Source organism: Rosa chinensis, chromosome 6 (genome assembly GCF_002994745.2).
Source record: "Rosa chinensis cultivar Old Blush chromosome 6, RchiOBHm-V2, whole genome shotgun sequence".
Lineage (NCBI taxonomy): Eukaryota > Viridiplantae > Streptophyta > Magnoliopsida > Rosales > Rosaceae > Rosa > Rosa chinensis.
Genome location: NC_037093.1, coordinates 42,865,723 through 42,936,750, shown reverse-complemented (window position 1 = coordinate 42,936,750; position 71,028 = coordinate 42,865,723). Strand labels below are relative to the sequence as shown.

At 38.3% G+C, this 71,028-nt stretch overlaps 5 protein-coding genes and 1 long non-coding RNA gene across 10 annotated transcripts in view; 1 reads left to right on the top strand and 5 right to left on the bottom strand.

Annotated features, from left to right (window-relative positions):
* Positions 1-26,541: 26,541 nt before the first annotated feature.
* Positions 26,542-28,115, bottom strand: LOC112172947 (expansin-like A2). Its single transcript, XM_024310467.2, has 5 exons — positions 27,956-28,115; positions 27,712-27,821; positions 27,425-27,603; positions 27,055-27,187; positions 26,542-26,970 (listed from the first exon to the last, which is right to left on the bottom strand). Exons 1-5 carry the CDS (start codon positions 28,068-28,070, stop codon positions 26,725-26,727), a joined length of 783 nt encoding a protein of 260 aa, XP_024166235.1. The 5' UTR covers positions 28,071-28,115; the 3' UTR covers positions 26,542-26,724.
* Positions 28,116-33,627: 5,512 nt separating this feature from the next.
* Positions 33,628-37,598, bottom strand: LOC112173394 (cyclin-dependent kinase B1-1). 2 transcript variants are annotated; one of them, XR_005802539.1, is made up of 6 exons: positions 37,531-37,598; positions 36,428-37,060; positions 36,241-36,328; positions 35,913-36,093; positions 34,152-34,397; positions 33,628-34,056 (listed from the first exon to the last, which is right to left on the bottom strand). XR_005802539.1 is itself a non-coding variant. In XM_024311007.2 (5 exons), exons 1-5 carry the CDS (start codon positions 37,583-37,585, stop codon positions 34,314-34,316), a joined length of 1,041 nt encoding a protein of 346 aa, XP_024166775.2. In that variant the 5' UTR covers positions 37,586-37,598; the 3' UTR covers positions 34,128-34,313. The 2 variants fall into 2 exon arrangements, 1 of the variants encoding a protein (XP_024166775.2); XM_024311007.2 differs by lacking the exon at positions 33,628-34,056 and having other exon boundaries at positions 34,128-34,397.
* A 138-nt stretch (positions 37,599-37,736) lies between these two features.
* On the bottom strand, positions 37,737-40,118 carry LOC112172476 (alanine--tRNA ligase, chloroplastic/mitochondrial). The gene is made up of 3 exons (XM_024309834.2): positions 39,256-40,118; positions 39,000-39,110; positions 37,737-38,895 (listed from the first exon to the last, which is right to left on the bottom strand). The coding sequence occupies exons 1-3, from the start codon at positions 40,039-40,041 to the stop codon at positions 38,344-38,346; spliced, it is 1,449 nt and encodes a 482-aa protein (XP_024165602.1). The 5' UTR covers positions 40,042-40,118; the 3' UTR covers positions 37,737-38,343.
* A 431-nt stretch (positions 40,119-40,549) lies between these two features.
* Positions 40,550-48,340, bottom strand: LOC112172475 (alanine--tRNA ligase, chloroplastic/mitochondrial). 4 transcript variants are annotated; one of them, XM_024309830.2, is made up of 13 exons: positions 47,953-48,340; positions 46,894-47,004; positions 46,584-46,792; positions 46,064-46,242; positions 45,542-45,620; positions 45,116-45,250; positions 44,852-45,001; positions 44,590-44,700; positions 43,548-44,462; positions 43,030-43,302; positions 42,363-42,572; positions 41,583-41,737; positions 40,550-41,168 (listed from the first exon to the last, which is right to left on the bottom strand). In XM_024309830.2, the coding sequence occupies exons 1-13, from the start codon at positions 48,089-48,091 to the stop codon at positions 40,832-40,834; spliced, it is 3,003 nt and encodes a 1,000-aa protein (XP_024165598.1). In that variant the 5' UTR covers positions 48,092-48,340; the 3' UTR covers positions 40,550-40,831. The 4 variants fall into 4 exon arrangements, with proteins under 4 accessions (XP_024165598.1, XP_024165601.1, XP_024165600.1 ...); XM_024309833.2 differs by lacking the exon at positions 47,953-48,340 and having other exon boundaries at positions 46,064-46,253; positions 46,878-47,004; XM_024309832.2 differs by lacking the exon at positions 47,953-48,340 and having other exon boundaries at positions 46,878-47,004.
* Positions 48,341-58,235: 9,895 nt separating this feature from the next.
* LOC121050264 lies at positions 58,236-60,501 on the bottom strand. Its single transcript, XR_005802508.1, has 3 exons — positions 60,114-60,501; positions 59,991-60,041; positions 58,236-58,624 (listed from the first exon to the last, which is right to left on the bottom strand). It is a non-coding gene; the product is annotated as an uncharacterized LOC121050264 (long non-coding RNA).
* A 7,834-nt stretch (positions 60,502-68,335) lies between these two features.
* LOC112172124 (lysine histidine transporter-like 8) overlaps positions 68,336-71,028 on the top strand; it is a 3,132-nt gene continuing 439 nt past the window's right edge. Inside the window, exons 1-5 of the mRNA XM_024309317.2 lie at positions 68,336-68,842; positions 68,947-69,083; positions 69,423-69,850; positions 70,545-70,676; positions 70,773-71,028. The exon at positions 70,773-71,028 is cut by the window's right edge and continues 439 nt beyond it. Of these exons, the coding sequence (XP_024165085.1) occupies positions 68,436-68,842; positions 68,947-69,083; positions 69,423-69,850; positions 70,545-70,676; positions 70,773-71,028 (1,360 nt within the window). The 5' untranslated portion in view covers positions 68,336-68,435. The remainder of the gene's footprint in view (positions 68,843-68,946; positions 69,084-69,422; positions 69,851-70,544; positions 70,677-70,772) is intronic.

The window sequence follows — 71,028 nt, the reverse complement described above, 5'->3', positions numbered from 1 at the left end:
GGTATACTAGTAATCATCTCTGCTTCCACCACCGGAAACAAGCGACGTATCTTTGCCTCATCCCAATTACCCGTGTCCAATATCAGTTCCTCTACCAGAAGCACCTCACTTTGCGCTGAGGTTGTTAAGGTAGGTCTCCCTGTAGGTAATGTCGAAACCCAGTTAGCCAAAAAGATATCAATATCTTTTCCATCCCCAACTTGCCAACAGCAACCATCTTTTAGCAAATCTCTGGTGGAGAAAATACTTCACCAAGAATAGGAAGGAAAAGAATGAGGAGTAGCATTCCAAAAAGAACGCGCCAGAAAATACTTTGCCTTGTACAACCGAGCAACTAGAGAAGAAGGGTTAAGGATCACACGCCATGCCTGCTTTGCTAGCATAGCATTGTTAAAATTCGAAAGGCTTCGAAATCCCAGACCACCAATCTCCTTTGGATTACACAAAGCATTCCATGTCTTCCAAGTATCTTCCTCTTATCAAGAGTACTCCCCCACCAAAATCGAGCACACATTTGCTCCATATCATCACAAAAAAATTTTGTCAATTGAAGTACACTCATGGCATAGGTAGGTAACGCCGAGGCCACCACTCGAATGAGAATATCCTTCCCTGCACCGCTAAGCATTTTTCCTTGCCATGCCTCCAACTTCTTTGCCAACTTCTCCTTAATGTATTGGAACGTGGCTGTTTTCTTTCGCCCTACGTAAGTAGGCAACCCTAGATATTTTTCATGCATCTCCACCATCTGAACTCCCAAATAAGAAGAAACCTCTTCATGCACCTCATCCGAAACATTCTTGCTAAAAGCCACTAAACTTTTATTGAAATTTACTAGTTGCCCAGAAGCCTTCCCATAGGTCTCTATCACATCTTGTATCTCAAAACAATTCTCCAGAGTAGCATGAGCATAAATCATACAGTCATCAGCAAATAACAGATGATTTATTGAGGGAGCATTAACACAGACCTCAATGCCAAGTAATAAACCTAACGCTTGCTTCTGTTGCAATAAAGCAGAAAAACCCTCAGCTCCAATGAGAAATAAATATGGTGAGAGAGGATCGCCATGACGTAGTCCACGACTGGGGCAAACATAACCCCTCGGTTTACCTCTAATCAAGAAGGAATACCGAACCGACGAGACACACTGCATTACAGTGTCAATCCAACTATGATCAAAGCCAAACCTGACCATGACCATCTTTAGGAAACTCCACTCCATACGATCGTAAGCTTTACTTAGATCCAATTTTAGTGCCATATAACTGTCACTACCGTCCCTTTTGTTATGCACAAAATGAGCAATCTCAGTAGCTACAAGAATATTATCAGTGATGAGCCTTCCAGGAACAAAAGCACTCTGAAAGGGTGAGATCACCGAAGGTAGTATAATCTTCAATCGGTTTGCAATTACTTTCGAGCAAATCTTATATTACAAAAAGCAATCGGGCGCAAATTAGCCATAGTCTCCGGAGCACTAACCTTTGGAATAAGACAGATATGTGTCAAGTTAATTTGACGCAAAAATTGTCCTGTTTGGAGAAAATTGTTTACTGCTTCAAATACATCAGCCCCAATAATATCTCAATACTGTTGGAAGAACAAAGGGGGCATCCCATCAGGACCCGGAAACTTAGTTGGGTACATTTGGAATAATGCATATCGCACTTCCTCCACCGTATAAGGTGCACAAAGCTAGTTGTTCATCGCTAGACTAACACTTGGTTGGATAGCTGCCAATGTCCTATTCACAGCCTCAAGATCCACTTCCGATGCCTGGAGCATATTAGAGAAATAGGACGTGATTATTTTCTCAATCCCATCATCATCTTCCGTCCATTGCCCATTCTCATCAAAAATACCTTGTAGCCTGTTTTTTCTCTTTCTGTTCTGAGCTTTCCGATGAAAGTATCCAGTATTTTGATCCCCTTCTTGAAGCCATGTTACTTTAGACCTCTGCCTCCAAAAAGATTCTTCTTGGCACAACAAGGTTTGAAGTTGTCCCATCAGCTCCTTCTTTTCCTGTTGTACAACCTCAGAGATGGGCACGTCCAGAAGCTCCTCCAACCTAGTACTAATACCCATCATCTGGAGCTGTCTACTTCTAAATGCCTGCTTTTGCCACTTATCCAGATGAATACGGGTATGAGCGATCTTTTTTGTCACTCAAAACATAGGTGTGCCAGCAATATCGGTCCTCCAGGCCTCTAACACTACTCCAGCACACTCAGGATGCTGCACCCAAAAAGCTTCAAATTTAAAACGATGGAACTTAGTTCTGGATGCTATAGGGATGGTACTGACATTCAAGAGAATGGGAACATGATCTGAGTCAAAAGGTTGTAGGTGATAAAGTTTTGAATGACCAAAAATATCAAACCATGCAGGCATACACACCGCCCTATCCAACCTTAGCTGAGTTTCCGAGTTCCACCAAGTAGCCATCGCCCCATGAAACCCTAGATCCAAGAGATCTCCATACCCTAGGGCCTCCCTAAAACCTCTCATCTGTCTCTCCGCCCTACGTGGTCCGTCGATTTTCTCCCCATTATTCAGTATCTCGTTGAAGTCCCCAATAATTGTCCAAGGCAGAGAATCTAGATCTGAAAGGTCTCGGAGCAACTGCCAGGACCTATCCCTTTCTCCAATCCTCGCATAGCCGTAAAAACCCGTCAGCCTCCACAACGGTAAACCAGCACCTCCGACCACCACCACATCCATATGATGGGCCGAAGTGGTCCTCATCTACAGATTGACTTCGTCACTCCTGAAAAACGCCAGCCCCCCTGACTGACCCTTGCTAAATACCTTCTCTGCATTTGCAAACCCTAGGGCACGCTGCAGTTTATCAAACTCCTCCTTCCGGCTTATCTTCGTCTCACAAAGAAACACGATCTGAGGACGATTTTGAGTGATCAGATCCTTCAAAGCCCTAGTAGTAGCATCATTACAAATTCCTCGGCAATTTCAGCTGAGAATATCTAGATCCATTATGGATTGATTTGCTTTCTAAAACCTAGAAAGTAACCCTAGCGGCAGAGCAGCTCCTAGGTCTAGTTTTGCATTTTTGTGAACAAATTGATCACCAACTTTAACAAAAATATATGAATAATTTGATTTTGCGGTGAAATTTGCACCCTTTTTTTTTTTTTTACAAACCACACCCTCCTCCATGTACATGTATATTGAAAAGTTACTCATAAATGAGGTGTGGTTTGTAAAAAAAGGGGTAACAATTTTAATCTCCTTTGATTTTTAAGAAATTAATCTCTAACAAACACTTGCATGAAGTTAAGGTAAAATGGCAGTTTCTCCAGTTTCATAAGAAATTATGAGATCTTTTCAAATGATTAGACACATAACACACTCTTAGTTTCATGAGAAATTATGAGATCTTTTCTGGCGAAGTATTGATAAGTGTTTACTATATACTTTTTCTTTTCTTTGTTTTTTTTATAAGAGATTTGAATATTTCATTGATATCTCCAAGGCCAGAAACGCATATCTTCATAAAACTTGTGCCCTTCATAAATACTGGACTTATTCGTCAGCATACTAACAAAAAGTCTTCCAACTTTTAAATGAAAAAATTACTAATTAAGCTTTAAAGTGTCAGTACACTCAATTGTGATACACCTTAAAATAAAAAGAAAGAAGCTAGGAAAAAAAATATTCTACATGTAGTAGCTTAGGCCACCTCCAGTAGGAGAGCCAAATTGGGCCTTGTAGCCTCCTTGACCTATTTTTGGACTCCAGCAAAGAATTTCTATGTTGCTAAAAAGTGGGTGACTCTTTAGCTCCGATGGGACCCATCACAAAATGGCTGAAGGTAAATAGAATTAAGCTGATTGCATTCTCCCTGAAATAAATCAAATGCCACAAATATATCACTGTTGGAATCGAACGGTGGTGCTTGCATGTGGGCTGTTGTGATTTATTGTGTTTGATTGTGCACATACATACAATATTTATATATATATATATATATATATATATATATTTTTAGTTGTACAATGCTAATAGCCTAATATATACATATAGATATACTATCTCAAAAATTAATTTTAGTTTACATAAAAATATTATTATAATAAAATAAAATCATAAATTTAGAAAGCATAATGTAAAACCATAAAGTATTTAAAAATGCTAAAATTTAACTCTACTTTATTGGAGATGATTCATAAGTATTCCAATAAAAAATAATAATATAGCCCTGACCCCAATATACCTTTGCCTTACTGGAGATGGCCTTAGTACACTATCATTTGATTTTCTAGCTTTTTTCTTTTTGTTTTCCTTCCCTACTGTGATTTGCATATCGATCATATATATAGAGGAGGCGTTATACAAAAAACCGAATAAATCAGGAACCCTATCTCTTGATTATCTACAGATCAGACGAGTTAGCTTGTTTGTCAAGGCACTAAAGTAATGAATCGACCTGCACAAAGCAATCTCATTGCAGAAAAGTTAATTAAGTTTTATTAAACTAAAATGAGCTAGAGCTCTCATTCCATATGAGGTCATAGATAAACTGGTCATCAATTAAGTTCGATTAGTTTTTGTAGATGTAACTACATTTTGTTGGCATGAAACATTAAGTTATCTGGCACACAACTACACAAAGCTTAATTTTCATTAAAAAAAAAACCCTACTCAAAGCTTAATATTATTAGCAGCCATGAACATCATTATTAATATGGACATTTCCACCTATTTCTCATCAAGTTTATAACTGAAATCTAGTCCTTCACGCAAATATTTTACATTGAAGTCTTCGTCCCTTATCCCACCAGATTCTATCCGAGTAGTTTTTTAATAAGATCACTCAACTCGCCCTTTATAAGGCTTTTGATCCTTAATTGACAAAATATTTCTTATCAAATTTGAACTTTGAAGTTGTTAGAAAAGTATGGTTCTTTTGTATAATTAAATTTTTATCACTCACTCACCCTTTTTAAGGCTTTATCTTAAATTTATATTTAAATGTTTAAATAGTTCTTAACATTAAAAACTGGAATTTTCTTAAGCCTAGCGAGCTTGTTGTGTCTTGTGTGTTAGGGTTACAAGACTCGTCTTACTTTGCCATCATAAGGGATAAGAGGACGGTTGGGTCCATAACAGTAGTCCAAAAGATGAACAGAGTCAAAAGCATGTTAAGGGTGTGGTGACGAAGGCCAGAAGAAGAAGACGGCGAGCAGAATCCGAAAGACAGAAAGGGCGACAAGAACTAGAGAATGCACATCAATAATGAAGATAGCACAGCGAAGTGAATCAATGCAGGAATAACTCGTTTTTATGAGTTTTGCAGATTGAAAGAGATGGGAGGAGTTAATCGAAGACCTTGAAAGGGGAATGGTAAATAGCAGACGGCGGATGCAATGATGATATCTCTATGATTATAGCTCTGCCCAGACTCCTCATCACGAGCCCATGCCATGTGTATCAATCAAACTTCCATTCTGTACAGCCCTCTTTACTGTTCACCACTGTTTAGCCTGTGTTGAGTTTAATGCTCTGTTGGTTTTCGCTTTATTCTCGATCTTTTTCTGTTTTCAAGTTGCAGACCTTTGCAACTATGGGAACTTGTTCTTTCTGTTGGCGTTATGTGTCTGTACTGTGTAGGCCTAGATCGAGCGGCTTCGTGGCCATTTGCATCCGTCAGTTTTATCAAGGATTGATATGTAATATCTAAGGCTGCCACTTGGTTTGGTAATTACTAAATTTATCGAATACCAACCGATATTTTAAGTTTGGTAAACTAATTTTTTAGTAACCGAGACCGTTAAAACCTAAATCGAAAATTACCGAAAAAGTTGGTTTGGTAAATATTAGCTTTATATACTATGGTTTTCAATACACATACATGTATATTAAGAAATAAACATAAAATTTTTCATAATAGTATGAACATTACTACATATACTATATTAATAATACATGTATTTTAAGTAACGTAGTCAAAGATGGTTAAATAACCTAGTTTTATTGAAAATGACTCAAACTTGATGTCATATATACCAAAGAAAGTTATAATTAGGAGATGAGTACAAAGTTTACGACTGTAAAATTGAAGAACCTAATTTTGTTCTTTCTAATTTTAATTACAAATAATTAATTGTTCTAAAGTTGGTAATTTCGAAAACTGAAATACCGAATTTGGTAGTTATGATTAAAAACCAAAAATTTTGATTGGTAATTAGTAGCTCAATTTTGAAACCGAAAACTTTGATTTTGAAGTTGGTAATACCTATAACCGATTATAACCGACCGAGTGACAGCCCTAGTAATATCTAAAGGCTTTGAAAAATGGAGATATCACAAATATGGAAAATTCTACAATGTGTTAACGTATGACATGCATACAATTGCCTTAAAAGTGGTAAATGAGTCATCAAAATCGTAATATTAGTCCTCAAAGTGGTAACATGAGTCCTTAAAGTGGTAAATTTTTTTATTTATCCCTCAAAATAGTAATATTAGTCCTCAAAAGTGGTAAAATGAGTCATCAAAATCGTAATATTAGTCCTCAAAGTGGTAACATGAGTCCTTAAAGTGGTAAATTTTCTTAGTTTACCGTATGAGTCCTCAAAATAGTAATATTAGTCCTCAAAGTGGTAACATGAGTCCTTAAAGTGGTAAATTTTCTTAGTTTACCGTATGAGTCCTCAAAATAGTAATATTAGTCATCAAAGTGGTAACACGAGTCCTTAAAGTGGTAAAAATAGTTGATGTATGAGAAATGTTAACATACCATAGCTTTACCCCACAAATATTGGAAAGATATTAGAAATATTTTAGAAAATAATTTTTTTTTCTTTCAAAGATTCAATTTATTAGATTTACATATAACCAGATATGAATGTCAACTTCATCTACATCCAAGATCTAGCTTAGCTTTGAAGATTAATTGTTAAAATGACAAATCTAGCAGAGTGGTTAGGAGTTAGCCGACTCTGGTCTGGCTACTTTAAAATCTTCCCCCAACCCCGATAGGGTTCGTCCGACTCCATCACTGGGGTTGGTTAATGTGTTTTTGTGGTATGGTGTTGTCAAGCCACTGAGGATGCTGGATGCCAAGATCTGGGGATTGCAGATGCGCTCTGGCCTAGTATTGTTATCGTCACCAGAGATTGATCGTACCCGACCTAGGTGTCTGCATGGTATGACGATTGGTGCTGGTGGTTCAGTGATTCACTCAGCTTTAGGCGGCAGCAAGCAGAGGAGGATTGGTGATGCCATGGAGGGCGCAACTTAAATCAACTCTGGGATTCATTAGTGGTGCTAAACCGACGGAGGCAGGTCATCCTGTTGGTTTGCATTAAGTCCTGCAAGACTCTTTTTGGAATGGGGTTGCTAATGGACCATTAGGGTTGGGATAGAACATGTCTGGCGAGGGATGGTGAAGCAATGGCGGCTAAGGGCGAGGTCAGGACAAGTTTGGGTGCCCAGAGAGGGTTTGGGTGCCTAACAGTGGGCATCGATGTCCAAAGTCTGCTGCGGTGCCCAAATGACTTTCAATTGGGCCTAGGCCTTTGATATGGTAAGGGTGTATAGGTTTGCTGTTTTTTGGTTCTACATTTGAGATCCAGGAGATTTATGAGTACTAATTTCGGCAATGCTTTGGAATTGGTTCTCTGGTTACTTAGGTAGGAGATTGCTCTCTATTCAGCGTATTTTTTTTTGCATGGAATAGACAAGGTCGGTCGTACTACCACCGGTTACCTTGATAAAAGGTTACCTGCTATTCGACTTACTTCTTTGGGGGAAATATGGTGCACCATATCATTGGTACAGTTTTACATAGCCCGGTTTCGGTCCAGTGTTTCATCAAATGCTTAATTACATCCCTTAGTATCCTTGATAGGTTACCTTTTCTCAGTTTTCGCGATGCTTTTGTTATTTCTCATTTTGATGTAGGTTCTATATCTATCAGTTGTAATATTTTTATTTAATAAAGACTTGTCAGCTTGTTTCAAAAAGACAAAAAGACTTTTTTTTTTTAAATGGAAAATAAAAAAGACTTTAGATGGTTGAAAAGACCCTCGCTGTCTACAAAAGTACAATAATTAGACCAAGACATATGACCCGTATAATATGAATTGTAGTGATGAACATTACAGTAATAGATCTATTTGGAGCTGCTGACTGTTTCCCCTATAAGGGAATAGTAAGGATGAATCCAACTAAATGACTTGTCATTTACTTCTCCATATTGATTATATCCATATGCGTTATAGTCAATTGATTGTTGCATTCATGAGATTCATTTGAGGTACCACTGCGCTCTGTGATTAAACTAATACAGTCAAAACTTAAGGCAACTGAAGCAACATCAGATGGGGTACTTTAATCATCAGTTACACCTATAATTCTCGTCCCATAAACAATCTTCTCTATGGTCTACATCTTGAGTGGCATGATCAAAATTACTTTCTCACATAAATTGGTTCAATCATCCACCCATTCAAGATTCTTCTCACCCAGATTCACCTTGAGGAGAATTCACCTCACTCAAATCCGCCTTGAGAGATTTCACTTCGAGACATTTTTTCCCAAACAGATTGGGCTGCCTCTTTATTAGGACATTTCCTGACTAGAAATCAGTCTTAAAATTTTACACCCCAAAAAAAACCTCCATATTCCATAATATATGTTTCTATGTGAATAATTGAGTTACTTTTTGATTTTTTTTTCTATGGTAAAATTTTGCAGATATTTCTTTATTTTGTCATGATCTATCCCAAATATCTTATATATCAGGAATATTTGACAATATCGGAAAAATTTCGCCAAAACGGGGAAAGACAAAATATTTTTCCATTATGATATATCAGTCATTCTAAAAATAGATATACCAGCGTATCGGTAGATATATTTCAATCATTGAGTTTGACCTTAACGTTAATCTACATCTATAAGTTTTATTTATGCCTATTTGTATCATTTAGTTTTAGAAATTAGTGAATTTAGTCCATCTTGTCAAATAAGTTGATTTCAATTCATTTATTCAAATTCACATAATCAAGTACGTAGTAGTCACATGGAGTCCTCCAAGCTTTGCGAAGCGACCTTAATGGGCGAAACCTAGGTTTCGTGTAGTGGCAGCGACACTCTTCCCTAAGGCAAGGCAATGACCATAGGAGTGACGAGGTACGGCGGCGGCGCAGGGCGGGTTCTCGGCGACGATCATGGGGTGCAGCGAGAGTTTCTAGTCGGAGGCTTCTCTTATCGTTTTTTGGGATCCATCCGGTATTCGTCGTGGCAGATTATTTTACCTCAATCTGGGCGGTGTTCGGGTGTTGCGAATTCAAATATGCGAAGTCGGAGTCTGATTGCGGCCAGCATCTCGGTGCTTTTCGGCAGTGACCTTGCAGTTGATGGGAGTGGGCTACGTCTGAAATCTAAGGGAGACAGCGTTTGATTGCTTAGGCAGGTCGGGGTTGCAGTCTCCTCCGTAGAACGACAATGGTTGAGGAGATTGCTTAGGCATGTCGGACGGTTGTTTCTCGATGGCTGGTGCTAGGCTGATCTCTGGGTCTGAGGGGAGATGGTGGGTTTAGGCTTTGGATGTTGGGCCTTGGGCCTTAGCCTGCCTGGGTTGCAGCAGTGCAACCTAGCTTGGTTAGCCCACTATCTTTTCCTTCTCCTTTTGGATTGGGCTTGGGATGGGTTGTTGAGGAGTGGGTTTGTCCTATACTGTCTTATCTTGAAGCTGGTCCTGTGTTGGTTGCTGCGATGTACACAATTGAGGTCTTAGGCAAACAAAGTTCCAAGACAATACTTTGATCTAAGGTTGTATAGGCATAGGTTTTTTCTGCTTTCTTTTTTGAATAAGAGAGCTTTGCTCTTTTGTTTTTTTCCTTGCAGTTCCTTTAGATTTATAATTTTTTGGGTAGGAATTCTTTGGCTGCTCTGACAGTTTGTATTGTGCTTGAACTTGTATTATGAGTGATTTCAAGAAACCCTCAAGTTGGACGCATCGACATCGTTATTTAATGGAACCTTATTCCGTTCCCCTAAAATATATATATATATATATATATTCATTTATTCATTCAAATATGTGTATTGCGTTCGTAGGTCCAGTTCGAGCTTTGACCAAAAAAAAAAGAGGCTTAATGGTTAAATTGTACTCATAGGTTTGATCATATTATTATTATTTTTTTTAATAAAGAGCCAATGTGACTATCCTCCTTGATTAATGAATCTGTTGTATATAAGGGGGGACATTGATCTTAAATTCCTAATTACAATAAGCATATAGAGAACGACCTAAAATAATATCATGAGTCTCTATAAATTAATGTCGATCCATGATCCAAAAACGCAGGATCAAGCTATACTAAAATAGAAAAAATACTAATGTAATTAATTAATTACATTACAAGTATAAGAATACACCATTCCTAAGGATCCGTAGGATTAATGAATAAAAAAAATGAAGATATATCTAACTTTACTCAATTCATTCCACCGCTTTCTTATAAAGGAAGAATAGAGAAAAGTTAATGTCTATATATCAACGAATCAACACATAGAGATATTGATAACACACATAAAGTTAATGGTATTTCATAACTAATCAATTGAGCAACAGCTTGTAGACCACCTAAAACTAGCAAAGAGTGCTCTACTGGCTACTCCATTTGCTTTGACATATATAGCGGTTACATAACAAAAGATAACTTGCCACCAAATCATAATTGCCAAAAGCACATCTTTCTTACTATATTACTGCTGGAGGATAAATCCGATGACACTTAGTTTCACCATACTATTAGGTGGTTGAGACTATTTGACGAAGGAACTCACCACCTACCCAGAGCAGATTTAGCACACAAAGTGTGCAGCTGAGGACACAACCCTTTTTCCAGGCCTAATCTTCAACCCAAACTAGGCCCAAGAAGCCAAGACAGCAAGGAGCTCGTCCCTTCCTACTCAGCACTAATTTAGCCATTGCATCAACATCGCATCCCACCACCATATTCGTAGCCACACCACTAGCATCGTGAAAAAAGCCATATTCAAAACTTCATATTATATCCAAGTTTCACATATTTCCGAATTTTCAAACTTTAACACATTTTTATAAAAATATTCAACTTTCCTAACTTCTCAAGAAATCATAATTGGATGAACAAACTACCGAAAGTGGCGGAGCCATGATAGCTCCTGGTGGCAACAATTGCTATATCTAACTTGACAAAAACTTACAAAATTATAACCAATAGACATCCTAGAGGAAATAGAACAACTTTATACCTTGGGCTTTCGTCAAATTGCTCACCGTTTGGCCGGAAACATAAAAAAGTACAGCAAAAAGCCGAATTCTGTCTCGATTTGATTTGGTGTATATAGTGAGTGATAGGTGAAGAAACTTATATGGTTGAGTTTCTCTAGATGAGAGGAAGAAAATGATATAAAAATTTCGGTCAAAGGAGGCCAGAGATGGCAGCGGTGAACGGAAAAAGAAAAAGAAGGTTGTGCACGCGGGTATTTTCTGGTCTCTCCTCCCCCCTTCCCTCTCAATTCTTCTCCTTCCTCTTTTAATTATCTCTTCCACTGACCTCAATTAATCTTTTTCTTCTTATTTATTTATTTTTATATAAATATCGAATATAATTCTGATAACTAAAATGATTTTTTTTTTCAAAATAAATTTCGTTTGAGTTCACAACTTCGTGTCATGGTTAAATAAAATTAAAGTAAAATAAACCTTGTAACGAAAAGTAATATTATTAACATAACCAAACTTTTACTAGAAGATAGTTTTCAGTTTGGGGTATTACACGTTGGACCCCTACCACCAGCACGTCTCCGCTTGCCTATCCCAGCGCACCTCCTTAAAGCCATCCACCAAACCATTGTGGATCCACATCGGCCCCTGATTCAAGCTCCAGGTGCTGTCGTCGTCCATTTCAGCAAGCCAACGATCCAACCCATCTAACCATAGATCCCTGCCCGCCATCCAATCGCCTCAAGACGCCGCTTCGACCCAGCTAAGATCCAACTCCAGTCTGATCCCAATCATCTACGACACAGCACCAGATGTAGTTGTCTCCTTACACCGAGAGAGACAAATAAAAGCACCCTCCAACCCCAGCCTCTGACTCTCCGAGCAATGGATACGCCCACAGAACATGTATCCCGCCCGGCTGCAGACATTATGCGCTGGCACCGGTAGAAGCTGACACCAGCCCCGCAGCGCAGCCGGACAAGAACGAGAGAAGACATAGACAAGGTTTCTAGGGCTTCAACGCCTGAGGCGCGTTCTAAAGAAAAAAAAAATTATAATTTACTTTTAATCTATACTATTATTAAGAGAAGAGACTTTGTGAGCTAAAGTGGGTGTGAAAATACAATAAAATCCTTAGACCTTATATTAATTTTAAATAATTTTTAATAACTTAGAGGTAGTATATTAAATAGCAAAATTAAAAATCTTATAAAAAAAAAGTTAAATAATTTTCAGAAAGTTAACTACCCATGTCTACAATAAGTCAATAACCACCCACAATTCAAATAACCTCCCACTTTCTTTTTTCTCAAATAATTTTTTTTTTCTCAATATAATAATTATAAAAATTTTACACATACAGAGTATGTGAGCAGAAAACTAATATATTCTATGCAAGCACTTGATCCTATTGTTAATTTGCATAACTTTTTTTTTTCTTCCAGCCAATCTATATTCTTATGTTATGGAACTTAGCGAATGGTGGCTTCATTCAAACTTCTATATTTTGTTACTATTATGTCCTTTGAAAAACTAAAAAGAAAGAAATAAAAAAAGGAAAGTCCAACATAATGAATGTAACTCCAACGAGAATATTATTTCTATCGTCTTTACCATCTGAATCCCTCTCATCCTTCGTCTTCTGTACATCTCTCTCTTCTCCCCCCCCCCCCCCCCATTTGTTCTTCCCCCCCCCCGACTTTGTTCTTCCGTCTTCCGTCTTCCGTCTTCACCTACATTTTCTTATTATTTCCCCTTTTTTTTTTTTTTTTTTCCCCTTGCTCGTTCAACATCTGCATCCCATAAATGAAACATGAAAGTTTTACATCAACATCAACATCACATCAAGCTAGCCTTCCCTTCCTTTGTATCAAACTTTTATATTTTAGTGTATTGCTGAAGAAGTGCATATTAAGTACTCGAATTAAGTACCCTATATCTCAGTCCGCAGGGCGCTACAGCCAGACCCGGAGACTACATCAGTAGTAGCGGTTTAGAGGCATAGAGGTCGTATAGCTAGCTAGCTTGGTTAGGTTGTGGTTGTGGACTTGTGGTTATGATTGTAGATTAGATAAAGATATAGAAGAAATACGAGAGCAATAACCTTTCCGCCGTTAAATCATCCATAATGGAGAGCGAGAGAGAGAGAGAGAGAGAGAGAGAGAGAGGATCAATGGGGTGGGGTGGCGACCTTTTCTAGAGTCTAGACCAATTAATTAACGTTATCAACCCTGGGAACCGAGCTAGCTAGCTAGGTAGCTAGCTTGCTTATAAAGCTGTCCATACTCCATACAATGAAATCAGAACGCCAACGCTGATCTCTACCACCACCACCTCTCGTTTGCGTCTTGTGCCTGATTAACTTGCAGCTCTAGCTAGCTAGCTAGCTTTTCCATATTTCATTCCTATATGTTTATCTGGCGCAGGCTCGATCTTGTGCATTGTGCCCAGACCCCATCATCGATTACTTCCTGTTAACTGTCAATAACGTTATATATTCATTTCATACTACAGCTGAAGCTGGGTTTGTATGCAACTTCATAATTCTTTGTCAACTCCGACACGTTTGTGCTGGTAATATCACTAATATGTATGTCATTCTTGGCAAGCAAATCACATGCATTTCTATGAGTTTTTCTTCTTCTATCAATATTTCTTCATATAATGGAGCTTCTTTAGGTTAAAAGAAAAGTACATTATATATATATATATATGCATTAAGTTTTGTGTGTTTCTTGGTCTATAAAACTTCCAATCTCTAAAGTGAAGTGTGTAATATCTTTTGGAGAACCCAGATATTAAAACAAAACATTTGAGGTATTTGTTTGAGAAAGGTTGTGTCACGTATCTATATTATTATTGAGAGAATAGAGTTTGCTATTCATAACTAATTATTTTATAACAATTATAGTCCTGAAATATTAATAAACTTTAAAACAAAATTAATTAACAAAAACAATAACGTCACTATTTAAAATATAAGATAAATAAAAATACAATAAAAAGAAATCAAATACCTATAAATATAAAAAGACTTCTCACTACTCCATATCTCCTCAAACACATAGAGTGTGGGTGCCGCTTGTATTCTTTAAAAGAGTAAGTTTTATGAGTCGTTTGACAAAAAAAAAAAAAGACAGAGATCAAGAAAGAGGGGAAGTACAACATTTATTCTCTGAGCCCGCCTTGAGGGGAGTCACCTAAGGAGAGCTCCTAAGGCCACCGGTTTCCAATAAGCCTTGTGGGATCTAATGTGATATACTTTCTATATAATATATTTAATATGGGCGTGAATTTTATCATTTGCTCGTCTTAATATAGCGGTAGTCCCGTTTTTGTTCTCTCTAAGTGACAATGTTTCGAGCCTTGTGGGATATGATTTGATATACTTTCTATATAATATATTTAGGGAAAAATTCACCAACGGTGTCTGGACACTTAAGGGACTTTCAGAATGATACCTGAACTTACAAAGTTATCAATGTGATACCTGGACTCATTTTTTCGTATCAATGTCGTACCTATGACCAATTTCCGTAACGGCTCCGTGACGGAAATTGGTCGTAGGTATCACATTGATACGAAAAAATGAGTCCAGGTATCACATTGATAACTTTGTAAGTTTAGGTATCATTCTGAAAGTCCCTAAGTGTCCAGACACCGTTGGTGAATTTTTCCCAATTTTGCACTTGAGTCACTTAATGAAGACAAAATGACCGATTTACCCTCAAATTCTTTTTTTTTTTTTTCTTTATTCTTCTTTCTTGCTTTCTTTCTTTCTTTCTTCTTCTTCTTCTTCTTTTCTGGTTTCTTCTTCCCCTGATTTGAATCATCAAGATTCAAATCATCTTGCTCGTCCGATTCCCACCGCCGCTGCGTCTCAATCCACCTTCATGCACCACAGATGTTTCTGGTTCCCCCAACTTCAAATCCTATAGCAAATTGAAATTGTGCATTGAGGCTTCACCGCACACTCCGAGTTCATCCCCGCCGCCGTCGCCAATGACTTGACCACAACAACCTCCACCACCGCACAACAACGTCATCCTCCGCTGCTTCTCGATTGGGTTTGGGGATAAGGACTGCTTCTTCCCCCACCGCTAGCGAAATCGTGGAGGCTCAAGGCCACATTCTAAGGGCCACCGGCCGGAAGGATAGCCACAGCAAGGTTTGCACCACCAAAGGCCCCAGGGATCGCAGTATCAGGCTTGTCGCCCACACCGCCATTCAATTCTACGACATGCAGGACCGGCTTGGATACGACCAGCCTAGCAAGGTCGTCGATTGGCCGCGCAGGACACGCAGAACGTGAGCCTCAATTTCTCGATGGTGGAGGCTCCGAGTCCTTTGTTTACTAATCGGTGAGGCACAATGGTGGGTAGCAGCGGAGTGGCGAAGCTGGTGAATAAGAACAGCTCAAATTTTCTACAGGTGAGGATGGTGTTGAGGCCGAAGTTATTAATCTTTGTCTGCCGAAAATTGCCTCTGATCGAAGTTGGGCTAGAGGCCGAAGTTGTCGGCTAAACCGATGAAGTTGCAGGTGAGGATGGTGTGGAGGTGGTGTTGCATGTCGGGAAGAAGGAGAGGATGGAGGGGTGTGATTGGAGCTGTGATTTGAGAGTGCAGGGCTGGCGGGGTCTGAGTTTCTGATCAATGGTGTATAAAAGGGGGTCGGAGGAGAGAACGAGAGTGGTGGTGGTCAAGTCATTGGCGGCGGCGGCGGGGATGAACTCGGAGTGAACGGTGAAGCCTCAATCCACAATTTCAATTTTCTATAGGATTTGAAGTTAGGGGAACCATAAACATCTGTGGTGCATGAAGGTGGATTGAGACGCAGCGGCGGTGTTTGATCGGCGATCGGCTGTGGGAATCGGACGAGCAAGATGATTTGAATCTTGATGATTCAAATCAGGGGAAGAAGAAACCAGAAAAGAAGAAGAAGAAGAAAGAAAGAAAGAAAGAAAGAAGAATAAAGAAAAAAGAAAAGAAAAGAAAGAAAGAATTTGAGGGTAAATCGGTCATTTTGTCTTCATTAAGTGACTCACGTGCAAAATTGGGAAAAATTCACCAACGGTGTCTGGACACTTAGGGACTTTCAAAATGATACCTGAACTTACAAAGTTATCAATGTGATACCTGGACTTATTTTTTCGTATCAATGTGATACCTACGGCCAATTTCCGTCACGGAGCCATTACGGAAATTGGTCGTAGGTACGATGTTGATACGAAAAAATGAGTCCAGGTATCACATTGATAACTTTGTAAGTTCAGGTATCATTCTGAAAGTCCCCTAAGTGTCCAGACACCGTTGGTGGATTTTTCCCAATATATTTAATATGAGTGTGAAGGTTAACATTTGCTCGCCTTAATACAGCGGTAGTCCCATTTTTGTTCTCTCTAGGTGACAATGTTTCGAGCCTTCTGACCAATGTTTTAAACTCGAGTTTTTCTTTACCTTTTTTTTTTTTTTTTTGAAATTCTGTAAATATACAAATAGTAGTTTTATAACACATATCCCAATTTTTTTTTTTTTTAATGTTCTAGAACTTTTGTAAATGTACAAACAGAGTAGTTACGTAACCTACATGTTATAACAAAGTGCAAATGAAGAAACTTAGCACTCTGCTAGGGTTTGGGAGCGAAGCTCCTCTTGGAGTCGGCATCTCCTGCATCTCTTGCCTGTTAAGGGAGGAACTGTTGGGCTTTGGCCTATTGCTCATCTGTCTAGCTGGGTGTGCTGATGTCGGACTTCTGGATTTGGATCTTGACAAGGCAAGGGATTTTGGCTGGTGGACTCTTGTGGCTTCTAGTTACGACGAAGTTTCATCCGGCGCATCAGTTTTTCTTTCGGTTAACGTACGGTGTTATGACTGCAAATGTGATGAGCGGTAGATCAGATCGAGTGAGTCAGATCCGGAAGTGATTGCAGCTGGTGGTCGTATGAGATCCTTGGGTGTTGGGAGAGGTAGGGCGATCGGTGATGATGGAGATGGTGTGTCGGTTGGGTGAGTTTCTGGGCTAGAGGTTTGGTGGCGACAACTAGCTGGTCACGGCCTTTGCTTGGCTTGGCGCAGGTTATCGTCGCTATGGTTGAGCGATACATGCAGTGGCTGTTGACGCAGTGACAAATGACTGGTTCGACCAATGGTCGGAGCTGCGACAGTGCGGTGGTGGTGGTAGCACTGAAGTCAACTGGCTGGAGGCCTTTTGGTCTAGCATTTCCTCTGGGCCAATGGCCTGGAGTTTGGCTCAATTTTTTGTTTTGATGTGGGAATTTCTCTTTCTTTGGGGGAGGGGGAATTTGTAGGTCTTTGGGCTTGAGGAATGTAGCTAGGGGTACCCACAAAGCCTACGTTTTTTTTTTTTCATTTCTTCTTTTTCTTTCTTGTAGGAAGTGTATGGTAGTTTCTAGATGCGCTTAATCATTTTCTTAAAAAAGTTGAATTAATTGGTAATGACTCTATCTGTTAAGTCTTGCATGAGCGAGTCGTTATGTATAATTTCGCTAGTTGACTATTTCTTTAAAAATAATAGTAATAATAATAACTTACTTGTTATAATATACATTTCGCATAAAAAGAAAAAAAATATTATTCAAACTACATGTGAGACCACATTTTGATTATTCACTTGAGCCTCTATTAATATCAATGCCGGCCCTGCCTATTCTTCTAGCTCTAATTCAAAGTTCAAACTGAACTAAATATTCCATGTCAGTGGGGATGGTAATCTTTATGATGTCTCTTACTTTCTAGTCTCATTCATTCACGCATTGCGGACCCATAAAATAGTTGTAGTTAAAGTTCAAATTCAACAATGTTCTGTTCCTCCGGTCACATTACCTCTCTTTAGTAGACATGGTCGACATGGAGGAAGATGGGCACTTTATTGAATGAGACAGAGGGGATGGGTCAGAATGATGAGTAGTGGTCTTCACAGTTTACGTACCCAACTTTTCCAATTGCGACAAGAACTTCATTGGAAAGATGACTAGCTTTTTAAATCGGTATAGATGAGTTATGGTACATTAATATATCAATCAGTATATTAAATAAACCATCATCCATATAGTATCTTGTTTTTTCACTAATCAACTCAACATTAGGTGTTTATTATTGCCAATTTTCGCGAGATGAATACCATTACTTGAAATGGAGACACTATACATAAAAACATCTTTACTGCAAATAAAAAATATAATAATTCAAATGAACAACTTAACAAGTGTAAATGTTATAAAAGACGTTACATATAATATGAATGTTTGATCAGCTTAATGATGATTTCATAAAGTACAATGGCATTTAAATTTGGAGGAAAGCATGGACATGTCGACCAGCATCAAAACCCTAATTTGATGCTTGTTCAAAGATGTGATAATTATCAATTTGGCTACCTACTTTTTCTGCTTAAAAACGAGATAGCTACTGGTGCCCGATTGTCCCATATTTACCTAACTCTTAACTTTCAGCCCTCATCAATCTAAACTTAGAACTTCTTCTCAGAGTCTTTCATGTCTCTTTCACCCACAACGTTTAACTGTTAAGAAGTATGTATTGTTCCATGCATAGGACAAAGCCAAACCTAACCCTATCCAAATTTGGCACACTCCATGATAGAGGAGATTGTTATTCCTACTGCAACAAAGGGTTATGTTCGAGAAAACTTGTACTAAAAACATGCATGATTTGACAGCATATGGTCTAATCAATTGGCCATAAGCACATCACCTAAACAAAATATCAGTTGGCCCACTATGTAGGAGTAGTGTGCTTATGGCCGATTTATATTTTTAAATGCAGGCCTCTTTGTAAGCTGAATGCTTAGGCCCAAGTAATAATGCCTACGTAGGTTTAAAGTTTTACTGTATATAGGGTTTAGTTTTCTTCAAAAAAGTAAAAATGGGATTTAAGGTTTATGAGGAATTGAACTTCTTCATGATTTGCAATTTTTTTTAAGTCGCTATGGAGTTCTCAATGACCCCATATGGGATCTACAATGAGAAATGAATTGCATGGATCTAAGCCTCTCGAGTCCTTGAAAATTCCAGCCCCTTGGCATAAACACTAAGAGCATATTTAGCAATGCTAGCCATTTTTTAGTCAAATTTTAGCTAAAGTAGTTAAAAAGTCATTTTAGCTAGCCACTTTAGAATTACGTCTGCATCAATGCTCTCTATTTTAGCTAGTTTTGAATTTATATTATTTTTTAAATGAATATTAAATAGTTTAAATGTATTTATAAATTACATAAAATAACTTAAAATGAATGTTGTAAATTATAGAGAGTCTCATCTCGCTCTCTATATTTAGGAGTGAGATAGCTAAAAGTTATAATAGAGAGCCACTTAAGAGCATCTCCAACAGAATACCTATTTCAAAAAAAATTTGAAATTTAACTAGTTTTAGACTAAGTTTGATCTCCAGCAGACTAGCTAAACAAAAGCTAAATTTAGCTTTAGCTAAAAGACCTAGCTATATTTAGCTAGAGAGGAGAGAGAATTTAACTAAAAGTTAAATTTAACTTGAGATTTAGGTATTTGCTGGAGCATAACTCAATATTCAACTAGCTATATTCCAATTTTAGCTACTTTTAGCTATCAAAATAGCTATCACTGTTGGAGATGCTCTAAGAGTCTGGTGCAGCTGCTAAAATAGATAAAAAGCTAAACATGCTCTCCAAAATATCTAAAGAGCCACAATAGAGAGTCTGCTAAAGATGCTCTAAAACAAGTCAAAAAATTCTAGTAAATCCTTGATTTTTTGTTTTATTTTGAATTTCTGATGATTTGGCGATGTGATGGGTTTATGAAACTCTCTTCTAGGTTATAGGAGGATAGGAGTGTGTTAGATTGATGGCAATTTGGTGGATAATATGTTTATATACAATCTCATTTACTGCAATCTGGTACTTTTCCTTCGGTTTGTTTGCCGCTCATGTCTATGCACTATGGCATGAGTTCAGTAACACCACCATAAGTTCGTTACTTGATGTTGTAGTTGTATATTATGATATCCTTCAAATCTTCAATGTAACGACATATTTGGATCATTTTTTTTAGTTGTTTTAAATTGTACAGTTTTCAAGCATACCGATTGTTTGATCGTTGAGTTATTTATTGATGGTTTTTAGTTTATTGATCGAAGTACTAAGATACTTCTAGGCTTCTAGTTCGAGTCTAGGATCTGAATCAAGTTTATCGTTCTTTATAGTAATACAAATGGGAGTGGATGTTCTGTGTGTTCTTTAAAGTAGAAGCAAAGCCTGTAGAATTGATAAACAACCAGAGCATATGTGATATATCCGTAAGTACGATTACAGGATTTTTCCTCGATATGTAAATACTAATCCATCTAATCTTTTGCTAAATCCGTAAAATAAGAAAGTGGGAGGCAAGAGGTTGCTTGCGATTTAGTTCATGTATCTACATTTTATCATCTCCTATTTTGTTCATGTCTCTGTAGAGACGTTGTCCAATCCATTTCAGAAACCTTCATGTGATCAAATTATATCGACTCTGCAGTTTAAGTTCTGATGAATAACCTGATTTCTTATGTGATTTGCAAGTTTTGCTTGAATTTTACAGTATTCCGGTAAGCATTCATAGATAGGCTTGATTACTGATTTCCCAAAGTTATACAATCAGTTTGTAATTCTTGTTTTTGTCTCAACATTGGAAAGGCTTGATTATTTTGTCCCATCAGGTGTAACAAGTATTCAGAGTCTTGTTTGTGGTGACTCTGTTTCACCATCCTTTTTCTCAAATTGTTGTTTAAGCCCCTGTCAATTCTGTAATTCTTTTTCAGAATGGCAGATGGCAGCGACTAAAAACTTGGTTTCATCATCGTCGATGATAACCTGACTGTTTTTGGGACTTTCCTGTTACCACTTAGAGAGGTGTTTGGTATACTTCGTCTTGTATCCCCAAAGGAGAATGAGAAAAAGTGGCCAAAGTGCCTTCAATTACAGGCATGAAAAAATGCAGTAACTCCGCAACTATTATCTGATGACGCTCCTTTTATTTTACCAGGCCACCAGCCTTCCCCATGTTGCTGGATTGATACTGGCCAGACCATCTGAGTTTAGGCTCAGGGGTCCAAATTTGCTTGATCCGCATGACGTGCACCGTGGACAGGAATGTATCAATTTGGCTAGTGATATTTCTGATGCTTGTGCAGTTTATAGTGATTCTAGGTGCTTCCCCCTTAGAGATAGGAAAATGGCCTAGCTAATTTATTGAGAGATTTCGGCAAGATTGAGAATTTTAAAAAGAATTTTCTCGCGGACAGAAGGATTGAGTCTTCCCTAGGGCTGATGCTAGCTGGTATCTGTTATTGATTAAATAGCATCTTACCCGCAAGCCACCTTATTAAAGCTCATTGCCATCTGAGTACTGCTACTTTTTGGTCAAGTACGATTCTTAACGGGTGGTTTTAAGTGTGGGGTGCAAAATATTAAACGGGATTTCCGCTCAATACAAGTTAGAGAGGCAAAGCCTAACTCTGTCAAGAAATCTTTTCCGAGACAGAATCTCTCGAAGACAATCAAGTCAAAGATGAACTAGTCAGTCCCATAATGACCTTAGGGACTCATTAACGCATGACTTGCGAGAATTTCATGTCACTACATGCACTAACTAAGATCAAGGTTTCAAATTTCTATGAAACTATCGAAATTTCCGTAATTTGGAAGTATCATTCATATGCTATATCATTTCCGTTAGGAGTTTCTCAAAATTTCTCGAAATTTTCCAAACATTTTCGCGAAATTCTTAATTTTCTAAATATCTACACACACAAAATATATTTAAAAATTCACACTGAAATTTTGTCCCAAATTTATGTGAAATTTGTATGCCACTGACAACGAAGTTTTTTACTCATATTTCAATAGAGAAAATATGAAATTTTGAATTTTTTTTTCCAATCAAGTTGAATACAACAAAAAACTTTTTTGCTTTTATCTGCTACCAAAATCATTTTCAAAATTCATGTACTTGGGAGCAGTATTGTATGATACTAAATGGAACCAGTTCAACCATATGGATTGAACCACATCGTAGTAGCTCTTACTATCAATACTTTATATTGCTTTTGTTGTACTTATTCATTTTCATTCATAGGGTTTTGGTATTACGTTTTCTCTCCCCTCCCCGCGGTTGTATTTTTCTAATTATTAGTGAAAAAGGCGCAATGGCCAAACATCCCACTGAGTTCCAGCCATAAAACAAAATGTAAATCACATTCACATTATCAATATACCAATTATAATTACATATAGATAAAAATACTAGTTTAGCAACTGACTACAGTACTGGTTAATTACTCGTCCATATTAAAAATCACAATTCTATTATAAATGTATAATTTTAGAGAGGTTACATTGTAAATAGGTTTATTATATGTTAGTTTAGTTTATGTAAAAGTTTTGTTCAAAAATATCATTTTATAAATGCAATTAATGTGATTTTTTTTTAATTTTTAACCGAAATCAAAATTTTTTCTGAAATTTCCTTAAATTTGAAGTACCGAAATTGAAACCGAAATTTGAAACCTTGATTAAGATATCTATTTCAGTTAACCTAATAAATATTTGGTAGAGTAAACAATTGAAGTAAGCAATCACACCCGCTCTCACTTACTACATCTCGAGCACAAATTGACTTAGCCATCAAAGAGTTTTCACAGGTAATGCCTCAGTTCCATGATCACATCCTAAACCCCTTTCCGGGAGGAGCGGCCTCCTGATCAAGACTTCTTCAGTACTCCTACTCTAGTTAATGAAGTAGGTGAGGACTATTCTTCTAAATTTTTCCGCACCAACAACAAGTAACAAACTTATGGTGGTACTGATGGGTCTGTAATTCAAGGCTGTGATACTGCAAAGTTTGGTTTTGTTATTAGAGATGAATATGGCAACCCAATAGTAGCTGGATCCAAAAGGACTGGTCATGCTAGTGTTTCTCTTGCAAATACTTTAGCTCTTCGTGATGATTTGATCAAAGCCAAAAGAAAAGGTCTTCTTTCGCAGTTAGTTATTAACTGTAGGAAAAATTTCAGTTTACTACCCTGTGGTTTGCACTCAACATCATGTTAGTCCTTGCCCTTTCAATTTGATCAGCAACACCCCCATGCTTTCAATTTCAATCAGCCGTGCCCAAATTTTTCCAAGACAACCAAATCGGACGTTAAGTGATGAGTTGGCAGGGACAAAGTCAGCGAGTGGGCCCCACAAAAAGAGTTAAACTCGACATTCCATTTAATTTCCACCCAAACTCATAACATCCGAAATTTCCACTCAAACCAAATAAAAAGAATTACAATTAACAACTATAAATTTAAGCTTGCTAATCATAGATCAATTATGCGACATAGTTGGAACAAGAAGGGATAGAGAGAAATGGGTGGGATTGCTATGATATATATGGGCTTTGGTAGAAAGACTCAGAGCCAAGAAGGTGCAGAAGAACAGATCGTAAAAAGAGGAGGTGTTCAAATAAAGCATACCTAGATTTCAAGCACTATGAGAGGCATATACACCCAGCAAATTGCCTAATAGTAGACTTCTTCCCATCTTTTCCAATTGATGAGTTTTGAAACAAGACTTGTAACTTTCTTTTGAAAGAAATTCCCAGATTTCAAGTACTGTGAGAGGCATATACACCAAGCAATTCTCATGAACCAACCAGGAACAAATTGAGTTTCAAAAATTTGAATTGAGGTATACGGTGAAAAACCCATATAAGGTGTAGAAGATGACTATATCTGACAAAATTCAAACAACCCAAATCCAAATGAACAGCACAGAGCATAAAAGTGTTCAATTTCCTTTAGATTGAAGGACACACATCAAGAGAATCCTTGAACTCAATAGCAATTCACAACCAACAAAAATAACCCAAATCAAGCAATTACAGCCATGAAAAAACCAGAAACAAGATGATCCAAGTGGAAGTAGGAGTCACTCGAACATGAGTTTCTCGGTTCCGTCATCTTCATCAGAGTCGAAGTTGGAGTCAGAGTCGGAGTCGGCGAATGAATCGTAGAGAAATCAAAGACCCAATCTTTGCTGACCCATCTTGGATTTCCACCTCATTCGAATCAAGAAAACTAATCAAGCTTGGAGATTTCCGAGGGGCTTCTGGCTTGGAGATCGAACTTGGCCGTGGATCAAGCTCTCGTGCGCCAGAGCTTGGACGTCGTCGATGCTATAGAGCACGGAGTTGACGATGGTAGCTCTGACGCCGAGATCGAAAGCGGCACGTGCAAGGTTGGTGAGGAAGGAGATGGCAGCTTGGTTACTTCGTTGCTCCCCATTGTGGTTCTCGTTAGTTTTAGAGAAAACCCATTAGTACATTACCCAGCTAGGTGGTACGAAAATTTGGGTTTTTTTTTTTTTTTTTTGAGGTTGGGTGGAAATTAAGTGGAATGTCGAGTTGACCCCTTTCTGTGGGGCCCACTTGCTGACTTTGTCCCTGCCAGCTCACCACTTAACGTCCGATTTGGATGTCTTGGAAAAATTTGGGCACAGCTGATTGAAATTGAAAGCATGGGGCTGTTGCTAATCAAATTGAAATGGTAGGGACTAACATGATGTTGAGTGCAAACCACAGGGTAGTAAACTGGAATTTTTCCTTAACTGTATTACTGGAAATATGGTGTTCTTTGGAGACTGAAGACCATTATCGTGGATATCAGACAAATTCCAAGCATTGGCTTTATACATATTTTCGGAAAAGAAAATTTCATAATATGTTCTTTGGAATATGAGACACTATTGAATCAGCAAACTTGAGAGAATAGACTTCTGCCTTATATTCTTGGAGAAGTCTGGAATATGCAGGCTGCAACTTACGCAGCCAATGTCTGTTAAGACGGAGGGGCAGCAATGACAATTTCCCTCACTGCTATTAATCTGGGTAAAGCTCATTTACCACCTTCTTCGTTGGTGCATTAGCCACCAGCCCACCACAATTCAATTTTTTCATCTCCTCCTTCCTCCTTTTTTTTTTTTTTTTTTGGCAACTCTTCCTTCCTCCTTCTCGTCGTTGGCCTATCCACAAACGACAAACCATTTTCTCCAGAGCCCCGCCATCGTTCGTCTTTCTCCTCGTTGGCCTATTAGCAACCACAAAACACTTTCTACAACCGCATCAAAACTGTGTCCGCAAAGATTTTCATCTGTTTGGCATTAAATTGTTGAACCGGATTGTTGTTTTCAGTAGTTATCACCGGATTCAGTATTCCATCGAAGGAAAGATCCATCGAGACCTTGTCGATATATATTTGACCGACCACTTTCCTTCACTCTGAACGTGCTTTCTGCAGAGGAAACGAAAAATTCTGGGTTGATTAATGAGATGAACAAGAGACGTGGTGGGTTGGTGGCTTATCCACTTGGCTATTTTGTCGTATTGTGACAATAGACCAATCAGTCCTCTGATTTTTTACCTTAACGGCCATCTCTTTCACTCCTAACGACCGTTCATTTGGAAGTTACTAAATGCTCCTACTTTGACTGATTGTGTGGCTATGCTTAGGCCACATATGCCATTGTCAGCGATTGTAACTTACAGCCTGCGCATTCCAGCCTCCTCCTATATTCTTTTAAGTTTGACCAATTAAGGTCTGGTTGTCCTAGAAGCTCTAGTATCTAGCTTTTGTTTTTTTCTTTTTCTTTTCTTATATAAAATATATATAACTTGTGGTGGTGTGCTATTGAACTAGGGTGGCCCATGTTTGATATGTATCGGGGCAGTGAGTCAGTGACTGTGCAGTTTCTTGTTCTCCCTACTAGTCAAGTAGTGTTTGATCAGTCGAGTATTTTTTATTTTATTTTAATCCAAAAGTGGCACTTTTTTTTTTTGAATGAGAGAGAAAAATTTCAAAATTATCGAAAATGAAAATTAGAAAGCTCCATAAAATCTCTATTGTAAAGAGAGGCAACAAAATCGGGGGGCGAGTCCCACCAAACCATAGTATCTGAAGTGAGACCAAAGTTTGCAAGAGCATCTTCAACCTGATTTATATGATGAGAGCATCAGTCGAGTATTTTTTTTATTTGTTAGACCAGTATATTGACTAGAAAAATTCAGAAGCATAGCCTTGCCAGATACGCTTCAATGTGATATTGTGGACAAATAATTTCACTTTGGTTAGCTCATTCCAGCTACTTTTTACTCAGAAGGGCTAGCCTAAAAATTGTTAAATCTAAATCGTGTACTAGTCTACAGATAATGCTTAAGATTATGAAATTCGAACCAACTGAAAATAAACCATAAAAACATGCACTCAATGAGGCTCAACTACAAATTCTTTCTTCTCAAAAAAAAAAAAAAACTACAAATTCATTGCTTATAACACGAATATTAGTTTACATTTTACACATTACAAGTTAATGAGTTCTACAACTCCTATTTCCTAGGGTATGGTGACTGATTTGAGTGTATGTTGAACCTTTGTGTATGTGTATTGAGGCTCACTTCCAAATCCCATCATCACACGGAGAGCAACCCTCCTGTGCAATATCACTGATTTGAACCTTTGTGTCATATGCCATCCCTGGCTTCCAGTCAGCAGGAAGCACATTCTTTGCCCAAACCATCTTTCCATCGAACCCGCCAGTCACCACGAACCGGAATTGCAGCGCTCCAGTCGGAACCCTACTGGTGTCCCATACTGCCCCGTAATTTCGAGTCAGGAAACTCCAGTTAGAAGAACCAACCTATGAAAGAAACCAGACACAATGTAAGTATGGTTAAAGCAAATAATTGAAACTTTGATTGCAATTCTGGTAAATGTGGCTAACCTGAGCAACATCAATGGCTACTATCTCTGTCTGACCACCTTGGTATAGAACTTTGACTGCTAAGTAATGTGGCTTCTTGCTTGATTCTTCCACACGTAAGGCTAAGTTTTGGTTCTTGTATTCACATGGTACCCTAGTCCATCAACACAAACAATAAGATCAGAACTTAAATAATAATTCTCATAAAAAAAAAAACAAATAATAATTCTTTTGGAATGCATTTTAGACCGTTGGAAGCATTAATGTACCTGGGTTTTTTGTCAGCTGGACGTATTATTAAAAATGTTGGTCCACAACACGATGACTTTTAATTTTTATGTGGTGGGTGCAAAAATATCTTGATCGAACTAAAATTATTGGATATGCTTACCTTTTATACTCCACATCCACAATTCCATGTTTCAAAATGTCCTGGCCCAAACCCTTTTGAGCCATGGCCATGAAAGCTCTGCTGCTTAGAACAAAATCTGTTTGGTTATTGTGATTGAGATCACTTGTGATCACTCTAGTCCCTTGTTTTGTACAGAGTGTTGCATTCTTACATCTTATCTGCAGGTGTATGACAGAGAAATATCAGTGAACAAATTCAGTAAGAAAATTTCAATTTTCAAGCAATAAAAGAAGAAAATCTGGAAGGTGGATTGTATTGTTTATCACCTGAAAACATGAACCACAACCAGCTCCATCTTTATAAATTGAAGGCACAGCAGCAGCAAGGTGTCCACCACTAAGTCCCAAAGCTAAAGAACCATACCCACAAGCCCCAGCTGCATTAAATCGACAAAACAAAGCCAACCCAATTCATTAATCACAAAATCACCAACAGTGTCTCAATCAAAAAGCCAAATTTCAAAACGGGTACCAAGGAAATTCAAGAACAGAATGACTGATCAAAACTTACAAGAAAGTGCAGCGGCTTTGGAGAAGTAAGCTGCCTTGGTTTGATGCACACAGCGATCACAGGCAGTAGCAGAGGAGACGAGAAAGAAGAGGAATGTGCAAAGAAACAAAGCCATTTTGATCAGAATCCACAAAGTGTAGTAGGATGAAAAGGAAGAGAAAACCATGAGCTATATATAGAGGGAAGGGGGACTAGAGGGTGCGTGGAGGACAGATCAGCATGTGCTAGAAATGGTTGGACTGATTTGTTATTTTTGAGTATGTGGGATTTCGCTGTGGGGTGGCTTAGATTAGAAGGAAAGGGACAAGAAAGTGATTGAAACGCGGAACAAAGAAAATGGTGGAGATGGGGTCTGTCACCGACTCTTTGCTTTCAGTGCTCTGCCCTCTCTCTGGGTGTAAACATGAGACTTGTTGTGTGTATCAATTTATGAGTCAAATTCCTGTGCAGTCTACATGTGTAAAGATGAGTTAGGGAGGGGACAAACCATATTGCACTTTTAGGACCAGTCCTATAATCTTAGGCTGTGTTTGTTTTGTGGGATTGGACGGGATTAGATTAGTTTATGTAATAAAATTAGACTTATCTTACGTTTGACACACATGAGGACTTATTTAAATGAGATAAGAGAGTCCCCGCATCAGCTCTCAACCTTCTTATATAGACCCCCCAAAATTCACTGGACTGTGGAAGCAAGGGTTTCAACAATGCTCATTAGTGTCTCCATCTCTTTCGTGCTGCAGGCTTGTCTCTCCACTTTCGATCGTGCTTCATCCTCCTTGAACTACTTGTCCAGGTTCAATTTCTTTTCTCTCTCATGCTCCTTCTTTTGCTTTGATCATTATTCACTCTTCCCTTCGACCCCGTCTACCTTCTTCTTCTCGTGTATCTACTGTGATTTGTAAAATTAAAGACTATGGATTGATTTTCTATTAACAATTGTTTATGGGTTGTAACAATTGGTGTCTGGGTAGCTTGATTTGCTAAGAATTGATCAATTTCAAGACTGGTTTTTTTTCTTTTCTTTTAACAACGTCTGTGTTTTTATCTTCTTCTTTAGTTGGTTGCTTTCATTGATTTTGGATGTTACTGTGAAATCTTAGATATGGATCGAAGGCAAATTATGTTGCTCTTATTGGTGGAGTTGTGGCACGTAGAGACAATGTGTGCTTGTACTATGCTTGTGCTATTGATGTTTAATTTGAGACAAAGACGTGCTGAAAGACATGCTCTAAATAATCGTTCATTAGTTAGACGTGAGACTCGTTTGAGTTATCTAGATAGTATTATAGGCAATAGTGATACCGAATGTGTACACGAATTAAGAATGGATAGAAGAACTTTTGGCCTTTTGTGTGAACTGCTTCGCACAGATGGAAAGATAAAGAGTGATGGTTTGGTGTTTGTGGAAGAGCAAGTATGTATGTTTTTACATATGTGAAGAATCGTACTATTAGAGGTAGATTTTTTTTATCCGGAGAGACTATTAGTAGGTATTTCTATTCTATACTACAAGGTGTTTTACGATTGCAAGGTAGTTTGTTGAGGGTACCTGATCCAATACTTGATGGTTGCTAACTGCACAGATCATAGATGGTAGTGCTTTAAGGTTAGTTTATTGTAGGGACTGCAGTTATGCCTTTTCTGATTGTTAAAGGTTCATCTCTATATGTGCAGTTTATAAACTTCATGAATATATATATATATATATATATATATATATATATTTTAATAGAATTGCTTGGGGGCACTAGATGGAACTTACATTAGAGTGCGTGTACCTGCAATTGACAAGCCAAGATATCGCACAAGAAAGGGTGAAGTTGCTACAAATGTGTTAGCTGCTTGTTCTCGTGATATGCAGTTCATATTTGTCTTACCGGGTTAGGAGGGATCGACATCAGACTCTAGAGTTCTTCACGATGTAGTGACTAGGCCGAATGGATTAAGAGTTCCCACTGGTAAGGCTATTGGATTAGTTGTGTAGATTAAATTAATGCAATTTATGTGCCTTTCACACACTAATAGGAATTTTTATTTTGGCTATTAGGTTATTATTACCCTGTAGATGGTGCATGGTTACACAAATGGTGAGAGATTTCTTGCACCATATAGAGGAACGAGGTATCATTTGTCGGAATGGGATGAAAGAAATATGCCTAGGGATCCTGTGGAATATTTTAACATGAAGCATTCGAAGACAAGAAATGTCATAGAACGGTGTTTTGGAATGCTAAAAGGAATGTGGGGGAATACTAAGGAGTCCAATTTATCCAATAAAGATACAATGCCGCATAATTGCGGTTTGTTGTCTTTTACATAATTTTATTAGGAGAGAGATGTCCATTGATCCGATGGAGTATGCAGTATGTGAATTAGATGCACAAAATGGGGAAGAAGCTATTGCTGCTAGTTCATATAACCCTACTAAGCAATAGCTCCTAAGACTTGCTGCTAGTTCATAATCCTGTTAATTTTACTCATGTTTGATTTAAAATGTTTTGGAAGTTTCTTGTTTTCTCCTTTTTTGCTTTGTTATATTCTTTAGGAGTTACAAGCTGGTATCCTCAAATGCATTTGATGTCATGTGTATCACTTGTCTCCAATAGTTTTGTTGTATGATAAAGTTCATACTTCACATGCCTTAAATAGCTTTGGATTCAGGCTGAAGTGGTTTAGTGCTTAAACTTAGTTCTGCCACTTACGTTTAGTCGATTATAAACTAGTTATTGGTATTGAAGTATGATGAGCTAGATATTCATTGCCAACAAGTCTTGACTTCCTTCTTTATTGGCGTTTCTGGTTTTCATAGAGTGAGGAAGGACTATTATTGTGCATTCATTTGATTACAAGCGATTAGTTCATTTTCGTTGTAATTGATGAATGCCTGTTGCAAGTGGTGTGTTTTGGCTGATTGCCTAGTTTAATGGTATGTAGGTGTTTTAGCTTTTAGGTTTATGAGGAATATGGTAATATGCTTAGGTTTGATGCCAATGGAAGTGACACACCAAATGTAGATAGTATGATGCACATTCTGGGATATTGACGCCTTGGTGTGCAGATCATCTTATTATGTGGTTATGTTCTCAAACCGAAAAGCAAAAATGAAAGTTAGAACGTCTTTACATGTTTGAATGAATGCCTATCTCTTCAGATGCCAAACTCTTGTCATGCATTACATAATGCATGTGTAATTGTTTTATTGTCTGGTATGAATTGGGTAGAGTCGAAACTCTTGTCCTATGCATATGTAAGATTTTGGTTTGTTAATTTTCTAGCTGGAAAGATGAGGTGAAACTAAACTGGAACCAGCAATGATTTTTGGTTTGTTGACCATATTTATGTTTCTTTAACCATGAGATGTTGATTTCTTTTTAGAAAATGAAAAGTGGTGATGAAAATACAGAGCAATAGAAGTCAAGGTGTGTATGGACCAGCTTTGAAGAAGAATCTTTGTTGAATGTTCTTGACAAAATTATTGTTGGAGGACAACGTTGCGACACTGGATGTTTCAAATATGGTACTTTAATCAAAATAGAGAATGCTTTAAATCTTTTATGTCCCAATTCCAATCTGAAGGCAAGTCTACATATTGAGTCAAAGTTGAAGAAACTTAAGAAAGATTATAGCATAATCTATGACATGATGAACAAGAGTGGATTTGCATGGAATGATATCAAAAAGTGCATTGAAGTTGATAGTAATGAAGTATGGGATACATATTTGCAGGTAATGAGGAAGTTTCATTGAGTTTGATTTTTAAGCTAACTAATTTCATTGCTGCACTTTGATAGATTCATTTTCTGTTTCTGTCATAGCACAACAAAAAGGCAAAGGGATGGAGAAACAAGATAGACTAGCTACCATCTTTGGGAGTGACCGTGCTACTGGAAATGGGGCTAAGGTCCCTGCTGATATGATGGAGGAGCAGAGCAACAATGAAGATGATATAGGCCTTGAGAATGACACAAGCCCCATGTCAATGAGCAAAGATAGCACGCGACAATCTCAGGCCAGTTAGAAAAAGAGGAAAAGAAATGATGAAGATAAAATTATGCTTGCATTGGATAAATTATTTGAAGAATCTAGAAAAAGAATGCAAGCAGTGACTGATGCCATAATGAAAGGTAATGAAGATCGATCTGATATTGCTAAGGAACTTAAGAAAATGAGACTTTCTGTTCTAGACCAAATTGAGGCATTGAAAATCATTTTAGATAAGCCCCAAAATATCTCTGTGTTCATGTCCTTAGATGATGAAGTGAGAAAAATGTATGTCGAGAACTTGCTTGCGGGCACTGCTAGAGGATCTACCTAGCTGTTGACTGAAGATATGTTCTTTTTTTTTGTTTGGAAAACTGCAAGAGTTGCTGCCTTAATACATGTTGGACAAGCTCCTTCTTTTGCTAGATTAACATTCATTTTTGTAATTGCTATATGGAACTTTGTTAGCATGTGGAATGTTAAATCAGTGTATCTCCCACTGTGTTGTATTAATAGGTGGACTTGTCGATGTGTAAAAACTAACAACAAGTATGCAGATTGTGGTTGCTCTTCTCAATCTATGATTATTTTTCTGTATGTGAACTTTGCCAAAAAACAAGCTAGAACATTTTCAGACACTTTTTGTGATTGCCATTTTGTGATTGTTTTCAGCTTTCACCTTCCAATTTTCTTTTCTTCTCACAAACTCATAAAATCATTCACGTTTCTGCAAATTACCAACTTTTAGTCCAATACACCAACAAACATGGGATATGACTATTTTGACTATTCTCAATCTATGATTATTTTGCTGTATGTGAACTTTGCCAAAAAACAAGCTAGAACATTTTCAGACACTTTTTGTGATTGCCAGTTTGTGATTGTTTTCAGCTTTCACCTTCCAATTTTTTTTTCTTCTCACAAACTCATAAAATCATTCACGTTTCTGCAAATTATCAACTTTTAGTTCAATACACCAACAAACATAGGATATGACTATTTTGACTATTTTGCTCTTTAGTCCTAAGCAGTACCAAACATGGGTCAGTATTAACATAGCATATCTCAGGTTAGAAGAGTCCTAGACTATTATTATAGAAAATAAAGTGGGGTATAATAGTCCCACGTAACAAACACAGCCTTAATACTTTTGAGAATTGGGGGGTCTATATTATAATTAGGGTACAAAAATCTGGATATTTTGCATGGGAAGTATAGTTTATTGCATTTGGATTTGGGTGTCTCAGAGCACACGTTTAAGAGTGAAGTTCATGCCCATGTCTTGCATTTTATGGTACTTAAAGATTGGGGTGGAGGATCTAAATGAATTAATTAATTACTGAGAGTAAAGAAAGGAATTAATCTGTGGCATTTTGTGCGATCATAGTCATGGAGGAAAGGAAACGGAAAGGAGATTTTATCCAAGAGAAGAAAAGGAAACGAAGAACAAAAAGGAAAGAACGGGTGAAATGATGAGTTTGGTGGATGAGATGATGAGGATGATTGCTTTTCATGAGTGGAGTGCGAGGGATAAGGACAAATCTTAGGTCTACGCATGACTCACTTGTCAAGCAAAGCCAGAAATAACTATTGCCAATCCTATCACAGCTAAGCTGAACCGGACTCGCTATATATAGAACTTCGGAATTTCAATAAAGTATTATAGAATTTTTATTAAAATAGTGGTGATTTAACTAGATTATGAATTGAGCAATATATGTTCTCAAATTATACACCCTTTTGTAGGCGCAACGAATTCTCTAAATTAGTAGTGTTAATTTTGCGTTTAGGTACATTTTCTCTTTTGATACTTTTAGTATCGGTCACCAAGCTTTCACAACGTACACCTTTTTTTTTCCCCTTGTGCAAGTCAAACCATCTTTTTCAGCAGAACAGCTGCATTTGGCATCACCATCCACTATAAAACCATCATCGACAACTAAAAAGGTATTGGTTCCAGCTGCCTGAAAATGGCGTTGCAACAAATTCTGTGGCAATTTACAGTATGGGTCCCTAGATGAGCGGACGTGATTAGGCTTCTGTTCAACTTCATCAACATTCAAGACACGTCTTCTCGCTCTAGCAGTATAAGGTGAAGCATATCAACGAATTGGGTCCTAAACAAGAACACAATCATTTCATTGCATAGTGCATCGTCTATTTCAGACGGAACCAAACTAGCAGAGGATCTGGAAAATATAGCCATTGCTACCTGTAGTATGCTCTGATTGTGAACTTCAAAAATATATACACAATCAAGATAAGAACTGCCATATATACAGCTACTTCTCAAGCAGTCTATTTCCTGTTCAGTTTGTCGCTTTGTTCAAGTCCAACTACGATATTTCCATTGTTACTGTTCTGACATCCAGAATTAGATGTCCATTTGCTTGAAATAGGGGTGGTTCAGTGCTGCTTTAGCTGTGATTCTTTCATCTGGATCAAATGCAAGCATTTTCTGCATTTTCCAAAAGCAAGATACTACTATCAGACTGGAGCAGAATATTTGTAAGAAAACAAAAATAAATATAAAGCAGCCAGCAACAGTCCAATATCAAGTAATAAACTTAATAGCTATTGAATGACTAGACATTTGCTAAAATATGTAACATAATAGTGATGAACTTAACAGTCAAATATCAAATACTGAACTTAAAAGTATCCAAGTAATGAACTTATACCATCAAAATGTTCAATTTTGTTAAAGGGGTATTTGCAGGGCACTTAAAATATGCAAATCCCCTAATTATGTTACTTTTGATTCCAGCATAAAATAAGAGGCAACTTTTGCACTCCAGCTTTCTACACATTATTCTATTATAATTTTTATTGTCGAAGTCTCAAATTTATTCTTGAGGAACTTCATCTTCTTTACAAAAACAATTCCCCATTCCCTTAACTAGATCCCTAACCCCAACCCATGTACACCCAAAGGCGTCATTTGCAATTGGGATAATCCCTAGATTCTACCTCATAAGGTTAACCAGAAGCAGTTGATCATATGAAGATTGTATGTGTTCTTTTTCATCATATGCAAGAGAAGGTAACAACTATTAGCAAATCAATCACACAATCTTGTAACGAAAAGGAAAATACAACCTATTTTTGCATATAGAACCTATTTTTGCATAGACAAATCCTACAGTGCTCAATGCTCTAAAGTACAACTCAAAGTAGGGCATACAAAATTTTCATAGTAACATCTAATGATATAAGAAGTGAAATTATTAACGGAAGAGGCCAAGCTAAGTAAGGCATTATCAAACCACACTTATCAGAGCCACCTATTGTGAGCTGGAAGCCTTCTAAGGTAAAATGAACCAAAGCTATGACTGCCTATGAGCTATAACCGCCTTGATAATGAGACTCTGTACATTGGAGCAGTAGTCAAGTAGTCAGGCTTCAAAAGTAAATTGGTTGTCTTGGTTCAGAGGCATTGTTTTGGTAAACAAGATAGTGTTTGTTAATTAGGTAGAGATAAATTTGGGATTCCAACTAGAAATTTGCCTCTATAGAAATATTAACTTTGATGCCTGAAAAATGAGAAATATAAGATATGGTACGATGCAGTCCATACATCCAATCATTTAGTCATAGAATGTCTAGTTAACACTCGTTAAGCATCTGGAGGACACAAAACAACTACCAGTGGTTTCAAGCTCGACCAGTTCTAACTAAAATTGAGGAATGAGCATCATTTACTTAAACAAAGGAAAGATTGGGTATAGCATAGAACATACTTAATAAATTACGGTCAAAACAAAAACGCGAACCGGATACATTTATTGACAGGTAAATCGACTGTCATGCAAAATCCCTCATAAGTTTTGGTAAGAATAACTACGTTAAATGATGCATCCACACATTTTCAATCTTGTTTCTGTGGTCTGATTTATGATGCAAAAATACAAGTGTCTTAAATGAGTAAAGCAAATATTTAATTACAGATTACATTATGTTAAAGAACACTTACTGATAGAAGTTCAGCTCCATCTTGTTCCAAAGAAACTGTAGCTACCAGCAGATCCGATGGCAAATCTCCTGCCGAATAGAACCGAGCTTTCATCTTTTCCCCTTCCCATTCTTGGTAGGTCTCCCAAGCCGGCAAAGAAGTGAGTCCTGGACACTGATTCAACATCGGTTTTCCTAGCTGTCTGCATCATCACACCATAGCAGTAAGCACATGTTCTTTTTCCTTTTCATTTCTCAAAAGTTCCAGACAAAGAAACATCTAAATGTAAAATGACTCGAATCACTGTCAAACCTAACACTTGGAAATGTTTGAAAGAAAAGAAATGAACCTGAAAATCTCACGCAATTGCTGCTTATCAGCTTGATTAGGATCATCACCGATTCCGACAAACAGTACATCCCCAGTCACCATCTCAGCTACAATTCAATTTCAGAATTCCCAAAACACTCAATCAGCTAATCGAACCATTAAAATCTCAATTGAATCAAGAAAGCATGAAATGAAATCAGAAGTACCGAAGATGCAGCCGACGGCCCAAATGTCCGCTGGAGTCGAGAAATCGGTGGACCCCAGCAAAACCTCCGGCGCCTGGTAAGAGAGAGTGACCGTCTCCGGCACAAAATTGTCGTAGCAGAAAGCAAAAGACTGACTGATCCCATCTCCGATCTTGAGGCTCTGTTGTTTCTCGTCAAGCAGCAGATTCTTGGGGTTCAGGTTCCGGTGGAGGACGCCGTTACGGTGACAGTGGTCGACGCCCTTGAGGAGCTGGAAGAGAAGCTTCTTGACCAAATCGGACGGCAAGGGACTGACGGAGGAGGCGGCGATGAAGGCGGCGAGATCAGTGTCGAGGTGCTCGTAGACAATGTAGAAGACGGGGCCGCCGTCCTCGAACTGGCGGAACACGTGGCGGCGATCGATGACGTAAGCGGACTTAGGAAGCTTCTGGTAGATTAGAATCTCGCGGGAGAGGGCGGGAGGTAGGCCGTTCGGGAAGTTAGCGTTGGACGGGATCTTCTTGATGACGACGGTCTCGCCGGTGGGTTTGAACGTGGCTTTGTACAAGCGGCCGTGTGGTTCTTCTCTCAGAATCTCCGGCGACATGTCGTAATTGTCCATTTTGGTTGGGGGCCGCAAAACCCTAGAAGAGACTGTTCGAATTTTAGCGTCTGTTTAAACCCTAGAATTTGTTTTGACCAGAGAGGCGGAATTGGGGGGCGGGAAAATGATAGCAATGACGACGAGGCAGATGTGTGTGTGTAATAGAGGCTATTGTTTTGGACTTTTATTTTGCTTCTGGTTCTGGGCCGTGAAGTGATTGTCTGAAATTGAGACATGTAATGGTGGGCCTTGGTCCGTTTCTTTTGTGTATATGTGAGGGAAGAGCTTTTGAGACCTTTTTTTTTTTTTTTTTTTTTTTCGGGTAAGAGCTTTAGAGTATCTAGAAATATGTCTACATAACACATTTGTAAATACTTTGACGTACATAGCACATGAACTCAAAACTTGAAATAAATTATAGAAATTGACAAAAAATAAAACAGTATAAAATTATGTAATTTAGCGAAATAAAATAATCTGAAGGTAAATTGACAACTATATAAAAGTATGAACAATTCACCTATTTTTCCCAGCATATAATAATTTTGGTACAATACTCCATCACTATCTTCCATATCTGTCACAGAACTAGCGGCAGCCAGGTAAAACTAATTTTTTTTTTTTATAACTAAATACAAAAGTACAAACTAGTTACCATCTTTATTTTTTTTAAAAGGGTATTGATTGCATTAGATTCAACAGCCATTAGTGGGCTAGAGTGTACCATGAACTTGAATAGGATATGGACAAATCCCGAACTCCATCAAGTAAATGCAAACTCATTACAAGTCTGTTTTGAGTTATCTACAGCAGCGAGCTTATAACACAAAGAACTACTCCGTGTCTGCTAGGGCAAAGTCATAACTAGCCTCCCATTAGCCAAGCACACAATTGTGGTACCAATAGAACGCCACTTCCCATGAAACAAATAGGAGCAACTTCTTATCCATAAGCAGCTTGACAACCAATCTTATTCCAGATAATTACCAACTCCCATAAAAGTCATGATCCGAAACGATTAGTCATGGACCCTAAGTCGACCTGAAAGCCTAAGAATGTCCACATCTCAGGTCAGGCCCACCTTCATCACTAAGTGACAAATGAGGGTAGCAAGACATCATCCCTACAGGCCCACAATATAGGACCCAACAACCCAGATTTGAGCTTAGGCCATCTGTATATGTAACAGTACTTAATCCTAAAGAACTAGACCAAGTGATATTTAAACATCTACTATATACATTAATTTGTAGCCTTAGACAACGTACAACTGTACAGGGACTCCTATTTGATAGCTTGCAGAATGAGTCAATGATTCCGGAGCCAAGCCTTTTCAAGTGCATCCGACAACTTCAACAGTTTTGTTTGCAGCCTTGGACTGACGCCTTTGGTTTTCCATTTCAGTATCAAAGCCATCCATATCTATACCTACACCATGTTCTTTAGCCACTTCTCTTGTTTGTTCAACAGGAAATCCATATGTATCTTTCAAGACAAATGCTTCTTTGCCTGACAAGCAAGGCATACTCCCACTTTTCTCCGCTCTCGATAATGCCTCATCTAGCATTTGGTGAAGCTTCTTCTCTCCTTTGCACAATGTCTTCAGAAACACAAGTTCTTCCCTTTGCAGCACCTCAAGAATTCGGCCTGCTTTATCTTTCACATCCGGATCAATAAGGCTGCTCATCTCAATTACTTTCCCTGCAATGACCGGTAGAACTGTTTCTCCAAGGTTTCCCTGATAATCTCCCTTTAGACCAAGCGACCTGCCTGCACGAACCGCCCTTCTGATAAGCATTCGAAGGACATACCCTCTTTTGGTATTTGATGGAACAACGCCATCTGATATGAGATACACAATTGCACGTAGATGATCTCCGACAATCTGAAAAGAAACATATATATGAAGAAACCATAATTAATAAGAATGCATGTGTTTATTGAAGAAAATTTGACAAAAGAGTAAAGTGTCTTAAATGAGGGCGGTACCTTAAAATTCAGTTTGTACTGCTCATTTGCTTGGCTATATGATACCTTTGCTAATTCTGAGACCTTCTCTATAATTGGATAGATCAAGTCAGTTTCATAGTTGTTCGAGACCTACAAGATCGAAAAGTACGATTTAGTTGGAAGTACTTCTAGTACAAACTGATTTGAAAAATTCTCTAATTGACAACAAATTTTGTAAACACATGCATAATTGTATTCATTATATTGAAAAACTGCAGAGTCAATTGATACGTACCTTCTGAAGGATTCGAGCCACACGCTCCAGGCCAAGTCCGGTATCTATGTTCTTCTGTTTCAAGGGCTCAAGTGAACCATCAACCTTTTTGTTGAACTCCATAAAAACCAAATTGTAAAACTCAATAAATCTGGTATCATCATTGAGGTCTGCATCTAAATATCCCCTCTCAGGATGGAGATCATAATAAATCTCGGAGCATGGACCGCATGGACCGGTAACTCCACTAGTCCAAAAGTTGTCTTCTTCACCCATTCTCTGGATATGCTCCACAGGAACACCAACCTCATGATGCCAGATTTCGAAAGCTTCATCATCATCTTCGAAGACACTAACCCACAACCTGTCAGCTGGTATTCCAAACTCTTCAGTCGAAAGCTCCCATGCCCATTGGATTGCTTCCTTCTTGAAGTAATCTCCGAAACTGAAGTTGCCAAGCATTTCGAAGAATGTATGATGCCGAGCTGTTCTACCTACATTCTCCACATCATTAGTGCGAATGCACCTTTGAGAAGTTGTTGCACGAGGTACTAGTCTTTGAACCTGGCCAAGGAATATAGGCTTGAACTGAAGCATTCCAGCAATTGTTAGTAGAACTGTGGGATCATCTGGGACCAGAGAAGCACTAGGAAGAACCTTGTGACCACGGGAAGCAAAAAATTCCAGAAAACGGTGACGAATCGAATCGCTACTCACTGAGAGATCCTTGGACTTGTGCTCCTCGGATCCATTATTGGTTGAAGACTCTACAGAAGGGGGCAGATTGTTATCCATATCTTCGGCCATTTTGATTTCTATTTTGATGCTTAGGGGTTTGTGAGTTACTCTGATTGCTAATTGGTGAATTGGGTCTGCTCCCAGAAAATGTAGTATGATTATATAGTGATTTCTTTTGTCTGCTAATTAGAGTTCAGAAACAGTAATTACTGTGAACTCAATGTAATAAGGTTTCTTCGCGCTCAAGTCAGATTTCTTGGTCAACAAGTCAGATTTCTTGGAGGCCAAGAGTAAACTATGGTAGCCTTTATATGCCAGGCCAATCAATTCATGAGAATCTATAATACAAAATTACCATTTGAAATACCAGTCGCTTCCAAGCAGATACGACGATTGTTGAATCTGGGTCGCACGGCTCAGAAGCTTCTGAAAGCCATCAATCACAAATCATTGGGGTCTTGAATTGATTTTATATGAATCAACATGGAGATCGACGCGGAGCAACCAGGTTGACCACTAAGATAGATTAGGAAAGTAGCTCTAGTAAAATATTGTTAAAATCTCAATAGTCACAATGTCCCAACAAAAGAATAATTCAATTTGCACCCATAGAGCTGTATTAAATTTTTGTTTTTTTGAAGGGCCCATAGAGCTGTATAATCCTCATCTAAAGTTAATATTGTAGAACAAATTCACAAAATATTCATACCCCCTCATATTTACTAGCTACAATATTATCCTCAGGACAATGGGTTTTCATACCCCTAACAGTTAGTACAGACACTACTCCTTCGGAGCCTATGTGATATTGCAAAGCAACATAGAAACCCTACACAAATACAAGGCTGACTTGAGACTTTCAGCTTGCCTTTTCAGAGAGACGTAAGAAGATTTCTGATCTAGCTTTTTCAAGTGCATCTGACAAATTCTCAGGCTTCCTCCCACCGGCCTGAGCAAAATTGGGTCTTCCACCCCCTCCCCCACCACACAGCTTAGCTATAGGCCCTATAAACTTCCCTGCCTGTATTCCCAACTTCACAACCCCTGGAGTGAATGCTGCAACCAAACTTACCTTCTCATCACCAGGACAAGAGCCCAGAATTACAGCTGCCGGATCTTGTAGCGTATCTATTAGATATTCAGCTGCTTTTTTTAGTGAATCAGCATCAGTATCATCCAGAGATTCAACTAGTACCCTGTGACAGGATATAAGAAAAGAAATCAATAAAGATATAAACAAAAAACAATTTCCACTACATTTGAAAATAAAAGAAAAATGACTTCACTTTTTTTTTTTCTTTTTTTTTTTAGAAACCTCATGCAATGAGTAGAGAACTCAAATTTAAGTCCTCCACATGTTGGTACCACATGGGTTAACATAGAAATCACTAAATTCTTCACCAAGATTATGAGATTTCTTGGGCTTTAATATGCACATAACTGACAAGTTTTGTAATGAATATCATTGCTAGGTAGGAGCTTCAGATACATAAAAAAAGCACAGAAAGAAGAGGACTAATCGCCCTCCACATGATTAATGGTTAGGGTTTTGGTGATAAATGATGATGATATAAACTCTGTTACAAATCCCAAGGTGAGGTAGATATTACCTGATATTTGAAGTTCCCACAGAAACCGCCTTGGCTGCCAACTGTGATGCTTTGTAAACAGCAGCCTTTTCACGCAAACTAGAAACTTCATTCCTTGTCATTCGTAACTCCTCTAAGAGATTGTCTACCCTGTTTGTTACTTCTTCAGCTTTCACCTACACAAAAGCAACAGCATGCAATGGTAAAAACCACCATTTCACTCACAGGTGAAGTATTAGGCACCAAGGAGCACTCAAAGGTTGAAAAGGATAAGAGAATGGAAAGAAGAAAAATAGAAAACAATACTATAAGCCACAGTGGATGAAATAAATCAAAGAAGTTCCAGATACAAGGAAGGTGAAAGTTTCTATTATCAGTCTCAATGGTGTCAACAATACCCACTGAGTTGGGGACATAATGCGGAACTGTCATCTTTGTGTGGGAAATTTTAATTGTTTAGGACATTAAATTATCTGATTATACTCAACCGAGGGACTGCAATAAAAGTATGCTTGAATGAAGAATTGCAGTATTTTGAAAATTTTAAGCCTACAATGGAACAATCAAATGTAAATTTGACCACTTAAGCAATTGCAGCACCAGAACAATTAATTAGCCTAAAATTAAAATAAGGACTTCCAGGTCAAGAATATATTCTCCATTTATAGTGGATAGTGTAAGGTAGCTGATCTCAGCAAGAAATTTCTGCTTAAGCTATACTAAACATGATAAAATACAATTTATGTTGCATGCATAAAATGCGATGAAACCTGCAGATGAATGGACTTGAAGAAAACATACTTTGAGGGTGGAACACAGCTGTTTCATATAATAATCTCTGGAATTGACATATTCAATAAAAGCTTCACCAGCCACAGCTTCTATTCGCCTGACTCCAGATGCGATACCTTGCTCTGAAATTATTTTGAAACCACGTATCTCAGAAGTATTGCTCACATGAGTCCCACCACAGAGTTCCATGGATACACCAGGAACCTCTACGACACGTACCTACAATAGGTCATAGTTCAGTGAAATAATTTCAAACCAAATTTTACATGCGGAACTACTCAATATACATGGTGTCTCACTGAATCCTTCAACTACATCCTTGGTTGGGTACAATGTACTACCCTCTAAACTTGTTTTCAGAAAATGAATACTAAACTTTAAGGGATTAAAATAGCCATCTAGTAAATAATTTACTACAGCAAACCAAAAGATAAATAACTCCCTTTAACTACAGAGAAAAAATAAAGAACACCCTTTTCCTACAAGAGTTATTATATTTCTATTCTATTTGCTGACTAAACCAATCCATGTACATATCAATATTCATTTAGTTCTGAAACTCTGGTAAAGTTAAACAAATTGTTTAGTTGATCAATACAAGGTGCAAAGCGAATTCAGTATTAGAGATGAAGCAGTAAAGTATGCACCAATTATCATATTCCACAGAACATTCTACCTCTTCACCATATTTTTCACCAAACATTGCTATAGCCCCTGCCCCTTTTGCATCAGCAAGAGGCATCACTTTTGTTTGAAGCAGTGTTGCATCCCCAATCCACATATTAACCAATTTTTCAATTTCTTCAAGCTCACTGTCAGTGATTGGCCGGTGGAAGTTGAAATCAAATCTTAGACGGTCAAAAGCCACCAGTGAACCAGCTTGTGAAGTTTCCTGACCTATAACTTTCTTAAGTGCAGATTGCAGCAAATGAGTAGCAGTATGATGCACCTGCAGAATACCAAATGGGGTTCAGTTTGCAAAATAAAAGATTTTGAAAAGAATATACTGCAATTGCTAAGCGAAGACCATTAAATGATTCCATATACTTTGACTTTTCTTGTTTGCAATCGAGTCAGCTATCTATGCATGAATAAGATACCAGGATGTGTTCATAGCAACTATAGTTTTGATACTTATGTTAACTTCATTATTTACGGGAAGAAAAGAGTTTAACCCTGCATTTGATTCTGTACCTTAGCTCGCTGCCTGAGTCTTGCATCCACTGCTGCTTCAACTTCTCTGCCAACTTCTAGAACTCCCTCTCTGATTGTACCCTTGTGAACAAATATGTTACCCAATGATTTTTGTACATCTATTATTTCCATCACAACCTTATGTTGGTTTTCACCTGGGATATATAAAAATCCATGATCTCCAATCTGACCACCTGATTCTGCATAAAATGGAGTTCTGTTCAACAATACTTCTACATCATTTCCTTCAGAAACCTGTATGACTGGATTCCCATCCACTATAAGACTTTCCACTACTGCTCTTGCAGAAAGGGTATCATATCCAAGAAATTCAGTGTCTGGAACATTCTTTGTAAGATCTGAACTATTTCCCATGGCAAGTTTAACAGCACTATGTGCAGCCTGAGATTGACGCCTTTGGTTTTCCATTTCAATATCAAAACCATGCATATCGATACTAACACCGCGTTCTTCAGCCACTTCTGTTGTTATTTCGACAGGAAATCCATATGTATCATACAAAAGAAATGCATCTTTGCCAGACAAGCACGGTATAGTTCCACTTTCTTTGGCAGTTAATAGTGCCTCAACTAGCATTTGATCCAGATACTTTTCTCCTCTCTCCAGTGTCTGTACAAATTTTAGTTCTTCCCTTTTCAACTCTTCAAAAACACGGGCTGCTCTACCCCTTACATCCGGATTAATATGGGTGCTCAACTCTATTACTTTTCTTGCAATGACAGGTAAAAATGCTCCTTCAAGGTTTCCCTGACCATCGCCCTTTATACCAAGCATCCTACCAGTACGAACAGCCCTTCTGATTAGCCGTCGAACTACATAACCTCTCCCAATATTTGAGGGAACAACACCATCTGATATGAGATAGACAATTGCACGCAAATGATCTCCTATAATCTGAAAGAAAATAATAATGATAATAATATAAAGCTGAGCTGCTGAGGTAGCTTTCTCTGTTCCAAGAAGTAATTTCTTTGTTGAAACAAGATTAACAAAACTAGCAGTTTTTCAAAAGCGGGCTTACTTTGAGGTTCAATTTTGAACGATCATCAGCTAGGCTATATGATACATTTGCCAATTCTGAGGTCTTCTCTATAATTGGATAAATCAGGTCAGTTTCATAGTTGTTTGGAACCTGCAGAAAAAGAATGACTTACTAAAAATTCTTGAACAAGTTGAAACATTGGTATTTAATGAATGTATTCCATGGTGAACAACAGGAAGATAATGAGGTTGTGAAGAAATTTGTGTCCATTATATTGTGATACTGGAAGATAAGCTGATACCTTCTGAAGGATTCGAGCCATACGCTCCAGGCCAAGCCCAGTATCTATATTCTTCTGCTTTAAGGGTTCAAGCGAACCATCATCCTTTTTGTTGAATTCCATAAAAACCAAATTGTAAAACTCTATAAACCTGGTATCATCATTGAGATCCTGAAAATTAAATCCATCCAAAACGTTAAAGAAAGAAGGAAAAACACCTCTTTAATGTATTTGAGAGTTAAATTCATTCCCTCTACACGGAACTTTTAGAAACCAAATACATACAATGTCTGAATATCCCCTCTCAGGATGGAAATCATAATAAATCTCTGAGCATGGACCACAAGGACCAGTTGCTCCACTGGTCCAAAAGTTGTCATCTGCACCCATTCTCTTTATTCGCTCAGCAGGAACACCCACCTGAAGCAAATCCCTCGCTCAAATAATGTTGCCAACAGAAATTGCACTATTACTGTAACTGTGGTTATACATTAAGGCCAAGGATACGCTTAATTATGTGTACATTATATAGTATATCCGCACCATAAACAGTGAAACATTACTAATTACAAAAGCATCTTTTGCTCATTAGTGAAAAAACAAAAAAGACAAAGCTGCTTGATAAATTATAAGCTGAGAATGAGAGAATCCATGAGCAAGGAACAAAATACACAAAACTAAAAGAAATTATTGGTGAACTTTTTAGCTCACCTCATCATGCCAAAGTTCAAAAGCTTCATTGTCATCTTCAAACACACTAATCCATAATTTGTCCGCTGGTAATCCAAACCTGAAAGGAAAGAGGTATGTAGATGATTTTTTTATGCATAACAGGAGAGTAAAATACTTACAGACGACTAAATAATTGAAATATGCAGAGTCATGAGACAGTAAAATCATAAGTGAAATCCAGAACAACAACAACACCAACAGAAAGGACAAAATGACACTTCTCTGTGTCTCATGGTTTTTCTTATGGAACATGAGTGGATCCTTATTTGAATAAGAAACACCTCCTTCATTTTTTAACAAGGAGTTCAGATACAATTCTTTACAGGGAGTTTGCAAACAGTATGGATTTCATGTCTACATGGTGAAAAAGATGTGGAGGAGATGGCTAACTTCTATTTACAGAATGATTTCACTGAGAAAAAATGCGATCATGCTTCAAACAATAACCAAAATATATTTTCGAGTTAATATCCAACAAAGAGCATTAAAGTTCGTGCATACTCTACAGTTGAAAGCTCCCATGCCCACTGGATTGCTTCCTTCTTGAAGTAATCTCCAAAACTGAAGTTTCCAAGCATCTCAAAGAATGTGTGGTGTCGGGATGTTCGACCTACATTCTCCACATCATTTGTACGTATGCACCTTTGAGCAGTTGTAGCACAAGGTACTTGTTTTGGAACCTGAACAGGATCTGCTAGCATCATTAGATAAGCTAGAGGTTCTTTAAAAGAATGTAAGAAATCAACAAGTTCAGAAAAAAAAGGTATAAACAAGAGCAAATGCCACATAACAGACAGAGTGTCATGTATATGACATTAGGGATGAAAATATCCAGAATTTGGTGCTCGAATACTGGCTATGACTAAAATCATTTTTCATGTGCAAAATATCCAACAATGAAATAGTCATACTTACTAGGTAATTACATGCGAACACTTTTACTTTCAAAGGTAAATATTTTATGAAATAAATGTAAGCAGGAAAAATTTCATGTCAGATTTCTGGAATGTCTGTGCCATACCTGACCAAGGAATATAGGCTTAAATTGAAGCATTCCTGCAATCGTGAGTAGAACTGTGGGATCATCTGGCACAAGAGAGGCACTTGGAAGAATCTTATGACCACGTTTAGCATAAAAATCAAGAAATCGACGGCGTATAGAATCCCCACTCGAAGGCAGATCCTTGGCCTTATCCTCCACTAGTTCATCTGTTTCAGACTGTACAGATGCTGAGAAACAACTATGTAAGAACAACATCCCATAAAGAGACAAGACTGAAAAAGAATCAATAAGGTCTTAAACCAAAACTCATACAATTAGCCACAGAAACCTGATGTACTTCTAGTGCTAAAATGTGTGCTCCAAGCTTGTTTTACACTGCAGTGCCTGGAGGGAAAGATATTGGGAGAAAAGAGGGCTACAGTTGTTGTCGTAATAAAGCCTGAAAAAGTCCCACAAAAGATAACCGATCAGAAACTAGTGCACCCACATGAAGAATATAACAGTAAAGCACTGAATAGTCTAAACCAAGTTGGCATTTTTTATTAAATCAACTTAGTGAAACTTAGTAGGAGATTGTTAATGCAGCAAATAAGCTTTACAACATATGTGAAAACTCTCATTATTGATGAAAAATAATTGTTTCCACTATACAACATGCAGGGCTATGTGAACGCTCCATAAGTGGTAATGCGCAGATAATAAGGTATTAAAACTAAGCCTCAAGTCTTACCAGTGGGAACTAAAACCAAACAATAAAGCACTAAAGATATCTTGTTTTGCATCTAAAAAAAAATATATATATATATATATCTTTGGTATTCAATCTTTTCTTTTCGAATTTGAAAACCTGGTTTTCATGTGTCAGAACATCATATATGATGACCAATATGGACCTCCACACTATACAGCTGAGCACAACAAATTCAAGCATTAAGTGTATCTCGGTTTTTATGTTATACAATGGTTGATTATACAAATTTATTTCCATCTCAAACAAATTTAGTCCAAGGACACAAGGAAGAGCTCATTTGGGTCTGTGAATCCTAGGATCAATAGGGGGTTTTGAACAATAATACGAATACTTCAGCTAAAGTAAAATTCAGCAAAAACTAGTGTGTGCTATGCGTCAAGGGATAAGGATTTAGTGACCAAATTTCAGTAATTTGAGGTAGTTCCAATATCAAGCACCAATCCTGGACCCATAAAATTGAGAAGAAAATGAAAACATACTCAAAAAAGCTTATCAAACCAGAGCCCAGACTACAAACAAGGAGAATTCAAAATCATCCCTCAAATGGGTTTTCTTCAAGGAACCAAATCATAGCTCAAGGTTGAGAAATTGCACCCAAAAAAAGAGAGAATGAAACAGAGTCGGAGAAGAAAGTACCGGTGGAAACGGCAACTTTGCGAGCTCTGTAGACGGGGAATGTTGACTTGGGCAATAAGCTCGAAGCGGGAAATGGAAGGAGGGCTTTCCCGCCGTGGCTGCTATTGCTTAAAGTCTGTGGGAGCTTCAGGCTCGCCATGGCTGTGTCTCACTGTAACTGGAAGTGAATTTCAAATGGGAGATTATATACGTTGGACAGGAGCGGATAAGCCGTTTATAGAGGTCCACGTATTCAAAGCTTGGAGCTTGGTGATAGGTAGTGTGGGCTTCAAATCTAACCAAACTACCGGAACAAATTTGGTCCTGGTGGATGTTGGTATTTGCTTTGTTCAAGCTTCAAGGGATTGGTGTTTTGCTACTGTTGTGTCTCGATTTGGTTAATCCAAGTTTGTGATTTGGATCATGTCCGACTTTAGCTACGTACGTAGCTGGACTAGTAAATAGAAGAAACAAGGTGCTAGTGTTCTCCCTTGCCCAATTAGCTTGAGCTATACCAGTTTTATTTTTTGGAAATGATCATTTATCCAATTTCAGCTTGAAAATTGCCCACTTGCTCCACTAACAGTTTTTTAACCCCATTTACCCAAAACACTCTAAGGATTATTTCTCTAATACCCAATTAATTCTTTTTTTATTCTTTTTATTTATTTTTGGGACTTTTTTGCCCTCTCATTCTTTCTCACTTAGAGAGAGAAGTCATCCTCCACCTTACTGTGCTCCGGTGACCAGTGGCCGAAGTCCCGTGCCCAATGACCGGAATCCGACAACCAGTCACCGGAATCCGACTATTGGACTGGTGACGGGATTCCGACATCTGATTTTATTGCCCCCCAGTAATCATATTATTGCCGTCCAGTGAATTGTATAAACTCCCAAAACCAAAATGAATACACTACAGGCACAATTAATCAATTTATATGCATATTATTGCCCCCCAATAAACATATTATTGTCCTCCAATAATCTTATTATTATCCGCAATAAACATATTAATGTTTCCCAATAATCTTATTCAATAAGTGACAATTCCTGCACACACTTAACGAAATCCATATATTGATGGTAACTTAATTATCCAAACATCAAGGCATCCAACAAATGAATCAGGTTATCCAAAAAAAAAAAACAGCACTGAAACTATTTAAAAGCAAGAATACCTTAGGGTAGAGACAAACACGTTGGCTGAACGAATACCCATATCTTTCATTTTTGACAAAATATACACCAAATAAACTTCTTTTGCTTCACTGGGTATGAAAACATATTTTCTACGCAAGAGTGCCAACTGTCCTGAGACCATAAGCATGGTAAAAGTACGCCTTATTTGTAGAACTTCAATCAGTGCTTGCAGGTCACTAGTCATTGTTAATTAAGTAATCAGCGACCAAACAAACCAACCATGTATTCAGCGAATGAAGATCAGTTCTCGGCGCCTCGAAACTGACCCGAAACCGACCCAAGACAACTCGACCCATTGCGAGTTCGCCGCCGACTTGGAGAAGATATACAGAATATTACGGAAATTCCACTCCTATGTCCCCAAACTAGAGCTCGCTCTACATCAATCCGGTATTGTTTTACGCTCCGGCTTAACCGAGCAAGTGTTGAACCTGTGCGGCGACGCCGACAACTTGGGGTATAGATTCTTCGTTTGGGCTTCAATGCCGGACAGATTTCTGCCTCGACGACTACGCTGGAGTCTCTGTCTGAGTCGAAACTATGCTGCACGACGACATATTGAGAGCCTCGATGCCGGACCGATTTGAGTGTCGACGATGGCGCGATTTCCGTGACCTTGGATTGGGCCTCGACGACGACGCTGATGGGAGGGAGGGAGAGGGGGAGAAAAAGAGAGTGAGTCTAGGAGGAGAGAGTCTGAGGGGAGAGGGATGAGTTTCAATTTAATTAGTAGGGGTTAAAATGTCAATATATAGATGTTAGATTTGGTAAATGAGGTTAAATAACTCTTAGTGGAGTAAGTGAGCAATTTTTAAGCTAAAATTGGGTAAGTGGTCGTAGCCCCTTTTATTTTTTGGATCTAGATATGGGATACTGCTAGTTCAAAATCTAAATGTGGAATTTGGGGAATTTATGATGTGAAACGTTATCTCAGTCAGTTTGGGCCGTGCTTTGAGTTCAAGATGAATTTATAACTTTTGCGCCAAATAGTGGATGTCGTAAAGCTATAAATTTTGTGTTCTTAACAATCTTTAGTTTTTTTAATTGTTTAAAAATTGGTCATGTTGTAGAGAAACTGAATTTGAGAGGAATTTGCTGTGTATTCTCATTGATAATAGGGGCATCTTTATATAAAGGATTACAATGCATAGAATCTCAATCATACAAGGAAAGTAATCATACATTGAATAGGAATCTAGATCCTTCTAATTTAACCCTATTACCACTAGAGCAAGTAACCTAGAGTTTGGGCCAAACACAAATTAGGGTTTACTTGAACACTCCCCATTGTGTTGCCCAAACGCGGTGCTTCTCTCGTTGCCTCGTTAAAAACCTTGCCAAATAACAAAACCCAGTGGGACAAAAATAACCTCGGTCGAAGGGGAAAAAAAGCACAACACACCCTTCATGATGCTAGATGAACATGTAGACATCTCCCCATGATGTCTGCGCTTCCCCCTGATGACTACGAGCATGGGAGTTCAAATAATTTCCGCAAGCCAATTCTTGCCACATGTTTCTCGAACGTGGATTTGGGCAAGGACTTAGTAAACAAATCTGCCACATTATCCACAGATCGAACCTGGTTCACTTTGATCTTGAGGAGCTTCTGTTGTTGCTGATTGTAGAAGAATTTAGGCGATATGTGCTTGGTGTTGTCACCTTTGATGTAGCCTTGCTTCATTTGTTCAATGCAAGCAACATTATCCTCATAAATGCTTGTTGGCTCATCTGTGGTAGACTTCAGACCACAATTGCTTCGAACATGCGTAACTATGGACCTAAGCCATATACATTCACGAATTGCTTTGTGAAGAGCAATAATCTCTGCATGATTCGAAGAGGGAGCGACTAAGGTCTGCTTTGTAGACCTCCAAGATATCGCGGTCTTTCCCATGGTGAAAACATAACCAGTTTGGGAGCGACCTTTGTGTGGGTCAGAGAGGTACCCAGCATCAGCAAAACCTTCCAAAACACTTATATCGTTTTGGGATTGGGAGAGGGAACGCGGTCCACCATATATGGCGTACCTGACACTAGATGGGTCCGAATCCATCTTCTCTCTGTAGGGATAGAACAAGCCCATATCGATCGTACTACTTAGGTATCGAAAGATATCTTTAACACCAGTCCAATGGTGTCGTGTTGGTGCAGAGCTATATCTAGCTAGCAAGTTCACAGCGAATGAAATATCCGGTCTTGTGCATTGTGCTAAGTACAATAATGCGCCTATTGCACTTAGATAGGGTACTTCTGCCTCTAGCACTTCTTCGTCGTCATCTTTTGGATGAAATGGATCCTTCTTTGGATCAAGACTATGGATGACCATTGGGGGTGCTTGAAGGATTAATCTTGTTAGTGTTGAAATGCCTAAGCATCTTTTGGGTATAAGCTGATTGATGAATCAGGATACCATCTCTACGATGCTCAAGTTCTAAACCGAGGCAAAACCGTGTTTTCCCAAGATCTTTCATCTCAAACTTGGATTTCAAGTGTTCAGCGGTTTCCCTTAACTCTTTAAGGATGCCAATTATGTTCATGTCATCGACATAAACCGCTACTATTGCAAATCCGGAACTTGTCCTTTTTATGAACACACATGGGCATAGTTCATTGTTGACATATCCTTTTCCAATCAAGTAATCACTTAGACGGTTATACCACATCCATCCTGATTGTTTCAATCCATATAGTGAGCGTTTCAATCTAATTGCAAACGCGCTCCGTGGTTTGGAGCCACTTGATTTGGGTAGTTGAATTCCATCTGGAACTTTCATATATATTTCCGTATCTAGATCCCCATATAGATACGTTGTGACCACATCCATAAGCTGCATGCTTAGTTTTTCGGAAACTACCAAACTGACAAGGTAGCGAAACATTATGATGTCCATTACGGGAGAATAGGTCTCCTCGTAGTCGATTCTAGAGCGTTGTGAGAAGCCTTGCGCCACAAGGCGAGCTTTGTACCTTACAATCTCGTTTTTCTCATTACGCTTTCTAACGAATACCCATTTGTGACTTATTGGTTTGGTGTTGGGCGGTATTGGTACAACATTGCCAAATACCTTTCTTTTCGCTAGAGAATCAAGTTCTACCTGGATCGCATCTTTCCATTTTGGCTAGTCAGCTTTACGTTGGCATTCATCAACGGAGCGTGGTTCGATGTCATCGGTCTCAATAATCTCACGCGCCACTGAATACGCGAATACATCATCAATGATGATGGAGTTTCTTTCCCACGTCCCATGTACACTAGTGTAATTAACAGAGGTCTCTACATTCTCAGGGATAGGTTCTGACATTGAGGCATCCCCCAATGATGTCTCTTGGACATAACCATAATCCGGAACATTCTCATGGTCCGCATGATGGTTGAATTGGTCCACAGATATCCCCTTGGATTCTTTGTAAGAACGGAATGAGTATTTTAGGATCCTTTGTGTAAGACGGTCTCGGTCCTAATTTCCAGAAGGAACAGGCTTTGCAAAATGAGCGAGGGGCCTTAGAAGCAACCAATGAGGATTTTGGTTGGGCCTGAGCATCCGTAGCGCTATTAGAAGCAAAATGTGTGACTACATCTCCCATCATGGCATTAGAGCCATGGAAATTGGTGTGTGTGGCATCATGGCCACAAGGAGGGGCAACCATGGCGTCATGCTCATGGTTGGCACCATTGATGGCATCATCACATGGGACTTGGGTAGCCCTATGGCGCCCCAAGATGGCTGCAGTGCCAGAAGCTGCAATTGTTGCTGTCTTGCTAAGTCCAGGAATCAATTTTTGATTCTTGCTTCTTCTCACTCTGAAGAATGGATGTCCGTGTGAAGTCTTTAGTATACGGAGCATCATGTCATGACCAGGGTGTCCTAGTCGGTCATGCCAAAGCCAATATGTGTCTGAATCCAAGAGATCTTCTCTTATGACATTATTGGATTCAATTGGTCGAATTGTAGTAGACATAAATTCCACTAGATTGACACATAAGCGTCTCTAAGATGCATTTTCTTCCGCAATCATTAGAGATAATGCAAAGAAACTCCTTTCCTTTCTCATTATGTGTTTCCGCATGGAATCTGTTGGCTCTAATATCTTTAAAGCTCAATAAGGTTTGATTTGCCTTAGGAGCGTAGAGAGCTTCAGTGACTTTAATCAAGGTGCCATTTGGCAATAGGAATTGGGTCATTCCATGTCCTTGAACTAAACCTGATGGCCCAGCCTTTGTAGTCACAGAGGAATATGTAGGCAACATCTCTAAGAATAATTGCCTATGTCGTAGAATGGTGTGCGTAGTCGCACTATCCGTAAGACATTGTAATTCATCCATTCCTAAAAGAAAAGCTCATAATTAAAAAAAGGAGTCATAAAGAAAAGCACTCAACTTTTATTAATAAGCCAAACAGAATTACATCATCGTTTCTTTAACCAAAAAAAAATCTAATCCAATATACTAGCTAACGCAAAACAATGGTAGTCGTCTAACTCCTTTTGGTAATTTCAATGCAAATGTGACTAGGTAAGTAGAGAGATGTCAGTAGAGCAAAGCTCGCTTAAGTACCACTTATCTCAAAACCTTCCTAGACATCACATTTACATTGAGTATGCCTCTTTGAAGAAAGACTAATACCATTGGCATCTACTATAATAATATGGCAATTGCCTACATCTCTTGGAAAATAAAAAGACTTAATCAAAATCGCTAGTTTCTGGGTCTTGATCCTTGTAGTCTTCTACCCTTAGATCGAGATCTCCATCTTGATCTTCTTGTTCTATGTAATTTTCCTCCCTTGCTTCACGATACATCTTGTATGCGTTTACAACATTTTGGGATGCTTTACACGCCCTTGCCCAATGTCCAGGTAGTCCACATTTGAGACAAGCAACATTATGGTCAGGTTCCCTTGATCGATGAGCATTGGGAGCGCTATGAAGACGGTTATTGCCTTTGGTGGCGTCACCACCATAACCGGAGGCTTGGCCTCTCTCTCTCTTCACATGTTTACCTCCACGGTTTCGTGCACGCCTATCTTGGCGGTTTCCTTCCTCTTTAGGGCGAGAATATGGACCAGATCGTTCAGGATTATCCCTACTCTTAGGGTTTCGCTCCTTGCATCCAACCTGGGAGGCGCGACTATAATTAGACTCCGGATTTGGCTTGGTTCCCACGGGTCTAGAGTTATAGTTCTTCACAAGTATGTTGTTGTGCTTTTCAGCTACGTTCATGGCACCAATTAGCTCATGAAATCTTGTAATGCGTCTAGCATTGACATCAATCCGATAGTTCTTGGCTATCATCAATGCAGAGACGGGGAAGGTGGAGAGAGTCTTCTCGATCAACATCGTATCAGTGATTTTCTGTCCATAGAATTCCATCATAGACTTGATACGAAGTGCTTCAGAATTATAATCAAGTACAGACTTGAAATCACAGAAGCGGAGGCTATGCCATCTCACTTCTAAGTCTGGAAGCAGGGAATCACGGACGTTGACAAAACGCTGCTCGAGTTCTACCCATTGTTTTCTTGGGTCTTTCTCATTGAGGTACTCATTTTGGAGCGCGTCATTCATGTGCCTTGTCATAAGAATGATGGCTTTAGCTTCATTCGCCTCTCTTTTAGCTCTATTTGCTTCAAAAGCAGCAGCTTGTTGAGGAGTAAGCACGTCCTGACTTGGCTCTTGGATCGTACTCAGGATCCCATCAGCCTTAAGATGCTGGCGAACATCACGGACCCACTTGTGGTATCCTGTGCCTGTTGTCTCTAGTGGAGCGAAGCTCAACTTGTTCAGGTTAAAAACAACAAGAAAATAGGGTTAGTTTCATAGCGAAAAAGGGCGACCACGAAAAAAACTATAAAATTTCTAAGCGTAGTCGCTTCCAAGAAATTAGGGATTTTCTGAGCGTAGTCGCTTCCAAGAAAATCCAATTCCAAGAGGGGTTTTAGATTAGATCGAAACAATGATGTATGTGGTCGATCGTTTTCTTCTCAACAAACTCTAAGTTTTGAGGACTCTACAAGCTCCAAGCTTGAAGTGAGCACGAACCCCCACAGTTCAGCTTTTTGGTCTCCCCTATGAAGAAGAAAGGGGGGTAGAAGAAGGGATGTTGGAAGTCTCCGATAAAAAGAAGAGAAAAGTAATAAAAACTTCAAAAACGGGAACTTTTAGAAAAGTTTATCTTGAAAAATTGCAGGAAATCTTAACCGGAAAAGTTGGTTGGAAAAATGTCGCCGGAAAGTGGCTGGAAAAGTCGCCTGAAAAGGGTTGACCGCAGGTGCTGACGTGGCGCTCTGATGCTGAAGTGGCAGGTTGACTGGGCACTGACTGGATGCTAATGTGGATGCTGACGTGGTTGATGATGCAGGGCTGACGTCAGTGGGCTTCAGGCTGCTGGGCTTCTGTCTTTGGGCCGAGATCAGTTGAGCTTCAGGGCCTAGGGTTATTTTCCTTTTGGGCTGAAGCTTTGGGCTGCTGGGCTGGGTTAACTGAGGTAGGCTACGGTTCGGCGGTGCAGTCTCTTCAGGCGGCCGATTCGGCAGTTTCCAGGCCCGTTCCAGTGATGGTTTTTTTGGTTCCCGGAATCTGGGGACGAGGTGCAGCTACTGACAAAAGATGGCAGTGGAAGGTGGACTGGAAGATGGCAAACCGGGCAGGAGATCTCAGATTCTTCTTGGGAAGCCTGTTTGGTCTCTTTCGGTGGCCGGTTCAGGGCTTCTGGAGGTGAAAACTTCAAGGTGGGCGGCGGTGGGTCCTGGGATTTGAAGGCTACGAATATATGGTTTTAGGGTTAGGGCTTCATGCTGATAACGTATTGTAGAGAAACTGAATTTGAGAGGAATTTGCTGTGTATTCTCATTGATAATAGGGACCTCTTTATATAGAGGATTACAATGCATAGAATCTCAATCATACAAGGAAAGTAATCGTACATTGAATAGGAATCTAGATCCTTCTAATTTAACCATATTACCACTAGAGCAAGTAATCTAGAGTTTGGGCGAAACACAAATTAGGGTTTACTTGAACAAGTCATTAATTCTAATGACACTTGTTAAGAATAAATATTGACCTTCTTCATTATAAGGAAAAAAAAAAACCAGAGAGTCAACTTTAGATGAATATTAAAATTTTGGTCGCTACAAATATACTAGTTAAGAAATCAATTCCCAAACTATATCAAATCTTCGTATTAGAATTGATATTTGAAGGACATTACGGTAAATGACAAAATAACATCGACAAAAAATTAATTATGAAGAAAATGATCACTTTCTTTCTTTTAGAAAACTAGCCTTTTAACTCGCGTGTTTACACTGATAATTGAAGAGAGCAACGTGTGATACTGTGATTGTTCATTTAATTTTGTATGTTTTCATTTATGTTTATCTAACAATTTAAAAATAAAAATATGTTATACATTTTTTAACCTTTAAAAATAAAAAAAATACTGATATGATAATTTATTAAATAAAGGGTATTTTAGGTGTTTCAAAATTTTGGTTGAGCCTATGAGGCTATGACACTAAAGTTAGGCTTCCCTTTATAGTAGTAGAGATATATCTACTGCTATACTACCTCTTTTTCTTATGTTTTCTAGCTTTTAATTTTAATTTACTCTCAAGATAAATTATCTAATATGCATGGGGTGGGTTTTTTACAGAAAGTCATGGAACGTATGGGGTTTGCTCACAGTCGGGTATAGATGATTATGCAGCGTGTTTCTTCTGTCAGATATTCCTTTTTGGTATGGGGAAAGCCCAGGGGCTATGTGGTACCTTCTACAGGGTTGAGACAAGGAGATCCTTTATCACCATATTTGTTTCTTCTCGGAGCAGAAGGTTTCTCTGCTTTATTAAAGACAAAGGCTGATCTAGGTGTGTTGTCAGGTATATCTATTTGTGACGGCGCTCCAATGGTCAATCATCTTCTTTTTGCAGATGATAGTATGTTGCATGCTACTGCTAATTTACAGGCTTGTCAAGAAATTAGTAATGTATTGAAGGTGTATGGAAAAGCATCTGGGCAGCAAGTTAACTTCCATAAGAGTTCTGTTACGTTTAGTAAAAATGTGGATCGTGCTAATCAGAATTTGCTTGCTACCTTTTTGGGAGTTAATGTAGTGGAATCCCATGAGAAGTATCTTGGTTTGCCTACATATGTTGGAAGGAATAAAACTAGTACTTTTCAATATATTCAGGAGAGATTGGATAAGAAACTTCAAACTTGGCAGGGTCGGCTTCTTAGTGGTGCTTTCAAAGATATTCTAATCAAGGTGGTAGCTCAATCTTTACCTACATATGCTATGAGCTGCTTTCAATTAACAAAAATTTTTTGTGTTGATCTTCAATATAGATGTGCTAGATTTTGGTGGGGAGGCTCTAATGAACAAAGGACAATTCATTGGAAGTCTTGGCAATTTCTTTGCCGGCCAAGGAAAGAAGGAGGATTGGGCTTCTAGGATTTATATGCTTTTAATAAGGCTATGTTAGCAAAACAGGGCTGGAGAATTGTTCAACATCCGAATTCATTGATTGCCAAAATCTCTAAGGCCAGATACTTTCAAGATTCTTCTTTTGGGAGGCTGCACCTCATCATTCACCTTCATTTTCTTGGCAGAGTATTTATGAAGCTAGAAGTGTTCTTGTCAAAGGGGCACGTTGGCAAGTAGGAGATGGGAACGATATCTTGCTTTCTGACCCATGGCTACCTACAGCGACACCTTTTCGCTTATTACCAGTTCACGGAGGTAGAGATCCTCTTTGGAAGGTCAGTCACCTTTTGAATGATGAGAGTTGCTGGAATGAACCATTGGTACAACAGGTTTGTCATGTTGATGATATCCCTTTTATTTTGTCTATTCCTTTGAGTAATAGAAGGGTTCATGATCGTTGGGTGTTGTGGCACTTTGATTCCAAAAGGTTGTTTTCAGTTAAGAGTGCGTACAAGCTCTTAATGGAGGAGGAAATAGTACAAGAGGTGCCTTTGCAGACGCAAGATTTATGGAAAAAGCTATGGTCTACCTGTGGTGACCCGAATGGGTATACCACAGCGCCATAATATTAAGCCAATAGGAGCTCGATACGTCGTAGACATACCGTAGACCTACCAACTTAATACTACAATGCCTTTTTGAAAATACAATTTTTAGAAAATAGGAGACCAAGAAAAACTTTTAAGAAAGGATTTTAAATCAACAACCCAACAGTCAAAATAACAAGTCTGGAAATGCTTAAAAATAAAGTGGGCAAGTGCATTGTGGCGCCTTAAGGCTTCCATCATAACCGAAATGAAAGGAAAGTTCAACAACAACAATAAAACAAAGGGGTGAGGCGCGCTCCCAGGTAGGCGAACCTCACAGAGTTCAACATAGAATGAAAAACGAGTAAATCGATGGAATACCAAAAGGGAAGAACTTCAAGCAACAGGAACAGCAACACACGAACTCGGCCAACGACCCACTTCTAATCCAAATCGTCTGGAATGACCTCGTTGTAACCTGAAATGTAGGGGTGAGCATTTCGTCCTCGCTAGCCCAATAGGGGCCGACCCAACCTTAGTTAGGTTTGAAAACTATAAGTAAAACATAGCTACTAAAATATAGGTTGCGCGCATTTGTAAAATCAAGTAAACAAATGCAAGCAAAAACAATCATAGTTGTTTCGTTTCAGGAAATCATATGCAGCATGCTTCACACAACTTGGAGCTCCGAGATACTTACCTGCCGGCTAAACTAAAATAAATCGGTGACCGACCTGGTTCGTCATCCTTCGAGAACCGGCCAACTACTCTATAGGGTACAGTATCTCAACATGCAAGTCTAGCCTCAGTTTTCGCAATCAACAATCATCAATAGGTATCACGAGGCATCGACTAATGAACAACCAAAAACATAGTTGCAGACAACATAATATTATACTAGAGCATTCCACATATATCGAAAAGCCTTTAACAAGGAAGGGACAGCTCACTCTACCTGGAAAATGCTGGCGTACTCCACACTCTAATGCTTTCCGCTTAAGCTTTCTTAACGATCGTGTTTCCTGAACCATTACTTAGTTTGTAAGTAATTATCCAGGTAAACATTATGATCAACTTTAAGTAATCGTGCATACTAAATCCTTTTTATTTCAATGAGGCCATTAATTATTTCTTTCAATCTTTACCAATTTGGGAAACTAACTTCTTTCTTAAAAAGGAAAACGTCCTTATCGCTCTGCTAAACTTTCGCCAATCCGAGCGACCAAAGTCGAGTCGATCCTCACGTTTTACGAGGTCGGTCAACCCTGGTCAACTCTCAGAGTTGACTTTTGAATTTTGACCTTAACTTTTGACCAAGTATTCCTTTATTTACCATTATTTATTATTTATTAAAAATAAATAAGTAAATAATTATAAATAAAGTTTTACTTTTACTTTTACCCATTTTCTTCTCCTTTTCCACATTTTCACTTTTACCATGACTTTTACCTCCACACTTTCACTTTTACCTTTTACCTCTTTTTTTTACCGAATTTACCTTTACTTTCACCTTCTTCACTTTTTACCACTTTACCACAGTAAAAACTCATTTAATCCAACTTTTACCATTTTCTTTATTTTCCTTTTCTTCCAAAAACAAATCCATTTCTTTTCTTCTTCCTTTTCTTTTTCTTTTGGCCAAAACTACACAACAACAATCACCAAATCTTCAACACCAAAATTCCAACACTTTGAAAAATTAGGCTAATAAAATCCTACTAATTAAACCATCCTCAAATCTCTATTTTTCACAATTTTTCCAACAACAACAATAACTCAACATAATCAAAATCAACCAAATAAATTCCAAAAATTCTAGGGTTTGTCCAAAACCCATTCCTTACCCTTTCTTCTTCAAAAATCACGGCCTATTCCTTCTCCTTGGCCTTCTTCACCTACAAATCCATCCAACATCAACATCTCAACCAAAAAAACTCGAAAACAAGGTTGCATGGATAGATCCTTACCAAAAATCCTTGCCAAACCCATAGCCTAGCTTCATGGTTTAAGGAGAAATCGGGTTCATGCAAACAAAATCACAAATCCAAATCAAAAACTCGGATTTAGGAAGAAATAGGCGTAGATCAGATGAATAGAGGCTAGATTAGGAGGGATATTACCTTGATTTAAGCTTGGAAAGAAGAAATCACAAAAACCCCCCCCAAATTAGCTTCAAGTTCTAGGGTTTTTGGAGGATTAAATGGCCAAATTTCTTGATTTTGGTTGGAGAAATGGAAAGAGGGGATGAAGAGAAGAAAATCTGGAAATTTTGGTTGAAATCTGGGTTCCGGCGCCGGTGGTGACCAGCGGCGGCGATTTCCGGCGAGGATGAGGAGAGAGAAGCTCTCGGGTAGAGAGAGAGAGGAAAGGGAGAAAATGAGGAAGATGCTAGGGTTTGGAGAGAGTGTTTTGCTTTTATACCTCTCCCAAATTTAATTGTGAAAAGTCGAATCTGCCCCTCCTTTGGGGCCAATGGGCTTAGGGTACTCCTATTTCATTTTACTCTTAATTTTCCTTAAGCCCACTCCGAAAATTACCTCTTCAAACATCCTTATTTCTCTGATACTTCACCGAATCATTTCGGGAAAATTTTCCGGGCTTGTCCTAAGCCTCGATACTTTAAAAATAGTTTCCTAGACCCAAATTGGATTTTCTCTAATTTCTTAATCTCTTAAAATGGCCTCAAAGTCTTAACCTAAGCGCGAATACTTGTGTACCATACAAATACGTAGTTTCATACGTTGTACGACAAATTAAAATAAACAATAAAAAGTACGGGGGTCTACACTACCAATGTACCAGGTACGGCAAAAAAATTTCTATGGAAGGTGTTGAACAATTGTTTACCTACTATGGATAGATTGATTGAGAAACAGGTTCTTCTGGAGGTAAGACCTTGTGTTCTATGTGGAGTGGGGGAAGAGACAATTGAACATATATGTAGGCTTTGTCCGTATGTCAGGGGAGTGTTGAATGTCGTGCCTGGGGTGGTACGGTTGGCTTACTCTTCTGTTGCCAGGATGGTGCAGTTTTTGGAGTGGATTTGGTTTGTGCTTCTCAATTGCCTTCCAAGTTATGGGCAACTTTTGTTTATAATTTGTGGGGTGTTTGGAGGGAGAGAAATAATAGAGTGTGGGATAACAAGAGTATGGAGGTGAACCAGGTTGTGCTGCTATTGTCGGCTCGTCTCCAGGAATATCAAAGGTATCAGGGCAAGAGCCAGGGTGGAGGGAGTAAGCGTGTAGTCCCTTGGAAACCTCCGAGTACAGGGTGGGTGAAGATTAATGTTGATGGTGCATTTCATAAAGATACTGGTACTGGGGGGATTGGAGTCATTATCCGTGATGATATGGTGAAATGTTTGGGAGGTTATTATGCTCCAGTATCTCATGTCTCTTCTCCATAACAGGTTGAGGCATTAGCTGGGAGGGAGGCAGTCTCACTTGCTATTCAGTGAGGTCTCTCTCCGGTTACTTTTGAGACTGATTCTCTTACTCTTTTTCATGCAACAAAGCAGAGAGTCATTCCCTATACTTCCTTCATTGGTCGTGTGTATGATGACATTACCTTTTATCTTCAATAGATGTCGGGTTCTTACTTTACTCATATTTATCGTTAAGCCAATGTTGTGGCTCATACTTTAGCTCATTTTGCTTGTTCTTCTTCTAGTTCTTTATTCTGGGGCCTAGGGCCTAGAGCCTCCAACTTGTATTGTTGATGTACTTTCTAAGGAGTTTACCTCCTGATTTATTTGAGTTGACAGTTTCTCTCAACAAAAAAAAAAAAAAAAAATCTAATATGCATAGCCATGTACTTTAATATATGTATGTCAGCATTAAAAAAAAAAAAAAAAAAAAAGGCTCCGCTGATCTAAATATATAGGGAGTAAACAATAATATTTATTAGTAAAAGATATTAAATCATGAAGGTACAGTGCTGGTGCAAAAATTAAATAAAAATAAACATAACACCACATATAGTGATATGAAGGACTATTCTTCCTAGTTAAAAAGATAATTCAATTAGGAGAGAAGCAAACCTTCCACGCCTTTTAAATGTTTATGAACAAGCACGGTCTAATTGTGTCTAGAGAGATTCTTATATAAGGTCAGGCGTGCCACATGACAGTTCGTTCAGCCAATCAGTACTTATGCAGGGTAATGTTTTAGGTTTTTCATTTTAATAAAACACCACATGTAAAGGTGCAGAGGACTATATCATTCCTAGTTATAGGATAGAAGAAAACCTTCCACCTGTAGAGGTGCCTTTTAATGGTTATGAACATTGTTCTAAAACTCGGCTGCCCAGGCTGCCTAGGCCTTAGGCGGTGCCTCTTCGCCTCGACTAATGCCAAATCGGTGGCTCTGGGCGTTCTGGTTTTAGGCAGGCGCTCCGGCGGCCTACGCGGGCGGTCAAAGCTGCTGGGCGGTAAGCGCTGGGGGGTTTTTCATTTTTTTTTTGGTTTCGCAATACGGCCAAAACTTGTCAAAAATTGAAAAACCCAGAAGACGAATACTTTCATCGTCTGAGAGAGAGAGAGAGAGAGAGAGAGAGAGAGAGAGAGAGAGAGAGAGAGATTAGAAGTACAAATACTCTCACCGTCTGTGAGAGAGGAAGAGAGAGAGATTGGAAATGGAAGACACCTGCTCAAGACTATTCCGACCTCCGACTTCAAAGATTTCAGCTTGTCGTTGAGACTGGATTAGTTTGGGGGCAGCAAACTATTGTCAGATTGAAGAGAGCGGTATCAGAAAGTGAGAGTTTTCTTCATCTTCTTTGGTGTTTGTTTAGAGATTAGTACTCTCACCGTCTCAGAGAGAGAGTGATTGGTAGTCCCAACTTCCAAGAGCACGTGAACCATTAGAAGATGAAGACTTGATTAGTCTTTTTTTTTTTGAAAAGAGACATGATTAGTCTTTAGAGAGAGAGATATTGTAGGCAGGAGCCCACTTACCATTTTTTTTTTTTTTTTGATAAGATTTGTAATAGTTATAGATAACTGTGAAGCATTCTAACAACTATTACAAGTAAGTGCACTATTATAATAATTAATAGTAATTTTTTTTTTTTGATTGGGGGAGGTTAGCGTTAAAAAGTTAGCAACATACACCCCTTTTGAGGGTATCCCAGTAGAGTCGAACTAATCCCTTCCGAACGCCACGGGGCAATAAGCACCCATTAGTTGGCCACCAATGCCTCATGGGGATTCGAAAGCCAGACCTGGAGGTTCCAGACTGGGACCTTCTACCACCCCACTATCCCTAGTGGTTAATTAATAGTAATTTTAGTAGTTAGAGTGTGATTAAATAATGATGTAATTAAATTATTAAGAGTAAGTGAACTATTTTATTCATTTGTATTTATTATAAAAACAATTTAATCAAATTTAAAATTTAAAAATAAAAACCGCCTAGTCCCCAGACCACCGCCTGAGTAGTGCCTAGCGTTTTTTCGAACCTTGCTTATGGACAAGCACGACCTGATTGTGATTTCTCCAGTGGTCTAAACTAGCTAAACATAGGTTGAAATCGATTCAACACATACTCAGAGTCCCAAATTTTGAAACAAAGTTCACCAAAGTTTCTGATCTAGACCCAAAGTAATTGGAGACCTAACTGCTCAACCCAACCAAAAGCTATCATTTTCCCCACTAGCTAACTAAGGCAACCAAAACGCTAGTAACCTTTTTCAGGATCAGCAACTAACGATCGATCATTGCTGATTTCTCCAATATCAGAAACTTAATTCTCTCGTTGACCCGCATGAACACTGCCATCAAAAGCCGTACCAATCGCATTCCAATATACACTTGCATACCTATACGTACAATATGTAAAGTATCTTTTTTTATTCCAAAATATATACACCAAAAGCGTATATCCATGAAATTGAATGATTTGATTGTATATGTAGAAGACTAATTTCCCATCCATTGTAACATCACCTAAATGTTTGATTTAATTTAGTCTATTCATTGCATGTCTTGAACATAATGTGCTACAATAAAATATTGAACACAGAACCACTAAGAAGAACCAAAAATTAAGTTTAGATCTAAAGTTGTCGTAACCTTTCTTCACATGTCTTAAGACTTTTGAGATGAAGACTTTCGACTACTCATGATCGATCACGAGGTCTTTTCTGCTGCTGATTAAAAAACAGCCGCCAGCTTCATAGCATCATCATTCATTCCAATATTAAATTTCTTCAACCATTTTGTTATTCGATCATATTCTACGAGTCTTAGTCTTATCTCATGATGTCGCCCTTGAGATTTTTTTTGTGTATGTTTACTTCGTTGTTCAAAATTAACACCGAAGAATTAGAGCCAACACAAATCCTATACTATTTTTACTGGTCTCACAGATGACTCACATATCGAATTTTGTTTTTGGCAAGGACTCATATCGCGCTTGGTCAGCCTCCTAATATTTCCTAGCCAGACCCTAAATTAAACCCCGTGAATGCAATTCGTTGTCACTGATGGCCACTTGCACTACAATTGATTAATTAGTATTCACGAATTAAATAAACAATTAGTGATTCATTTATACACGTTAGTGCTATATCCGTCGATGTCGTATGATTGGGCAGAAATTGTTAGCCGGCAACTTAGAACTTCTTTACCAAATTGGAGCTGAAACATGCACGTAAACAAATCAGATAACTAAGCATCCAGTTTGAGCTTACTCTATTGAATTCAGCTGTTTGACTGAGTTCATCAACAAAAAAAAAGCTGTCTGACTGTAATTTCAATTTCAAACCATTTGTTGGAATTGGATATCGTCCAAGATTACTGTTGTTGTAAATTTGTTAATGTTTACAATTAATAGTTCAACCATTTTTTATGTCCTTGGGTTTCATATGAAATTGATGAGAAAGGAATGTCAAACAAGGCGTATGCATAGTGAATTATAAACTACGTAGGATATGTTACGAAGAGAGTCTATTTAATGAGGTTAGAATAACAATTATAAATGATTGGATGATATGTTAAGAATTTTAGTTGGTAATCCAAAAGTTATTTTAGTCATTATCAAGTCTTTATTTGAAAGTTCTCATTAAATAGCGATGTTGAGAAATTAAAATTATGATCGATAGTGACAAATAGAAGGAGAAAAAGATAATTAATTTCAACTACACGTGTGAATGATCTTTCTCTAGCTAGCTAGCACGTACACTATACATTGCTTGTGAGGACCTCTTTCTGTTGTAAGTGGACTTAAACAATGAAAGAGGTTGCATCTAAATCCTAGCTAATTGAAGAGGACTTATCCTGTAAGTGGCGGACTTATAAGCCTATAATTGTAGCTACCATCCAACAAACTTCCCTGTCAATTTCTACGTACTTAAAGATAGCTTATTCTTCAGTTTCTATGATTAAGCATCCAAGTCTCAAACCATCTGGCCAGTCGACGTGGCTATGGATTAAGTTTATCTTTTCTAATTGTATTCCGTGATAGGCCTAAAAGAGTACTATAGACTTTAAATCCTAAAACCAAAGTCTACTTTGTTAATGAGTTCAAAACATGCATTAAATCGATCAACAAGTAATCCCCACGTGACTTTTAGCTAAATATAGAAAATAAAAGGTGATCGCAAATAGTAGGTGTGTTAGAGCACAACGCATTCGATTATACTCAACACACACAAAATTATATATAACGACTTATCCTAATAATCACGTTAGAAAAGAAAAGTCACTAATCTAGCTTAGCAATCTCATTTATTCATTTTGATGATAGCACTAGTTTTTTTGTGAAATAAACCTGTTTTGATCACATTGCTTTTAGCCTTCCAAAAGCACTTTTGAATTGATAAAGAAATTTAATTAATAGAATGTGTCTTGATTGAGTTTTAAGAACACTTAAAAGTGATTTTGAGAAACACTTATGCTTCTGCATAAAAATATATTTTTAATTTTAACAAGTGATATTGAGACATTTTTAGAAAATATTTTAAAATTACAAAAAAATTTTGAATTTGGAAAAAAAAAAACTACATTTCAAAATGGGTCCCGAATAAGTTGATATCAAAACTCAAAGACTAAAACATATAACTCAAGATCTCAGACAATCTGCTTTATCTTCGTGACGTAGCTGACATCACAACTTTACTGTTACTAATTAAGATCAATATACGGATCATGAGATCAAGAATTAATCCGATGTCAAGGTAAAAGTAAATGGCATCTGACCTAAGATAGAGCAATTTGGATGTATCATGTACGTGAATTAACATTGTGGGTGTCTCAATGAGTCACACGTACATGCATGCGTATAAATATTATAGGTAAATGATTTAATTTTCTTTTTTAAGTTGAGTTGATCATGTGCGTATGTAATATTCATCCTCTTCAATGAAACAACTGCGATTTCAAAAGATATACACAACAAATTCATATTTTTCCACAGAGAGAGAGAGAGAGAGAGAGAGAGAGACTAAATATCTGGGACTGGTAGGAGAAGTTGAGCAAATTTTAACTGTTATGGTAGGTGGAGATTGATCGAGCTAGGTATGTCCGTATGTATGTTAGTTTCATTTACGTCAGCCAACCTAATTAATGTGATGGGAATGAATAATTAAACCATGCCAACCCTATTAATTTCATTAGCTAGCAGCTAGGTATCTTTACCCCAGGCAGAATGACATGTACATTAAAGATAGAAGAAATACCACAGAAGATCCAAGAAGCCGTTCTGATCGTTACTAGTTTGCGTATATCTTCTTCTATTTGTCTTCGATCTTTACTACTAGTTGCAGTTGATGAATGCAGAATGAAAACCCTACTACTAAAACCGACACAGAATAGGTCATTAGTGGCTCCTAATTAACCCTATTCATCCTCATCTTCCTGGTACATCTTCCACTAGTCTCCTTTGTTTCTATTCATCTTTTACCTCACCTACAAACACAAGACAAGACTATTCAACTCGTGTCTTTTCATTATACGCGCCGTAACCCCACCATACCTTACCACGACTCTGAATAATATAACGTAATAATTTTGGGCTATACCCAATAATAAGAATATATATAAACTTTTCAGTTTTTAAGTATTAATGTATAGATGATCTCTGCAAATTTTTAGCCAACATGAAGATCGTTAAGGTATCTAACTCGCTTAAATCAATGGACGAATTGAATTTGTCCAACCTGAACCGTACTTGCTTTAAGGCAGTTATCAATGCCTTAACGATCAGCAATTTGATTGAAAATTTGCAGAAATGATCTATACATTAGTACCTAAAAACTGAACGATTGAGATGTGAATATGAGACCGAAAAGTGACTATAAATTCTAAATGCGCATTTTAATTTCAAAGCGAAATTTCGCTCTATATAGGATCTGATATATATATATATATATATATATATATATATATATATATATATATATATATATATATATATATATATATATATATATAGGTTGATTCCTTAGATTCTCTTGGTTTTCTAATCCCATTTGCCCATAAATCAAGGCTTTAATTTTACGGCACCACCTCATATATATATTCTTCCAATAGTTTTGCTATACCCTATAAATATATGTACTTGCTTCTCCATGCATCTTCTTATACTAATAAAATCATCATGTAAGACACATTGTTTGTTGGAGAATTAGACATGCCTTGTTGGCTGTATCTGCAAAAGCAAAGGCAACAACAGCGGCTCAGTTAGCTCGCAAGACTTCTATTGTATATAGTTTGGTTCCTTGTGACAAACCGTAGCTAAGGCCTCGATCAAGTGCTTAATTAGTGCCTTATTCCAAGTCAAATTCGGGGACATAAACGGAAATGAAATGAAAAATTGGATGATCAATATGACCAAGTCCAAGTCAAGCGAAAAAGAAAAAGAGAGGATAAGAGCAAAACCAATTTGATAAACAATCCCAGCGGCCCTTAATTAAGTACGTTTATATTGAACGTCCATGTTCTAAGCTATAAGACAGCTTGTTATGACCAAATAGTGACATATACCTCACAATTATTAAACAAATTAAAAAGTATGGCCGCCAATAGTTTGAATAATATATCCATTTGATTAGCTACTACAAATGATCTCTCGGTATCGCCTTCCATTAGCTAGAGGAACAATGATTAGTACACAAGCATAAACAAAATCGGGTCAAAAAAGTTGTACTGAAATAGTCTGAATCCAATTCTATTCAACTCAAGCCCCTAATTTGAACAGCATTATATGCAAGGTCTATATATAGAGCTTCATGTAAGTGGCTGCTTCTTGTGAGCAAGCTCTTGCTAGCTTAACTAATAAAACCAAATCAGTATGGAGGAAATAACCGCCGCTCCGATTACACCCCGGCCGGTCACCACCGATGCTACTCCGGCAACCACCGCTGCTCCTCAGAGCTCAGAGCCGAAGATGTCCAAGGCGGCGTCCGTGTCCCGGGAACCGCTCATGATTCCGCCACGCGGTGGTGTTGACCAGATAGAGATAAAGGCCAAAACCCCAAAATCCTTAACTCCGAGATCCCGTACTCCACGCTTCATGACTCCTATAGGGAGCCCCGTTAGGAGGGCTCTTCAGCTCACGAGGCTTGACCCCGAAGACGCCTGGCTTCCCATCACCGAGTCTAGAAATGGTAACGCTTACTATGCCGCCTTCCACACTCTTTGCTCCGGCATTGGGATTCAGGCCCTCGTGATCCCTGTCGCCTTCACCATTCTTGGGTGGTAAGTCAGACGAAGATAAAAAACTAATTGAACGGCATGCAATTACTGACCCTATGTATTTTGAAGTTACCAGTGTTTATGGTTGTTTTGATTTGGTTTTACAGGACATGGGGGATTATATGCATGACGTTAGCGTTCTTATGGCAACTTTACACTCTGTTCCTGCTCGTGCAGCTTCATGAATCTTCTGAAACAGGCCTTCGCTATTGCAGATACATTCAACTTTGCAACGCATGTTTTGGTAAGAGCTAGCATCTGATATATGGGCTATTTGGTCTCATGGTCTGGAAGTTCTTATAGTGCTTTCTGCATCCGAGATATATATGAGTTAGTTTGGAAGTTCTTACAGTGCTATTGTACAAAGCACTTTACTAGGTTTCTAGTCGATCAGTAGAATTAATATTTGCTGGTTACTTGCACTTTGTTAATTTACTATAAATCTCATATTTCCAAGAGTATGTGTCTCTAAAAGAACTTGAAGTGCTTTAGTAATTCTCAAAAGTTTTATCTATTTCTGTTAAACTTCACTTGAGATATGTCCAATTTGGAAGCAATTTTTAACTTTTGTTTTCTCAATCAGGTGAGAAGCTATCGAAGTTCTTAGCCCTGTTCCCAATTCTCTACCTCTCCGGCGGAACTTGCGTGGCGTTAATCGTCCTCGGAGGAGCAACATGCAAGATGTTCTTCCAAATCGTGTGCGGTCAAACATGCACCATCAAGACCTTAACACCCGCAGAGTGGTACTTGGTCTTTACATGCGCGGCAGTGATCCTGTCTCAGCTTCCCAACTTGAACTCCATCGCCGGAGTATCTCTTGTTGGTGCCATCACTGCTATCGGCTATTGTACGCTCATTTGGGTTGTGTCTGTTGACAAGGGTAGACTACCTCATGTGTCCTACAATCCCCTGAAGGCCGACAAACAATTCATACAATTCTTCGATGTTCTGAATGCTCTTGGAATGATTGCTTTTGGCTTCAGAGGCCACAACCTTATCCTTGAGATCCAGGTATGTTCATTAATCTCATAACTGTATGTTTATAATCTTTTATCAATCTGTTTGGTACTCATGTTGAGTTGTGTACAAAATGATTTCGTTTTGGATTTCAAAAATTAACCGAGTACAGTTTAACATTTGAATTCATATTACAAGAAAACAGTTATATTAACTTTCAGACGACGCAATTTTAATCATAAACATATACAAAGTCAACACTGATCGAAAATACCGTAAACAGCTACGTAATGGACTTAATAGACTCGAGACAAATAATCATGTGTTTTATTTTATTTTTTATTTTAATAATTACAATCTTACGTAGCAAAATTGGCTAGCATATCAAACAAGCGGGAATCACTCTAGTTTCTCTCTTCCCAAATCATGGATTGTACCTGCCATGTGATTGAACAAATTATTTGAGTAATTATTTTATTCTCAAGATATAGTCTACTTACGTGGTGGCGACAAAGTCGTTGTTTGCTCGACAATGAAACCTCAACAATTCAGTTGAATATTCTTTAAGCATATGATAAGGGCAACAATAAAAATTCAACTCACGAGAGTTGACTGTCGACTAATTGCGCGCTGATGGCTATTCAAGTTTTCTTGAACTTAAAGACAATTTGTATTGCTTGCAATTTTAGATTGCATGACTTCTGACTTTATACTAATCGCCCTCTTTTTTGTTGCTTCAATTTTACAGGCTACAATGCCCTCTAGTGAAAAACACCCATCACGCGTGCCTATGTGGAGAGGTGTACGGTTTTCATACACACTTATAGCATTGTGCATCTTCCCTCTCGCAATTGGAGGTTATTGGGCATACGGTCAAATGGTACGTGAATTTTTTCCGCACATATGTTTCCGAATTAACAATTTGTCAACCTAAAATAGCGTTTTGGTATTAAATAACATTGTCTTTGATTCACAGATACCGGAACAAGGGGGTATGTTTGCAGCCTTGTTCACCTTCCATTCGACTGACACCTCCCAATTCGTCCTAGGGCTAGCAAGTTTGTTTGTGATAGTCAATGCACTGAGCTCCTTCCAAATCTACGGCATGCCCATGTTCGACGAAATGGAGTCCCATTACACTAGGAGGTTCAAGAAGGCTGCTCCATGGTGGCTCAGGGCTATTATGCGAGCTATGTTTACTTACGGCTGCTACTTCGTAGCCGTGGCCATCC

Bases quoted from the DNA above. Each gene is read 5' to 3' on its own strand.
- LOC112172947 (XM_024310467.2), bottom strand. From the start codon at position 28,070: ATGGCTTTGTTTCTTTGCACATTCCTCTTCTTTCTCGTCTCCTCTGCT. The intron at 27,188-27,424 runs GTAAGCATATCC...TTGATGGACTAG, and splicing joins GTGGATGTGGAGTATAAAAG to GGTACCATGTGAATACAAGA. The intron at 26,971-27,054 runs GTTAGCCACATT...TTTCTTTCATAG, and splicing joins TAGCCATTGATGTTGCTCAG to GTTGGTTCTTCTAACTGGAG.
- LOC112172475 (XM_024309830.2), bottom strand. From the start codon at position 48,091: ATGGCGAGCCTGAAGCTCCCACAGACTTTAAGCAATAGCAGCCACGGC. The intron at 44,701-44,851 runs GTATCAGCTTAT...CTTTTTCTGCAG, and splicing joins TGGCTCGAATCCTTCAGAAG to GTTCCAAACAACTATGAAAC. The intron at 43,303-43,547 runs GTACAGAATCAA...GGTATTCTGCAG, and splicing joins GACTCAGGCAGCGAGCTAAG to GTGCATCATACTGCTACTCA.
- LOC112173394 (XM_024311007.2), bottom strand. From the start codon at position 37,585: ATGGAAGATAGTGATGGAGTATTGTACCAAAATTATTATATGCTGGGA. The intron at 37,061-37,530 runs GTGAATTGTTCA...AAATTCGAACAG, and splicing joins TTATATGCTGGGAAAAATAG to TCTCTTCTAGGGTTTTGCGG. The intron at 36,094-36,240 runs GTTCATTTCTTT...GTGATGATGCAG, and splicing joins CAATTGCGTGAGATTTTCAG to ACAGCTAGGAAAACCGATGT.
- LOC112172476 (XM_024309834.2), bottom strand. From the start codon at position 40,041: ATGGCCGAAGATATGGATAACAATCTGCCCCCTTCTGTAGAGTCTTCA. The intron at 39,111-39,255 runs GTACGTATCAAT...TCGATCTTGTAG, and splicing joins TGGCTCGAATCCTTCAGAAG to GTCTCGAACAACTATGAAAC. The intron at 38,896-38,999 runs GTACCGCCCTCA...GTTTCTTTTCAG, and splicing joins AGTACAAACTGAATTTTAAG to ATTGTCGGAGATCATCTACG.